Consider the following 72,089-nt stretch of genomic DNA (forward strand, 5'->3'; position numbering starts at 1 on the left):
TATATGAGGTCGAAAAATGATAAGAGGCATCTGTATGCACTACTGCTTTTAAGTAAACTTTAAAGAAATGTGTTGATATTTCTAATTTTAAGTTATACATACCAACAATTTCATCAGTAAAAAAATTGCTTTAAATTTCATATCTCCTTCATGATGAACTGTAGTAACTTTAGCGACTCCCTGAAATCTTATGCAGAGCCATCATCCGGTGCAATTTTCAATTTAAACATTGTTTAATTGATGAACAAATACCTGCAAAAATAAAACTCCCATCAGCCTAAGGTGTACCTCAGCTGTGCTAATCAGCAGATGCAGTTGTCTCACTCAGCATTTATATAGATGCATGTTAGTAACATTCTTGCCACAAAAGCATTAGCATTTAGCTATGCCACAGAGGGTGGAGGAGTCTTTGCCACATTCACTCTCTTAGGCAAAAACATGTATTTGCATGGGAGCAAATAAGAATGACTCTCAGAGACAGGTCAGTAAATTATGCTACTGATATAGTAAGATAGAACTGCTTGAAGTAACATTTATCAGCAGACTCTGTAGGCTACACACAGCAAAATATCGCAACAGTGGTAGCATTCCATAGCTTTGTGGACTTTATCACAAATTAACCCGTCAAACAAGCAATTTGTGCTGTAGAGTTTTGGAGTGACTCCTTTAATACAACTAATACTCATGAATACATTCTTCCTTCAAAGTTTCAAATACATTAATACACAAAATGTATGCAGAGTACAAAGTCTGAATTTTAACAAAAAAAAAGACATATCAAGACGAGATCTCGTAGTAGTGGAATAAAAACTTAACAGGGAAAACTGCTTTGCCTGTCCAGGACAGGTGCCCTCTGCATGTCAAACTGCATTTGTGTGTGTGTGTGAGAGAGAGAGAGTGAGAAAGAGAGAAAGGGATGGGTCAACAAAACTATTTGAGTCACTTCCCAGGAGAGGTGAATGTTCCTAAAGCTGCACACATGGGGTCACACAATCACACTTTCAAACTGAGACAGAAACAAAGTGACATGCTGAATTGGATTTTCAGTGTTCCCAACCATCACAAGCTCAGACGGAGTTATAAAGGGCAATTTATAGCTCGGCAACAAAGTGAGTGAGACTCTGGTCACTGGCGGTCATGACAGAAAACTGTTGACATAAACAATTTAGTAACTGCACAGTCATTTCACTGATAGACTTTTGAATAGTAAGGCATGAAATACCTACCAAGTGAGCAACAATGAGCAAATGATCCAAATATAAGGGTTAATAGCAGTAGAGGTATGTGTGAAAAATGATGATGGTGAAAGTATCTTGGGGTGTAAATATTTTAGCTAGCTTTATTGCTTCTGTTCTACAAAACAGGAACTGGATCCTGAATTTCTTCAAATTTTTTTGTCCTTTCTATATGTTAGAATTAAGATGCATTTAAGATGCATTTAAAGCACCTGCTTTTTAAACTCAATTTAAAATGCTTTATTACTTTTTAACAGGCCATCTGTACTGTCCTTTGAGGCTTACATTTATAATTACTCTATATGACATCTTGTCTCCTTTTACTAGCTCCACATTAATTAAGGTGACCTCCCCTCCCGTTAAAACACCCCCCCTGTGAATGCCTGTGAAGAACGCTTCTGTGTATAGGTGTTTCACCTTCACACCGAAAGCTCAATAGCAGGTTTTCCATGAGCGCACAGGACGTGACGTTTTCTAACATCATAGTCAGGGTGATGTGCTGAGTGAAAGCTGACTGGGCACAGCGCCACGGGAGACAGCTAGGCCACATGCCAAAGGGACTGTGGATGGGGTGCAGATAGGGATCCAGCAATGAAAAATGATCCTGTTAGGTTGTCTCACTCTATCAGTAATTGTCTGTCCCCAGCAGAGCACTGGGTTTATTAGTTCTCTTCAGCTAACAGGCCACATGGTTAAAAGACAGACAATCAGTTAATGTTTAACTTTTTTTTTCATGACCAAGAATTTGCTTGATACAAAATTATCAAGATCTCAAGGTAATGGTCAGCAGCAGTCATTCCAGAAAACTGTTTACAATTTACCAGTAATGGAGCTTTGTTTACTAATGTATTGAATATGTACCAGTCAGTTTCTTGGGAGTGCTGATTAATAATGGTGATGCTTCACATACTCTCTTTTGAAGAACTGCTTTCTGCAGGAGGCTTCAGAGGCCACAGCAAACTTTACACTTCGTCCCTTCCTGTCTCTCTGTACAGGACATTTTCTTATGTGCAGTAGAGTCCTCCAACACAAAGAACTAATTAATAGTCTCATATTTAAGAGCCACACAGTACTAACACATTAGTATGTGTAATTATGATGATTTAAAAACCTCTCCATACACACATTTTGGCTTCATTACTACAAGAATGAGAACAGGGTTAGCTAGTTTTTCTTGACAATTCTCTTAAATGTAACAACAATATCTCAGTGGGTATTTAAGTTACTGAAATGCGGATAAAGTGTATTTTTTATGCTATGATGGACAATTTGCAGCAATAGGAAAGGGAATGTAGAGAAAATGGCTTTATACCGTTCTGCTGCTTATAAACGGGAAAGAAGGTAAGTGTATCTCTTGGAAGGATTACAAAACACTCAGTAAATACATAGCTTCATCAATTCTGCTCAATATTTTAAGTATATTAACTGGCTTCCGAAGATCTAATTGACCTAATTGGATTTAAATCATGTCTGGAAAGATTAGATTCTGAGTTAAAATTCTGTGCAACAGAATTGTGCTGGGAGTAATGGTGCAAGGCTTTAAGATGAATTAGAAATATTAGACATTTTTCCCTTTTTGTGAAAAATGCTAACACATAAAATGGTCAGAGATACATATCAGATTGATATTTATCCAGCCACCAAGCTGGAGGTAGCATAGGTGAAGATGTTAAGATTTTCATAGGCAGTGACCAGGATGCACAGGTTTAGAAATTAAGTTAAGTGGTTTAGAGCTAAAGTTAGAGAGGCATGACTGAGATGGTTTGAACATGGTGCAGGATAGCAGATATACTGGCGTAGTACATGATATGAAACTACCAGGGGAAAGAGGAAGATTCATGGAAAGTGAAGGGGGACATGCAGAGGGCTGGTGTCACAAAGAATGATGCCAGAGATGGAGTAAGATTGAGGCAGATGATTCGGTGTGGTGACTTCTAAAGGGAGAAGCCATGGCATAGCTTACTTTTCCCTTTTTGGATAATTCCTTATGTGCACCTCATCTCTCATCATGTGATTTTATCATTCTGAATGAATCATCAATCTTCAATCTTAAATATAATCAACCTATCTCTATTTATCGGCTACCATTGGCCTTAAAGCTAGCAGTAATTAAACTGGTACTTAAAAAGCCATCACTTGAACCAGCTGTCTTAGGTAGTTATAGGCCAATCTCCAACTTTCCTTTTATCTCAAAAATTTCTTGAACAATTGTAAAACAGCTAAGAGATCATCTGCAGGGGAATGGTATATTTGAAGAGTTTCAGTCAGGTTTCACAGCTTTAAAGCATAAAGCATAATGTTTAAAGAAATACTTAAGTAAACGTGAATGCTTATAAAGACGAGAACGGACTCAAACTCTAAGAAATCTGCAAAATCTGGTAGGTAAACCTGGGCATTTGTCCTTTTTGGGTAGATGTGCATTTGCTGGGTGTGAACCAGCTGGAAAGAAAGTTGTAATTAATTTTCATTGGAGGCAACAGACCTCAGCTGCATACTCCAGTGTTAAAGCAGATACATCACAAGCATGCAAAGCGAATGGATTTCCAGCAGATGGAGTGAATCGCTCCTCTAAACTCACAGAATGGCTCATTGCATATTTGACAGTTGCTGATACCTTTTTTCTTCTAGCTAGTTTTACACATCTACAATAATCAAGGTTTAACTTTAACTCTTCACTTACAAAAAAGTAACCTGATGTTTGTGAGGAAGTTGCTCACCCTTTCCAGCTTTTCTTTGTTTCGCAGGTAGATGGATGCAGAGTAGCCATGCTGCTGGATTGCACTGTAACTGCTGGTTTTCAGTTGGGACACATAGGGCAGCGGTGTTGGGGGAGCCTCGTCTTGCTCCCTTGACCTTGGATCATCTGACAGTTCCATTGATGACCTGTGTTCTGCTGCTGTCTGCTGGGGTGCAGAGATGCCCTGAAGTACACACACACACACACACACACACACACACACACACACACACACACACACACACACACACACACACACACACACACACACACACACACACACAGTTAAGCACACACACAGAGATGCTGCCACTCCCGTCTTCCTTTTTTTTTTTTCTCAATCTATCTTTCAGAAGCTGAATCAGCCACTTTTACTCTCTGTGGTGCCTGAGCTACAGTTTGTTCCCTGACTCTTACCAGTGTCTCTTCACTCTCCCCAGCAATTGGGCAGGGTGTGTCTTTGTGTGTGTCTGTATGCGCATGTAGTACAGTCTCCCAGGCATAATGGGAGGAGCAGAAATGGGCTTCTGTAAGCTTGTGAACAGGGCGGAGGTGCAATTTGAGCAGCTGCATGGATGTAGTGAACAAGACAGAAAGCATCAGAAAGAGATTAATCTGATTGAGAAAAGTGTGAGTACGCTGTGAGACATGAAGACACGTACACACTCTCTTTCACACACACACACACACACACACACACAGTTGTAGGAAATCTAATTTCTGCCATTTGCACTTCACATGCGGATACTGATACTGGCAGAGACAGAATGTCCTGAAGTACTCTAACTTCACCTTAAGAAACCTTTTATACAGCACCATATGCCAGGGGAGCACACACCACACACACAAAGATTTTTATAGCCACGACAGTTTATGTTGTGAATACAAAAAGGCTGCTGGTGTAAGAAAAACTGACTTTGCCCCGACCTACTTCACAACACAAGTAACCCTGTGACCACTGTGTTCATAGTACCACAGTGATATTTACATTATTTGTCTCCTCATTGATTAAAGATTGATGGTTGAAATTATTTTAAACAATAGAATTTTGGAAATTCATTTAATGTGTTGTTTTACAAACTGATGATTTTTAACATTAATGTAATGATTATATTGTTAGCAGCCAGTTCGTTTATGTTAGCATAAAGACTAAAGCCAGGATGAACCTAGCATGTAGGTAATCAATTCAGTGTAGCATTGTTTTGGTATTTTCTGACACATAGTACTTGAGTATATTTGATCCAAAAGTCCAGAAAATTTGGAAAGTGTGGAAAATGTGTACCAGTGAGGTCACATTAAATAAGGTGTTTCCTAAGTCTTTAGGAGGTGGCTAACATGATGTCAGGCTAACATTTGGAGGCTGCATTTTGAAGTGGAGCATTTTGGCCATTAGTGTTAATGTCTGGTTAATGGGAAGCCAGGGCAAGCACAGAGCATCATTCTTGTTACTGTTCTTCAATAGAGATTATAACATACAATTCCCTTTCCTCCCAATTTTTTGAGTTTAAATGTATAAAAAGCCATATGATAATCAATGACCATTACATTCACATTTGATTGACAGTAATCTCTCTGAGCACCGTTTCTGCCATCTGTACCACCCTATAGTTGATTTGAACACCCAGTTTGCTGACAAAGCTTCTCCTGTTGTTCTCCTCTCCAATGCAGTTCCACACTGATGAGCATTCATCAGTGTGGAACTGCAGAATATGTAAATTACACAAGTAGCCCAAACACTCACAGTGTAGCATCATACACCTTACTCACACTGAGGTTACAGGATTACTATTGCTGTAATCCTACTATTTCAAGTTAAACTGAATAATGCGTAGCATGTAAGCTGTGCATGACCTAACACATAATTTCAACATTATATATGTTTAAACAATTACTTTTGAAAACTACCAAACAGATACCTCAGAGCTCAAAAACTGCAGTGTTATGAATACTTTATTTATATGCAATAAATGCAGTGTGAGGGTGGTAAAGCCCATAGGGAACCTGAACTTAATGAAACTAAGTGGGAGCAGCCAAACTTAGCACTTCCAATAGATGAGCACCTGCACAATCCCTGATGTGCACCAGCAGTTGTGGTGAAAGTTGTTCACAGGGGAGAAAAACCCTGACACAGCTTTAAAGGATTAAGGAAGTGGAGCAGAATATCTGAAGACACACAATTAGTAGTGCGGTAACTCTAGCAGTGTGGCCTCTAAAACCTAATTTGTCGTGTGTACTTTCTTCTGCAAAGAGTGGGAGTGAAGCCAGACTGGGAGGGGGATTGGGCAGATTGTGGTGGAAGGATGGCAATTCAAAAGAGATTGTGAGGTGATGAAGGGCAAGAAGTGGAAACTTAAATGTAATTAATTAATTAGTATTACTAAAGTTAGACAAATAAGTTTTGAACTCATAACTGATCCAACACATTATTAATCATTACCAGTTACATTTTTAGTGGAGGATGAGGGAGTTTTAAATACTTCTTAATTCAACCAAATATAGAAATAATATTGTTATAAGCAATGCGATTAAACTCAACCAGCCTTTTGTCCCCCTGAGAGTGGAGGCAGTTGAAAAATCCATCCATCGGGCCATTTTCTTTTGCTTGTGCAACTGGCCCAGAGCCTATCCTAGCTCAGAGCCACTGAGTAAGCCGTGGAAAACAGCTCATGATTATCATGCATTTTATTGAAAATGAGAAAAACACTGATATTGCAAGGTTGACATTTAAACCTAACATCAATACAAAAAAAAGCTCATACAAAACATCCAAACAAAAAAATCTCCAAATGCTCAAACAAAAGGAAAGATAAAGTATGCCGAGCACAAAATGCAATTATTCATCTTTATTAAAGTTGTTTTGGCTAAAATGTTATTCAACAGTTCTGATCAGGATACATTCATATGTAAACATTGGTATGAGGCAAGACATTGGAAAACCTACCCAGTCATTACACTGTGGATCATTCAACAACAAAAAGCAGGACTTGGAGGTAGTCCCTGTCTATGCTGGTTCAAACACATTTAACTTGCAATCAGAAAGTAGTTTGATAAACCGTTCATCTCATCACGGTCAAAGACATAAACATGATAAAGGAGTGGCATTAGGGTGCATTACATCCTGGTCCCTCAGAGAATAATAGCAACATATATTGGCTTTGAAATGCAAAAACAAAAAGACTTCTACCGCCTTCTCGCCATCTTCCTTACATTGCACTCTCTAGTATCTCAGACTATAATGATTGTTTGAGCCAGGGCACTTGTGACAAAATGCATTTGGAAGAGGAAAATCCTATTCTGGGAGCTACATTTCAATTCACAATTTTCATTAACACATCGGGTTTATCTTTGATAAACGGTCTTCAAATGACATCAGCACAGGAAAAGGGGCATGGAAGTAAGTTTTAAACTTAACTACTTTATAATAAAACACTGGTACATAATAATATAGGCACCCAGTTCTTTTCCCAAAAATGGGCACTGTGGCCGTTTCTCATGGAAAATCATTACTGAGGCTACCTTACTCATTGCTATTGCAAACAAGACAAAAATATATAATTTGATAAATAACTCTTAGGCAGGACAGAAGAACACTTTCAAACATGGCTCCTTGACACTATTGCACCTTTTCAGTTTAGGTTTCCATGTTGGCTCTAAGTCTGTCAAGCTTTTGTGTCACTTGCAAAGAATGCAAGGCAAAAGGTTGGTCTGTTTTTGCTCATTTCAAGCCAAAACAGTAGAATAATTAAAAGGGAATTTGGTAGGTTTAGGTTTAACATCACATCTGCCCTTTTTCTCAAGTGTTTTCAAGGATAATGGGTAATGATAATGAGCTGCAACACAAAAACACAGATGGGTTACTGTATATGATGTCAAAGCTTCTTCGTTAGCCTAGCAGTTAATAGTGTAATATTGTCATATAATAGAGCTGTCATCTCAAGAGATTCCTTTTGACAGTGTTGGAATTTTAGAGTCCTAACATAATTTAGTTTGACTGATAGAGCAGAGAGACTTTTCCATATAAAAGGCATTGCTCTGGGTCCTTATGTTATCTCAGAAAAACTTCTAAACTCACACCAGGGTCTGCTCTGAGGGTGTCTGATATCTCCAATAGATTGCATTCTGGATTATTCCACCGTGGAATGTCAGTTGTAGGAATTAGAGCTCTGCTGTAGCCCTGGGTCTCGTTCTGACACTTCTGCATGGTTTGAAGATCCAACAGGCTCAGTGGACAGTAATTCAGGCCTGGAGGATGAAAGTGTGCGTGAAGAAGCTTCTGCTTCAGTTTGTAACACTGCTGCCCTCTGCTGAGCCCCTGGGCTGATCTTCTGGTCAGCCAGAGGACTGGTCAAGCCCAGGTTGGACAGGGCATCCAGAGTTCCATCTGGATCTACCATCATGTCAATTACTGTCAGTTTGGAGCAGAGAAAAACAGTCCCACTTAATACATCAAAAGACTTCCCGTGGTGTAGACTGCAGTAACACTACAGAATACAATACAACAATACAATATTTCATGCTTTTCTTCCAAAAACTAAAGAGAAGCATAGGTAGAGTCATACCCATCAGTTGTCTTTCCACCCTCTTCAAGTCTTGAATGATGGTTGAAATTTCCTGTTAAGAGAATGTGAATAAAAAAATGAAAGCTGGTCTCAGAACTGATTAAGTGAACGCTCTTACAGCAAATAAATCAACTCAATTAATCTTTTCATTGCCTCAGGAAAAAGTTTGGAGCCGAGCCCTTTACACTTAGTAATGCTTTACGAGCCCTTTAACTTGTGTCGTGGACACACATATCTCTTTTCAGAGGTTCACATGAGGCCAGACAGCGTTACAGTCAGAATTTATGATCCTGCGCTGGAGAGAGGTAAAAGTGTGTAGAGGTAAGGTTATAAGTCTTTTTTTTTCTCCAAACAGTGTAATCACATTTGGTGCCTAAATACTGAAATTAATTTGAAGTTAATTTAAAGGGTGTATGACATTGTTGATTTGATTCTCCAAACAGCTATAGCACTGTGAGCACTCACTATGATTGCTTGGAATAAGTAATCAGAAAATGGTAAGGAATGACTGGATTTAAAATAGTGTTCAATTAATTCAAGCCAAGAAAAGGCTAAAAGATTACTTCTATAAATGTATACTTATGGAATATACTGTGACTGTGGACTTCTTTTTTAAAATTTGGTTGAATTAAACTGTGCCAAAATAACCCCAATAAGGAAAGATGAGTTTGCGGTTGGTTATCTATCGGCTCACATTCCAGAAGCTTCAATACATTAAATGTAGAGTCTCCATAAAATAAAGACAGAATCGGATCGCAATCTTGTTACACACTGTATCTGTTTTTCTCCATTGCAATCCATCCTTTTAAAATATTTCATGGTGAACAAGCGCTGTACTGACTGATGGACCAAAATGCTAGACTAATATTGTAATTTCTACACCAGTGTTGCCTATTTGGCTATAAATATCACAGTCCTGTCTGTTTCACAAGCCTTCAGCAGATTCATCACCTTGTTTGAGCTCTTGAGCAGTAAGGAGTCATGCTCTGCTTGCAGTTTGGTCTCAATCTCATCCCATTTTCGTTCTTTATCCTTGAAGAGGATCCTGCAATGCCAGGTTGTTACAAAAATAGGATAAAAGTGAAATACATAAAACATGTTTAATATAGATTAAGTGACTGCTTAAATTATTTCATTCAGATGCCATCAGCACATTGTAGCATTGACAAAAACAGCCTTTGAATTGTCATTCTAATGAGAAAAATATGTAACTGGGTGGCGGAGTAAGCCTGTGTGATGTGTCATTCAAACTGTGTCACCTGCTATTTCCAACAAAAAGCACAGACAAGAATCTGTACACACACAGACAATATTTGTATCATGCAATCCCTCTTTAGTGTGTGCATTGAATATATAAATAACTACAACAACACGTGAAAAAAATTTTTTTTTTAGCGTAGTCAAACAATACTTGCCTAATTTTGCAGGTTGTTCTGTCAACAGATTGGCGTATCCTGGTTGACAGCTGAGTCACAGAAGCTAGCAGCAAATTGTCTAGGACTGCCTGAAAGACAGTAAAAAACATATCATCTGAATTTACCAGTTATAAATTAGTGGCATAAAGTGATTAATTGACATGATAAAATGTAAACAACCTGTACTATTGCTACATTTAGATAATTTAAGTACATTTTTTTCATTAGCTTAACCACTACTTTTAGGTTTAGATTGCCCTGTTAAGGGATGACTGTAACTGGCACGTATCGAGCTCCCTCTAGTGACAAACAGTGGCACAGACTGACATGAACGTCTTGCTATTTTTGCTCTTAACATAACTCTAAACTTGCTGTGTATGCTGGTTCGCATACTTTCACTTTCTAATGCAGAGAAGCACATCAAATTCAAAATCAACATTAGCAGTATGGTACATAGCAGGCCATATATTGAGGATAACATTATATTTAAAATTGAAGCAAGGCCTTACATCATCTCTATTCCATGTCTGTCGCCGAATGGACCGGGAGCTCTGTCCGCTAGACCCACGAGATCGAAGCTCCACAGACTGCCCATTGGTTCCCATAATGCTATTATGCTGTGTGGAGGAGCCGCCGAGGTCCAAACTGTCATCAAACACACGCTCCTCCAACTGAAACGGAAATAAAATATATTGAAAATTGATATTCTTTCCTCAGATCCTATTTTTTTGTCCATGTTAAGTAATCAGACTTCATTAAGAATCTGTATTCTATTAGCATTAGGATTGCTAATATTGAATAAACTGAATCCTTATATTTTGTATGCTATAATTAGTTTAAGATGCAACAACTATACCAGAGCTCCAGGGTCCGTCGCTGCAGGGCTCACTGAGTCAATCTCTCCTGCCACATCATGAATCTCTCTGGCTAGCATGGCCAGGTCTTTTGCAAGATCTTGACTTATCCTGTGGAGCAAACATAAGTATGATGTTATTTTATTGTGTTATTTTGTGATATTTATTTAAAACAAAATAACGGCTTTAAAATAAGATCCAATAAAAAGAACTGCAACCCTAAGCTAAAAAAAGAAGCAATAAAGAGGCACATGCCCTAAAGCAGGAAAAATGTGTTAGAATACTGCTATCTGACTCATTCATCCACTCATATACACAGGAGTACTTCTCACCTACGTACCTGGCTATTTCCTCGCTGTGTGCTGTCCAATCTCTCATATACTCATCTTGTTCCCTAGAGTGCTGCTTCACGGTAGCTAGGCCTGCAGGATTTGGGGTTGCTGGAGCTGAACCTCCAAGCTGGGCTACTCGAGTAGACGGGAATAGCCGTGTGTGCCCCTGCTTGGATATGTGACGATTTGAGCCATACTCATCCTCTGAGGTGGACGCATACTCCACGGGTACACGGCGCCACCGAGTTCCAGCTGAGGAAAGAATGGCAGTGAAGCTTAGATGAAGCTTAAGATGCCAGATGAATTCTTCTTTAGGTAGATAATTACAGACAACTGTACAATCTTTTGGCAGTCAAAGCATCATTAGGAACATTTAAAGACAAAAATGTGTACACACTTACATGCAGGTGTGGCATGTGATGAGGTTCCTTTACTCTTGTCAGGTAGCTTGGAGGCACTGTTAGCTCTTGCTCTGGGTCCAGGCATTGAAGTCACATTGGACCCTCTCAATCCTTGCCTGATGCCATAATCACCTGCACCGCGGGCACCCAGACCTCTACTCCTTGTCACAGTGGCCTCTGAGTCACTCTGGGCAGACGGGGAGCCCACTCTTGGCCTCCTCGGCTGTGCCAGAGCTTCTATTCTGGACATGCCTCTTTTTGCCATCCCTGTCTTGGATGTGGAACTAGCAGTGGAGGCCTCAGAGGCCACAGACATCCGGTCTAGGTCAGCCGGTTCAGTGTCTGAGGAATCCCCCAGCCGGGCTCGCCGCAACAGGGATGCCCTGGTAGGCCTGGGCTTGGGGACACTGGTGGCTTTACTGGCGGCAGCGGAGGCAGGAGCTTGGCTGATCTTAGCCCGGCTAGACTTAGTGCTGGCTCCAACTGTTGTGCTCCCTGTCTGACCTCTAGCATGTGAGCTTTTGGAGTCTTTCGTGGAGGTGGGCTGTGAGTCTGATAAGAGAGAATTGGAGTTGACATCATCATCAGTGAGATCCAGGGACGTCCAAGGACGGTTTGGCTGTGAAGGACCAGAAGTTCTATTCTTGACCCTCTTGTCCTGGGTCTCCCTGCCACCAGCAGGACCCTTGCTAGATGAGCACACTACAGTTTTTTCTTTCTGCTGTCCTGCTAGAGTTCGGCGTTTCTGGACTACTTTCCTTGCTCCATCAGCTTGGCTTACTGTACTTGTCGTGTCAACATCTGACTCTGGTGACATGGATCCTTCAATGGACTGACTTGGGGGATCGCCTTGGTCTGACACAGTGGTTTCTAGAAAGGCTGCTACAGCCTCTGAGTCTTTCTGCAGTGTGGCGCTGTCGATGCCAGGCTCTCTAGATTGAGTTTTGCCTGTGAGACCATCAATACGTGGTATGAGCTCTATAGGGACGTTGGAACTTGGTTTCTCCACAGTGAAGCTCTCCTGTCTCAACAGGGGTTTCCCACTACTTTCCCTGGCTTTCTCCTCTTCTTTTTTCCTCCTCCGTACTTCCTCCATTCTTTTTTCCCCGCTGGTCATGGGACGAGGTGGGAGCTTTGTCAACACACCTGACTGACTTGACCTCCCACCACCACTATCCTGCGACTTGGCTGGTGACGAACGACTAGGGCTGCCACTGTGACTGCCCACACCTCCTGTGCACTGGCCAGGTCGAGTCTTTCCTCTGCCCACCTTTTCCTCCTGGTTTTCTTTCTCCTGTAGCTCTGTGTCCTGTTTCTCCCCCATATCTGCACGTAGGCCTGAGCCTGGGGTCCTCCTTCCTAGGCTGAGATCCTCACCAGGCAGGTGGGGTAGGGTTCTCCTCTTGCGCTCTGTGTACCCAGTAGAGGCAAAGGAGGCTGAGTGGCTGGATTCACTTATATCAGCTGAAAAGAAAGAAAATATTTGATCAGAATGTGCATTAAACATACATGGTGGATTATATACTGGTAGAATCGGTGCACTGTTAGAGGTCTTTGCCAGACTTTTAATTTAATAGTTGGCTTTAATAAAGATCCTTAACAGAAAGTCCCAATAAAAATTTGTTCAATTGTTTTTGTAACTTGAAGCAACAAAAAGCTAATACATAAAATTCAGATAGTTAGTCAGAAAGCTTATTTTCTTTATAAAACAAAAAAGCTGCAATTTCAGACCTTTGACTGAAAGTGGCACAAGTTAAGAAACTATTTTGTCTTCCACTTGTAAAATATTGCGATACTTCAATATTTTAACATGAAACCTCTGGCTTCACTGTGGTCACGTGACTCTATTGTGCCAAATGCAAATAATTACAGTCTGCTGTATGTTAGTGAAATAAATAGGAATAAATCTTCCTCTTGGATGTGAAAAGCTGCTTGCCTAATGCCTATTTGGTGAAATATGACCAGCAGCATGGTAGCTATGTTAGCTAACCTGAAGAAGGCGTCATACTCTTTCTCACACATGCCATTTTAGCTTCTGTGCATTTAAGGAGACCACCTAAGCTAACTTTCTTCTGAGTGGCTGCTGTGTGCCTAATATGGCCACTCTATTTGTTGTCCACAGTCTGAAGAGTAGAAACTACATAAAGAGAGTGATAAGTTGTCATTGGTTGGCTATATTGCACAAACCAATTAAGAAGAAGGCCTGCAAGCATTCATATCCTTGACAAATTAATTTAACTTTTATCTCATCTGGATTACTCTTTGCATTGTAATTATCCACCACATATATATACATGCATATATATTACAGAAAAATGGCAAGCCTAATGTGACAGACTGCTGTATAACTGAATCCTGAGTAAATTTGTGACACCTGTCTACTTATGCTGCTTTTACAACGTGTTTATCATTTAACCCCAACTTGTGATTGCACCCTGTGATTTTGTCCAGCAAATGTTTACATGAACAAAATGCTGAAATTAATTTAATAAATATTAAAGGAATCCTTTTTTGAGATTCAGTAAACCTAAACTTAATACCTCTCTCCTCCGTGACCAAGACGTGGCTTTCGCCTCCTGACCCTTCAGGGTCAGTCCTAATATGACTGGCAGCTAGAGTAGCCCACTGCGACACCCAGCGTGGACCACCCACCATCAACTCTTCAGACAAGACCTAAACAAGCAAACGTGGAAATAAAACAAAAACATGTCAATAACTGGAAACAGATGTTGCTTTAGTCAGTCAGAAGACAGCTTATTGAGTATAACTTAGAAGAACGCTGTTACACCTCTGTCTCCATGCGTCCGGGTTTTCCCCGGTCTCCAGTGCCAGACCTTTGGGAGGTGAGTCTTTCTCTCTGGTCAGCACTCCCCACCCTGGACCCAGACTCCTGGTCCACACCAAACACCTAACATATACACAGGTAAGAAAACATATTATGATCAGGAGATTAAATGATAAACTATAAAAAAAGAGTTAAAACTTTAACGTTTTTACCTTGTCAATCAGTTTCCTAGCCTCTTCTTCTTCATGATCTCCATTCTCCAGCTCGATGGTATAAGTCCCTCTATCACTATAATCATCTCCATGATGATAGCACTCGTCGCGCCCACTCTGCTGATGGGGTGCTGAGCCACGTCTCCTCTCTGCTACTTTGGATGTTGAAGGCTTACGACGACGTGCAGGACTGTCTTCCTCTGCAAAGAGACCCTCTGGTACGTTTGCACGACCCTCTCTGATCTTCATCCCCGTGCTTCCCCAGAGTCCCCATGAGCGCTCTTCTAGCGCTGCAGCCCTGCGCTGTTCACCCAGTGCATTTTCTGAATCACTCTGAGTGCCATCCTCATGTTTACTACCTGCAGAGTGAGGTAATAGATCAAAGTGTTGCATAAGAGTGATAAAGTAAGTATTGCATGTAATACTGTACACTATACCAAACTCTATATCATATAAACACACCTTTAAGACTCCGCAGTTGTACAGGCACATCGCTTTTCACGCTTTCTCCATCATCCTCTGCAACAGTTTCTTTCAGAGCCAATGGTAACTCATTCTGAGCAAGCCAGTCAGCAACTTTGACTTCTGCTGCGACCATGGCTGTCTGAAGAGGACTCAGCTCCTCCCCAACAGCCCTTTTAGGGCGTGGCCTGGTCTCTGGTCCTACCTTCGCAACCCTGTCCTTGACAGTCACTTTACCTGAGGCCCCAGGATCAAACTCAATGGTGAAGGAGGCGTGGCCATGGGCGGGCTCTGCTGCAGCAGAAGCACCACCCTCTTGTTCTCTTGAGATGGATTCACTGCTGACTTTACTTCCTGAGGGATCCTTTGCATCCTTTGTTGGGATCTCGAAGTAGCTAGGCTCCTGATTAGAGACTGTTTGCAGGGTACACTTTGGGATCTCCGCACTTTTCTTAGATTCTGGCACAATTAACACAAAGATATTTGTCTGGCACCATAAAGTTTACAGAATATTTGTAATATTTCCAAAAAGTAAACCAAAGAAAACTGATAATGAGCAATAGTTGTTGGTACCTGTTTCAACTTTTTCTCGTTTCCGGTCTGAACTCTTGTCCTCTGACTTTCCTGGATGCTGGTCTTCAGTGTCTCCATCTCCCCACCAGGCAGGCTGGCCATACAGGGGGGTACCCCTGTGCAGCACTGTGACATCCCCTGCCAAAACAGTACATTTTTTTTATATATAGGAATGCACATATGTATTAATTGCAGCTTAGAGACCCTAAATGGGCTTCAGGTAAAGGTCATTTTAATGCAACATCCCCAATATTACTGCATATAATTTGCCATCTATAGTTAGGCCCTTGATTCAGTTAAATTCTATTTATATAGTGTCAAATCACAACAGTTGCCCAAGGTGCTTTATATTGTAAGGTAACAACCCTGCAACCCTCTGTGATCATTGACTTTAGTTGTTTTTCATGGTCTTTCAGGCCTTGGGATGTTGCTGAGTGGACCACTGCATTCCTTTGTTTTCAGAATGCACCAGATTGTTTATTTCAAGACTGAAAGATTTTGCATCTACATCTCTTTGGATCATACTAAGAGTTCCAGAAAATGGATACCAAATGCAAGTTCAACATTTGGAATTAGCTGTCTTTTATCTGTCTAATTTGTTATTAAATAATGACAGAAAATACTTCATCTGAACCTCTGAAAACAGGGGAATATATTTCACACACCTTGACTGTCTGATTTTGAATCCTCTGTGGCACTATACAGAGGCTAAATTATCAAACTTCTGCCACTGTCCTAGAGTACGGCTGCTATAGTTTGTAGTCCTAAAATCTATTTAAGAACTACCTCTAAAAATTCTTTCATTACCAGTTTATGTATCTGGGAATATTTTATCGATTCAAGGTATTAGATTTACTATATTATATGTGTCCAGTGCCCTTTAACTTTCAATGCTCAGACTTACCTGTTGCCTTGTCCTCTGACCTGTTGGCCTCACTTGGCTTGGCAGTGGCTCCCTCACACACCTGTGCAGCTGCTGCCTCAGGTGGTTTGACTTGAGATTTGGATGATTCTGCCTCTGGGAGTTTCTTCTGGTTCAACTGAAGTTGGCTGCTAAACTTTTCATGCTGACAAATTAGACAACAGAAACAAGGGGAATCAACAAAAGACAAAGGTTACACAATACTGTCAAAATAATTACGATGTATATCTTGTCTTTTCTTGCTTTTTAATCTTCCAGATAGCATAGAGTTAGGCATACTGATCGTATGCCATACTGTTCGCATATATTTTGAATGATAATGTGCTATGTTCATCTAGCTCATGAATAAGAAATCTGCATTTTTTGTTTTTTTCTGCAGCTACCTGGGCAGTTTTTGTTGATGAAACAGCAAATTCATCAATCGTGAAAAGTCATTTTGCCCACTTCAGCAGAACTCTTTGATCTATTCTCAACAATATTGCTGCTAACTGATGAAAAAGTACACGATCTTTCCACCTATCCTGTTTCAAACACAACTATTTACACCGTCTTCAAACATATGAATATTGTTCTTCTGCGTAGCGTGTCATCTAACCTTGAGGGCCTCCTCAGGAATATGCATCTCTCCTCGAACCACAGTGAACAGGTTGGTATGTGAGACAAGTTAAGGTAAAAGATGACGAGCCCTTTGCAGGGATGAGAAACCTGCACTGATAGCCTTATCTATTATGCAGTAGGCAGAGTGCAATGAGAATTCACAGGCTATTCAAGAACAGATAAAGTTACAGTGCACCCCATGTTCACTGACCTCGTACTGCGTGCTACTGGGTTTGACAGATAACACAAGAACACATTCAAAGGATATCATATCCAAACCTCAATTTGTCATCAATTTTCAGTGTGACATAGATTTGCTCCTGTATTCTGACATCGTTGACAAATGTCTGGGAACAAACAAAGAAACAATGTGGTTAGGAACAACATATGAGGACTTTGTACAAAAGTGAGATTATTTAAAGTCTCCTGAAATCTCAGTACTGCTTGCATAACAATGATGCTGTCCATAACACACAAACCAAGTGCCAATTTTGTACCAGACCTTTAGTCACAATCCTAACCAGATTTAACACAAAAAAGCTTATTTCATGTTGAATTTAAGCAGGGCAACATCTGTACACACATAAAAATGTTTGTACTCTGCCAATTGTTTCATCCATCTGTCTTAAAGCTCTTACCCAAATTAGGATCATGGGTGTGACCCTGAACATAGAGAGACAAACACACACACACCCACGGTCAATTTAGAATCACTAATTAGCCTAAAATTTATGTCTTTGGGTTATGGGAAGAAACCAGAGCACTTGGAGGAAACCCACAGATTCACAGGAAGCACAAGAAGAACATGCAAGCTCCACAAAGAAAGGCCCCAGCCGACTAAGAGGTTTGAACCAGCAGCAGTGAAGTGACAGCACTAACCACTGCACCATCAAGCTGCCTGTCATAAGCTATGTATAATATTTGCACTACCTAAAATGATGTCTTTCAGTTTATTTAGGGTTGGAAAATAATTTAAATCCAAAGAAGAAACCAAATTATGTTAGAACAGGTTCACGATTACTTTTGTAAGCAGTAAATTGCTGAAGCAGTTAAGGGGCACCCTGGCAATTTAGTACTCAAAGTAATGCATTTTTATAAATACTGAAGGCTTAAGAGAAACTAATAAAAAATTGTAAAAACGGAAGCAGTAGAAGATGAGAAAGCCATGGCCCAAAAAAGAATAAATAAGAATAAATAAGGTATACTTTCAGGGAAATGTTTGATATTGAATTTTGGGGCACGCTGATGTAGATTTTATTGCATTAAAAAACATTAGGCAGGGGTTGCTTTAAGACACATACACATAAATTAAAAAAAAACTCACTTACCCCATTTAAGCTGCCCAGGTCCTTAACTTTATGTTCGTCCGTATTTGGCTCATAGTTGATGACAGCATGCTGTTTGTCCACACTACGGGACTAAACCATACAAGATCCAGTCAATCACTATAATCCTCACTAATCTCAGTGCTTCAGATAATAATCCAGTCAGAGTAAGAATGACAGCTCAGATCATATGTCTGGTGGATTCACAGTACAGTACCTGCAGCATAAGCTCACAGTCATCCCTTCCTACAAAGATCATCTCTCTGGGGAGACGATGGCGTGTCCCCCCACCGCTCACCAGGAACCAGGAAGTCAGACTCATCTCTGCCTGACAAGTTCACTTGTGCCCCTTAATGCATCCTGCTGAAAACAAGAACAGTGTTTGACTGCAGTTTATAGCTATAAATCTATTAATGAGACCATTAAATATTTATCCTTCGATCAATGAAAAAATATACTCTTACACTGTAAACAGGAGTGGGTGAGGCATGCTGTTTCATATAATTACATAAAGCAAAAATTATTTCAGCATTTGTGCGTGTGCTTGTGTGTCATATGCACAGTAGCTATTTCGGTTATCACCCGAGGACATTGGCAAGCTTATCAGTCCATGTAGTGCAGCTAACAACAAGAAATTTTAAAAAAATGTAAGTTCAAAAAGTAAAGAGACAGCTTACAGTATTTCAGGCATTCTTCTAAACTCCCAAAGTGAGTTGCTCAGCAGGATTGTCCTGTCATCAGCTTCACAACGCACTCCACTGAAAAAGGAGGAAGAATAGTTAGATACTTTGCAAAAAGAGAGTGCATGTGAGGGTGACAGGGAGATGGGGCTTAGAAAGAAAGAGATAATAAAACATGTAATATGACAGCTAATTCAATCAGATCCAGAAACTCTGAGCCAAACAGAAGACAGGCATATACACCGACCACAGGAAGTCAAGGAAACAGAGAAAATACAGACATAAATAGAAAATCCACTTCTCTGCTCCCCATGATTCTCTCATATGATTTCCAGGCAGTTGTCAGGATTCCCATGCACACAAAACAGCACAACAGCGCTTTTCACTGACACAAACACCCTGTCCCCTCTCTGCATTATTAGCAGGCAGGCCTGCTGACTCACGCTCCGAGAGAGCCATAGGTGAATTAGTAAGATTTAATTACGCACACATTGTCATATCTGAGGCTCCTTTTTGTACGTCAGCTCAAGCCCAATGGGACTTGACAGCCCCCTGCCTCCCAATGGAGAACTACGTGGTCCATTCTTTCAGTAGGCTGGCTCCTAGTGGCCCAGATTTTCTCTTTAGACGCTTGATCACACACACGGCTTCACCCACTCTGATATGAATCTCCTCTGCAAATGACCACACATCAACTGAGGCTGCAAGCGGCAGCAGCTGATGGGTTAGAGTCGGCCAATGACTGAGCCTGAACATTAGCTCGGTTAGGCCATGTCTCAGTCCAGCGTTCATCGTGGAGCTATTTAAGAATGATACCACAGACCAGTGAATAATAAGGAGAAAGTATCATCTAATTTCATCCCAATATCGCGCAGATTGTAGGATAAATACAAGACTGGCCACAATGAGTCTAACATTTATTAGCGGCATGTCATCTGAAGCGTGCATTAATCTGTCACGTTCAGTACATCCCTTTACGCACACCTTTTAAGCCAAACACGGGCTAATTTAGACAGATATCTGTTATCACGTGCTTTAAAGCCAACGGAATCACGTTTAGGATGCTGCCTGCTGATATCCCACGATCGACCATTATGGGCGACGTATAGGTCTGTCGCACAAACAGCGAAGCTCATTTCACTGTCTCCATCCTTATATCAGAGGAAGCAACCAAAGGCATCAGAGCAGGCCTGTTAGGGAAATAAAACAATGGCAAAAATGTCTCTCACCAGGTGCTCTATGGGCAAACAGCATCCGATGAGTAGAAGGTTATGAACAGCGATGCTGCTGCTGCTCCTGCAACCCCTCTGCCCAGCCCAGCTCCTTCAACACTGCTGTGTCTTGGCCTCAAGGTGGCGCAATGCGCTCATGTAGGAAAAGATGAGGTTATGTAATATAGACAGCGAACCATGAGTGGCCCATATTAGGTGGATGATGGATCATTTATTTTGGGCAGTGACTCGATAATTAAATTAAGTTGGCATATAAATTACAATCGTAAGATTGAAAACGCTGAAGAGCAGAGTACAATAATAGGAAATTAAATACATGCATTGTATATAAATGATAGGATTTGATTTTATTTGCATTGAAACTTTTTAAAATTGTAATGTAGCTGAGTTATGTTAGTATTTCAATGTTTTAGATTAAGCACTAGAGTGAGTAGTCTACTGGTTTCCAGCTCCGTATAATAATGTTAGGACACAGGTTATGATATTCTATTAAAAGTCAGTCTTGTGTTGAACCACTAGATGGAGCCAAAGTACTGTGTTGTGATTTCGATGCCGACGTAAATTCAATTGTTGAGCCTGATTATGAAGCTAATCTATAATCAACAAAATAAAAGCAAACCATTTTTAAAAGTATGGGTCCTGTGAAGGTCATCTGGCTTTATTTGCATTAAATTAGAGAAGGGGATTTTATGCGATTTTAACTTTATTCATCGTGAAACCAAAATAAAGGAAAAATAATTGCCCAGCATCTTTTCGGCATTTCTGTAAATACATAACGACATACAGAGGTCAGGTGAGAGAGTATAGGGTATAAACCTGCCCATTGGGCCACCCTAATCCACTTGACATACACTGTTTTTGTTGGACATGCCCCCTATAGGTCCCATTAGTCATGAATTACTAGCTTTGTTTAAAAGCAAGCGCACTTGACTGTATACGTTAATCCAATCTGATCACTGGAAAACTAGGAAAAAATTAAAATCCCACATTGACTTCAGTCATAATGAATGGGCCCGATATTTAAATGCAACAGCTCTAGAAATGAAAATGAAGCTGGGACTTAAGTTTTATCGGTGCGTTATAAAGTCCCATTAGGTCTGGAATGCATATTTGTAATTGTTTTTTGTTGTTGTTGTTAAGTATTTCAGAATGCTTTACAGAAATGTTGCTTATCTGTAACATAAATGAGACCCTTGGAGTGGATAAGAGTTAAATCCACGTTTCTCTTCAGTTTTGGAATACAGGCTCAGGTGCATTCCACAAGCTGACAGAAGGGCTTTACTTACACCAAATTGTTTTGTAAATCAAAGCACGTTACACTCTAACTCTAATTTGTTTTTTTCCCTTTCTTTATCTTTTACACGTCCACCATCGAAACACAACGCGTACATTATATCTAAATATATTCTTATATTTAAGTATATTATATAAAACTGTTTATGAATCTCATTTCACTTTCTTTTAATTGCAGGTAGTTAACTTTAGGTTTCCCTGTATAAAAGGCAAAAGCCCAGAGAGAATGGCCGGTCTATCACCACTTCTCAAGAAAGCAAACAAATTAAACAAATTCAGCAACAACAACAAAAAACAGAGTTTAGTTCATCCTGTCGGAGAATAACATTTAAATTAGTTTAGCTCAAGAAGGCCGACTAAAATAAAAACACTTTATTCAGTCATCCTGTAACAAGGTAATAATGACATTTCCAGTCTGCACTGTAAATTTGCATAAAGACTGCATATTCATAGTGGCTTGAAAAAACAAAACAACAACTAATAAACACGAGTGCAAGAGCTGGGTTTATCCACCACTACATCCTTGTTACATACGCTCTTTGGTTCACGCGCTTTTTACTGCTCTCCTTGTAAAACAGTGTCTCTCTTTCTCTCCCTCGCTCTCCCTCTTAGCCCAGCCCCCTTGATCCCCTTCGTCCATTGGTGTCTTCGGGGTCTCCCTTTTTTTTCTCTTCTCTTCCATAGGTAGTCCATAATGAGTGTCCATTGGCTTTTATTATGGCTTGTCCCCCTCCCACTGGCCGCCTTCGCCCTGCCCATGTTTTGTATGTCTCAGTTCGTCCAGCGCCTGACGTTCAAGTTCGCAGAACGTCACGTCCGCACTTGAACTTGCAGCGCAGGGGGCTTCACTATACCCCCATCACTCTCTCTTTGCAAAAAAGTCATGAAGAGCTCCGCACAGCCCGCACCGCACTACTCCTCACCCTCTGTATGATCAGCAGCTCATTGCTTTTTTTCCTTGTTGGCTGTCAGACGCATCAATGAAGATATTTCATTTGGAGTTTACCTTGTAGGAAAGGATTTCCCAATGTGAACTCAGCTGAAAATCCGTCACTAAACCAACATGTCTCGCCGCAAGCAGGGCAAACCCCAGCACTTGAGCAAACGGGAGTTTTCGCGTAAGTGGAGATACATTGCATTTCGACTTAATTTCATTGGTTTTTCCTCTCGGTGACCCATCTTTTTCTGTATACGGCAACTTTCTTTTAATACTTAGGATACGTCCACGCACGGACCCACCGCTGTCCTGACTAAAATGACAAATCGCAAACATATCCAAGACTACAGGTTATCTTTATAATCATCACGAGGTCTCCTATAGGAAGTTTTGGAGCAGCGTGACAGGGAAGCTCAACTTGTGTTGGTTAACGCGTTGTATAACACAGCCTTCAAGGTTTCTTTCGCCATTAAAGGGCATGCATGAGCTTTATGGCCAGAGACCTTTGCCTATATGAAGGCGGCACAGACTTACAACTGCTGCCATTCACTTAAGTTTCCATGTGCACCTTTTGAAGCCACAGCACTACTACAGTGCAGGTCCTTTTTAACTGTAAAAATGCATTTACAAAGGTCCTAGTTGGTTTGGACACAGGGAAGTGGTGTTTACACACACACACACACACACACACACACACACACACACACACACACACACACACACACACACACACACACACACACACACACTTGTCCGAAGCGCAAAGACCTCGTGTGCGTTACCTATAAGGAATGCAGTTTCTTTGCAACAATTTTTCAGCGCTGGCGTTTAAACACGGCATATCCAATCCATTTGTATCCATATATTGCATAAATACGCAGAAATATCCGTGCGCGATACTGTTTTGAGATGAAGGAAGAGAAAAGAAGGACAGTCGTTTTACGCGCGTGTATGGTAAAACTGCAGGGCATTGATTTTGATTGAATGTCACATTCTTCGCACTGTTGAGACCAATTGTTGTTTGCCGAAGAATTTTTTCGCTCCATTCGTCGGTTAAGAGCTTTATCAGTATATTGCTTTATCAATGCACTCTTCGCGCGTCAGTAAATGCGGAGACGTCTCCAGACTAGGTAGGCTGTTTAAGTGTAAGTTAGAGATCGAAATTAGGAACCTGTGCTTTTCTTTTATCGTTATTCTTGTATATATTTCTGCATGCTCTTCTTATTGCCGCTGAAACAAATTATGCTCTGGCAACATTTATTCTATCATTTGTCGGAAAGCTGTCAGATGGGTTGCCAGTGGGGGGCGCAATTTGATTGTAGTCCTACAGGCCACTCGTGAACTTGAACTTGATCCACTTTATCCTGTCCTGCTTGACCAAGCTCATGCACAGGATCGGTTCAGCAGCAGTAGGTTATTACATATTTTATGTTCCCTTGAATGTATTCATATTTTTTCTAAAGGTACACTAAAGGTACAATATTCCTCACATTCAAAGAGGATCCAGAAATAAAGTGTTTACAAAGAAACAGTTACAGACCTTAAATTATGAAGAAAAAATGACCAAAGTGTATAAATATGCTTTTGTTTAATGACATGAAGATTTTGCTTTTGACCAGTATAATTCTGTTATTGGTTATGACCCAAATCAGTTTAATTTACTTTGGAATATTAATTGTTTTTTTTTAATTATTGCAAAATAAATAAGACTGCATGAAAACACTGCAAAATTCTGTTCTAGTGCTAACTGTCAGCTTTCGTGTCGCAAAAAGGCACCATTAGAAATTTAAATAGGCGCTTCCTTTTAATTTTTGCATTTATTTTAAAATGAAAATAATCCCTTTGGTGTTTTCAGCAAGAGACTGTAGAATGCAATGAATGATCTGCCAGTATTACAGGGAGTCATAATACTCTAAAACAGTAAAAAAGACCTAATGATTTTTCTGATAGTGGAAGAGACCTGCTGCTGTAACCCAGTGGGAAACCTTGGCCTAAACTACTTTAAATTCTAGCACAGTGTGTTATCAGAAAAAAAACACATTATATTTTAGCTTTCAAAGTTATTCACATCACTCTTGCTTGACATCAGAATGAGATTATTTGGTTTGAAGAAAATCTTTCCACCTAAACCAACCTCATACACCTTGTCTGTGTCCATGGCATAAGCTGGTTAAGATAAGTAAAATAGGGGTGAATTCCCTCATCTTTAATGCAGCTCGACATAGAAGTAACAGGGCCTATCTTGCATAGTCCCTCACCACCTTCTCATCTGACCTGATATAGAATTAAAGCTTGAACCGGCGGCAAGAATTCATCACATCTTATCTCAACATCCCAGTCGGGGCGCCAAGTGTCGTTTACCATGTGGCTAGATGACTTCTTTTAAAATGCTCTCTCTGCTCACTCTCTCTCTCTCTCTCTTTCTCTCGCTCTACTTCAGGGACCTACTCCACATCCAACCCCTCAATGTCTAACCTTGGTTCACGAGATCCCAGCACTTTTAACGAAATGGGGTCCAATCATCTTGAACTCAAATTAGAATCTATTTTTTGATTCTCAGAGGTGTTAGGTTCATTAAAAAAGCGAGATTGGCAGCACAATAAAGAGGGTCAAGCAACTTAATCGTTTGACTGCTGCCTGCGAGCTGAACATGTCAGTCCTTATCGAAGCAGTCTGTGTGCTCTTTCTTCCTTTCTGCCTTTTTTTTTTTCCCAAAAATCCCATCTGCACATATACTCCTCGGCCTTATTCCTTTACAAGAAAATATAATAACAGTGTATGTAAGAATCCATTTCCAATGACTGAAAACTCAGAAAAATATCAATTCTCGCTTCACTACATGTCACAACTGTCTTTCTTCTTTTCTTTATCCAGCTGAGCCGCTCTCAGGTGTTTTACCAGAAGAAGACTCTCAGGACTCCCCCAGCCTGGGAGTGGCTCAGGGCGAGCCCCTAAAAGGGGACCAGGACCTGCTGACCTGCGGCCAGTGCCACTCTCGCTTCCCCTTAGCTGACATCCTGCTTTTCATTGAACACAAACGAAGGCAGTGCCACGGTAGCCTCTGTGTGGACAAACCTCTGGACAGGCCACCTTCCTCCCCACTCGCCTCTCCTCTTTCCACATCCTCGTCACACTCGCGGACCCAACATCAGCACCAAAGGAGGGTGCGTCAACCTGTCGAGGTGGCTGTTCAGGTGTCACCGCAGGATGAGGATTGTTTATCTGCACCCTTGCAAGGAATAATCCCTAAGCAGGAGAATATAACAGGTAAACACACTGGAAGCTTAACATGGCTGCCATGCAAGAGTAAACAGATGAGCAGGAGAAATTTGCATTCAAGTGTGAATAGAGTCTTGAAGCTCTAGATTGTGTGGAGTGGGTCACACTTTTAAGGTTCATAGGCAGTTTATCACAGAAGACAACAAATACTCGCTGAAATTTCCCTTCTAGTAGTGAGGATGTGTCTAATCAGCGTAACCTGACAGCGAAATGTCTGCTGCTACATTTAGGAGTTGCGAATTTCCCTCAGTAGAGTCATGAATACACATGAAGATTAATAAGGATATTGATAAAAGGCACCGAAAAAGATGCACGGAGACAGACAAAGAAACAGATTATAAAAAGAGAGAGAGAGAAGAGATCAGTTTCTTTTGGTTTGTTGCTGCATCACAGATGTGCTCAGATCCTTTGGACTTCACATTCTCTCTCATGTGGTCGCGAGAGATGTATCTCTATCCCTGCCTGGCTTATTACACTGCCATATCTCTTGTACCCTCAAATATGCGCCTGCTGAAGCTCACTGTGATTCTAAAATTAAAGAGATAGAAAAGAATGTAATTACGCTGATCTGTCAAGGAAGAACTGTTTATTTGAGGAACACTACAGCCACTAATTGTCAGTGTTTTTCTTGATTTGAGTAATTAAGGACTTCTTAAGGCAGCTAGTTGGTTTGTTGGTTGTCCACTGGGGCTAAATGAGGCTGTTGTGAAAACATGAGTTGCTGTGCAAACAAGCATGGGTCCCTTATGACTGGTTTTATAGAGTGGAGTTTGATTTTGACCAGCCCATTTTGATGTTTATTCATTTCCTTTAACAGATCTGATAGCATGTGCCAGACTGCGCTGATTGCCTGGGCAGTTGTGATTGAATTTGAAGCCAATTCAGGCTGAATGCATAGAGGGTAGTTTTCAATAATGAGCACTACTGTGCTGTATTAGTCAGCGCTTCGGCTTTGCAGATGGCATTGTAAAGGGCTACTGTTATTTGTTGTCAATGTTTTAGCCCTCTGCCTTACAGAATAACCACTGTTCATTAGTGTGCGGTTTGTTGAAAATCTTTCTCACAAACTGGGATGGACGCACACATGCTCAAAAAGCACACATTCTTCTGACATGCCTCTTGGCCTTGTCAGCTGTTCGAACACGCCTTTCCTTGCTCACTTGGATCATCGTGCAATGGAGTTCACATGATATCATGAGGTCACTAACACTGCGCGAAGAGCTTTATTTATAGGTCTCATTTCTTTGGACATTGTGTAACAGTCAGGATTTCCTTGGGTTAATAATGAATAGGTTAAATTGACTGTATGTGGTGCAAGATTGCATCCTGTTGTGACACCTCACCTGATTTTGTTATCATCCTGTTATAAAATCTGAGGTCAAAATTAACAGTCTGTGCTGCAGAGTCTGTGCAGGACCTCATATCAGTTATACATGCATTGCATATAAGACGGCCTCGTCCCACCGCTTTTTTTTTTGTTGTCCAAGATTGATGGATCCAGACTGGCAGTGCCAGCGCGCCACCCCATACTCCATATGCTAGCTGCCATGTTCTCTTACCCTGCTCAGTTAGTGGCTGACACTGAGCTGAGGCATCTCAATATATACTGTTCCTACGAATGCCTCAAGCCCAGTCCAATCCAGGCGAGTGTATTATAAATTACACCCTTAAAGATTTCCCTGCATCTTGCTCCCCTGCATCATTCAAATGAAAGTGACCCTTCCAATCTCCACCCCACTCCTGAAATATCACTTGACACGGAAGGATTTCCATATGGACAGCAGTTTGCGAAGGCAGCGGCTCTGGCTAGGTTAAGGAAAGTTGCTGCTTGACTAAAGGGAGCTGACACCCAGAATGGTTGAACTTGTAGGTGGGGGGATATGAGAAGGGTGAGGGCTGAGGAATGAGGGGCAGTACGTAATAGACCGATAGCTCAGGATGAAGCTGTGCCCCTCAGTCTGTCTCTACAGGACAGCTGAGGCCGTCTGGGAGTCTCATGACTGCAGCTGGGGTTTGGGTCTGCAGTCTGGGGCTCTGAGCTGTTAGACGAGGGCAGAGCAGCCTGCGTACCGTCATTTGCATGATAAACAATTAAAGATATGCATAGAGACATCGTAGCTTGTCTACAGACTACGGTTGTCCCAGAAATAGAGCAGATGATGGCTTCTCAAGCAAATGTGATTGCAGCGTATAAAGCTGCTTTTATTTCCCAGCATAAAATTGCTATTAAAGAGACAAACCGGTAAAGTGGATTCAAAGTTTTTATTTACATTAATTATTTCATGGAGTAAATGCAATTGTTATTAGCACAATAAATAAATTAGAGTCCTCTTTATAAATTAGCTACACAACGACAGTGCATATTGTCTTCTTCTTGACCTATTTACAAGAAATAATATATTTTCCAAGTTCTTTGTCTTGACTAGATTGCATGAATTTTGTACCACATTTTTTGAGGTATTATTACTACATTGTTCTGCTCTGTATTTATCCATCACAGCATTAGCACCCTTTTGAATTCTCACCAGTGTAGCCACGTGTGTTAATGAGGCCACTGCAACCGTGGAAATCGACCACCATCTCACACTTCAGCTTCTTTCCAGCACCCTGCCTCCATTGTAACCTGGACTCTGAATCGATACTGAGTCAATTACGGCAGCCACCTTTCACCCTTTTTTCTCTATGAGGAAGAAAACATTCAAACAACAGAGAAGCATTTCTTGCAACACCTCTGTGGCTGTGGAGCATTTTCTTGCAGCAGCTTGCCTGTCCTGTTTCTCCCCGTGTGTTGTGGAGACAAAGGTATTTAGCAGGCTCCATATTGGCATTGTGCCACCTTTCTCCAATTTCCCCTCCTTCACCAAGCAAATACATATACACACACACTGGGTGCCTGTCATGCAGAACTGGGGGGCTGGGCAGTGCGTGGAGATTGTGCATTAGTGGTGGTGGGGGGGTGAGAGGCTCCTTGGTAGCGATATCTTTTCCTGTGTCCAGTGTGCATATGCGTCAGCAGACATATGGGTCACTGTGCAAGTTTATATCCGGTGCTTTTGTTTGGGTGATCACTTTAATTGATACTGAAAAGGCACAGATGCGTGCTGCTGCAATGATTGGACACCAGCTAATATTTTAACATAAGGACTCCATTGTCTGTAAAAAGTGACTCTAATTTGATCCTACAGTCGCTTTGGGCTGTGATAAAATCAGTCCTATTTTTGGCAGTGGGCTCCACTAAGTTTTAATGAAGGTGAACAGGAGTGGTTTTTAGGATGAATTTTTCATGGAGGACATTTTTGTATGCTGAAGCCAAGCTCTAAACACCCACAAATGTTGTCAGTGGAAATTCGTCAGCCTTTGTTGTTGGATTAAATGTTAGTGGTTCTGGCTGTATTCAAGTCTACTGAGTGTTTACATCTTGAGTGCGGATGCTGTGAAACTAATGTACGTGTAAATGTGTACATTTATGTGTGTATAAGTGTGGTTTTGACCACTTAAAATGTTTATAGGTTTCCGTGTGTGTGTAAAAGTGTGTGTGTCTTGCTGTTTGTAGCTTTACTACCCTGGGCGTGCAGGCTGAACATGAAAGAGTCTTTGACTTGGCAAGCCTTGCCTGAGGACACCCCTCTGAGGACTATGCCAGGCCAGACTTGGCACACAGCAGTGGGCCTGAGGGACAGGCTGGGCCTAAATGTGTGTGTCTAAGAGGGAGTTAGAGGAGGTGTGTCTGTTTTGCGGGTTTAGGAGGCAAAACGTATGGTGAGGTGGTGGCTATGACTGACAGTGGGAGTGTGTGAAGTTAAGAGCAGGTATGCAGTAGATTGTGCGTGCTGTCCTCAGGGGCTCCTGGCTTGGACTTCCTGTGCCTCTGTTTGTCTTCTAACAACCCCGGCATCACAGCCTCGGGCCATTCAGGTGGAGGCTAGCTGAAATATGCACACACACACACACACACACACACACCTACACACACAAACATGCATGTGAACATTCAAAACTCCCACAAATGCATGCACGCACCCACAGATGCACACACACCTGTTCTATGAACACAACAGTGCACACGCCTCCTTTAAAGATGCACACATATGCTACAGTGCACACATACAGTGTAAACCCCCTCCTGTGAACCTGTGTTTTGTCTGTAATAAATGTGTTACGGCAGAGGCCCCATGATGTGTTGTGAGTTGATGAGATCTGTCAGAAACATATGATCCTTATTTTACCCCCCTCCCCTCTGTCCCTCCCACTCTCTTCCGCTTAGCCTTTCCTCTCTGTCCCTATCTCTTTCTCTCCCTCCCTCGCTCACAGCCTCTCTCCACACATCGCTCCAGTAGTTTGTCTTGGGGGACTGGAAACTGAAAGTTTTGGCTACATTAGTGTGTCTGCACCTCTTAAAGCCTTCCAACGTCCACTCTAGAACTCATTCTCACTCTCACAGATTTGGCTACAGAGTGAGGCAGACATAAACACTCACACATACACTGCCTCCATCCATCCCCTTTACCCACTGTCAAACAAAGCTATACAACAGAAACATTCTTGTTTGTCTACAGGCACGTCATGCTGGATGAGAAAGTATCCTCAAAAATAAGCATGTCTTGCTGCTGTCTTGTCAATACTGTGGCAGGCAGTCACATCACGGGGTCAGAGGGCATCTGACAGCATCAGGGCCTGTCATGCCAGCCACCGGCTTCACCACCTGCAGGTTAATGACTTTATTTTTAGACAGAACAGAAACAGAGAAGAAAAAGTGTCTTTGATACAGCTGTTGCTCAGGAAGTGGCAGATGAGAGCAGAGAGGAGAGAAATAGTATTTTAGGAAGTAGGCAGGTTAGTTTGAGGTGAGAATGGGAGCAGATTTGACAAAGTAATTTTCCCTTTGATGTTTTCCTAAAAAAATACCCATTTTGTCATAATCCTGCAAGTCTTTATTTAGGTCACTGAAACCGAACCAGATTTGGATATTTTGTATCTCTAAGAGTAACACACTATCACAGCTTCTATCTCTATTCAGAATGTCATCTCAACCTCTGATATTCTTTTTGTGACTGTAGCATTTAAGGGTGTAGTGATGTTAAGTGGTTGCTTTGTCTTTCTCCAACTGAAGGTGATAATACTGAGGCCATGGGAGAGCCACAGTGACAAGGACATTGTGTTAGTCTGATCCCACTGATCCTGGTCACTATCTAGTTTCTTCCTCCACAGTCTGGCTCACTACAGGTTTCAGTGACAGTACTGACTTGTCAGAACTGTGAGTCTGTTGGTGTGTGTGTATCTATTTGTACATTTGAACTTGGTTGGATGGTTGCGGACAGCTCAGTCTTGCCCACCTTATTTCAACCACAAAGTTACAGGACACAGGGCCCTTCTATCTGATGATGCACACGTGAAAATTCCCAACCTTTATTCTTGGTATATTCCTTGGTGGGTGCTCAGAAATGCATTGCCTCCTAATAGCTCAAATTAACCATACATTTCATCTTAGATTCAAATCCCAGATCTTTTAAACATTCAGAAGATAGTTAATTCATTTACTTTTGAGAGTATCTTGATTTAGTCATTAGATTAAATTTAGGCTGTAAGGTGGTATCGGCATACTGCAGTTTGCTTTGCACACAAGCATACGAGCACAAGCTTGCACACAAATGAGAGTGATGCACACAAGGTGATCACTTATGCACGGATGCATGCATGCACACACATACTTCCACAACTGACCCCCAGCCATCATTCCACACAGACACACGCATGTACGCACACTCATGAATGCACACTCCTGTCCCAGGCACCCTTTACTTTTGCAGGCTGAATCTCACTGATAACATGCTGGCGCCCTCATTTAAATTTGAAGCGCTTCTTTAATCTTCAAAGGCCTGATTGCTTTATGAATATGCATGGACTGAGCTGACTCTCAGTTCATTACCTTGTTGTAAATTCTAATGACCATTAGGGCCCTGCACGGTAATTGCCAATTGTTTTGCATTTTTGATTAGCCCATTACCGAAGCACATTCTGAACATGTCTGCCCTGCCTGCCTGCCAGGCCACAGCAAGAATCGGAGGGAGGGGGAGAGAGAGATGAGAAAATAAAAGAAGAGAGTGCAAGGGAACCTAGTGCGAAGGGTGGTGAAACACAGTTTAGGCAGTGTAAATTTTGAGGCTTGGCTCAAAATGTTGTTTCGGGGGGAAAGTGGGGTGAGTTAGAAGGGGGCAAAAAAAAAAGAAAAAGAAATGTAAAAGCTGTAGAATTGGATGTTCCCTAAGCAAGCTCCATCCTGCTTGTTTCTGCAGAGCTTGAGTGCAAGAGTGTGTACCTGACTGCATTTATGTCAGCATGTGTATTTGTTGACTGTGTGTGTGGATGTCAACTTTACTATGTGTATGTACCCAAGTTTGCGTGCAGCTGGATAGGGAGGGGTGCTGTGTTGGGAGCGGAGAGATTCTGATAGTGCATCCCAATGCACGTTGTGTCTGGGACTCATGAAAGATTGATGGTTCCTAGCAGAATGGCATCAGCCTGCTACAACTTGATAACATCTAATGGATAATTTAGCACTCTAAAACCTGCAGGCCAGTCCACCTCTCTAGAAGGCTGAAGAGGACAGCAGCTGCTGGGCTTTTGGGGCCGCTGCTCTGACTGTTTGTTGGAAAAATAAATGAGAACAAACAGAAAGAGGTGTAAGAGAGGGAGTAAACGAGGCAGGAAGACAGAAATAAAATGCAGAAGTGTTTCTGTGACCATGATTTGAATATCTCAACTGAGTTGATTGCCCAGCTCGGGTCACAGCAGCTTAAAAAAATAAAAATAAAATAAAATAATGCATCTTAACTTGAAAATATTCCTAATACAGTCCTCATTAGCACTGCAGGAGCTAAACTCTAATCCAAATATCTAATTTAGAGCTTGTAGAGGGGGCTTACTGGACATGAAGCAACAAAAAAAAATCAAATTAAAGTAATTATACCCTTATTTTCTTATTTTGCTCCTTGCTGCTACAGTTTCACAATTGTTGCTTCCAACTGTATATATAGCAAAAAAAGCAGAGAATATAATTACAAATGGAAAAGTCATGTCACTGCATTTTTCTGTATGACAGACCACCCAGATATTTTGATCCATAAAATATTGCCTGTGTTAAGAGGGATACTTTCATTCAGTTATGATTCTTCTTCTCTCTCCCTTCGCTCTCTTTTTCTCCCTCTCATGTACCATTCATAATCTCCATAGTGTTTACACAGAGCTTCGAGGCCTACTGTCAGTCTCTTATTCCCAGACTATTAAGCTGTTGACAGTTTGGTTAATCGTCCCACAGTTTGACTTGAGGGGAATCAGAGAGAGGTCAGCAATGTCTGTCTCCAAGGTGTGTTGAGAAAGTGGCTTACATGTGTGTGCTCTGTGGCATGCCTTTTATTGGGAGTTTGTCTCATTTTGGATGGGTGGGTGAGCAAGCTGTCAGTTTGTCTTTGCCGTGGTTGTGGAGGGGCCAGAAACACATTACAGAAGTGATCAAGATCTGGATCAGCTATAGCAAGTTCCTAGTTAGAGTTAGCAGGCTGCCTGGATGGTTTATATCCAGCGTACGGATGTTCATAGTCTCATTCACATGTGAGAGAGAGACGTAACAGCATCAGCAGGAGCAGCAGCAAGGCCCAGTATGTCCAAAGGAGGCTTGGGCAGACAGCATGATAGATGGCTTTGTTAAAGGGTCCCAGGGTGTCCCCTGAACTTGAAGCACTCTGTTTATCTTGAATAGGAGACGCACATAGTATTGGGGGGCAGTGAGGAGGAGAGAGAGAAAGAGAATGATATAGCTTTCAGGGGAACGAAGAAAGGGAGCGGAGCAAGAGGGGAGATTGCGGGCCGGGCTAGTGTCTGAGCAGGCCTGCATGGGGGTTGGGGAGGTTAAGGGGGGGTCGTGAGCAGGCACGGCTGCTGGAGAGACAGAGAGGAGGGAGGAGGGGTGGGGGGGGGAGCTTTCCTAGTAGCTGTCCATTAACAGATGAACTTGGCAGTGGTCCAGGCCTCAAAGGTCTTGGGAGACAGACACACATGCACATATATTCACACACGCACAAACATAGACAGATGTACACTTTCCTGGTACCTGCTCACTGTGGATGGAATGCCACCATGGTTCTTTTTTGTCCAGAGGCGAAACAGGACACGTCTCTGGTTCACCTATGTCAGAACCAGTTCAGACCGGTTAGTCAGCCAGGGCGAAGGAGGCAGACGGACGGGCCTTGTTGCTCAGCCCTCCTCTTCTCTCTCTATCCTCGTCCTCCTCCTCTGTTTTCCAGGCTTTAGTGGAAGGAACAGAGAGAACCTCTAACCTGAGGGCACAGGACAATGCAGAGGAGAGAAAAAAGAAGCGGGGGAGCGTGGGAACAAAGCGAGAGACGAATGAATCCGGTCGCAAACAGGGTGGGAAGAGGAGAGAAAAGTGTTTGGTTGTTGTTGGTGCTCTCCTCTTGATGGGGCAACATTAGCTTAACACCACTGCTGCTATTGTGTACTGAAAACATGACGGCAAACACGAGATTGGGGGAAAGAATTTGATGTGGAAAATGCACATAATGGACTGTTGTGCTGTGTGGGCGAAAAACCGCCTGTGTCAGTTGCAGCCATATTTCATATAGCATACTGTATGTGTCGGCGTTGGTGAACGTGTTTGTCTGTGTGAGCTGTAAAAAATGTGGACGCAACTTCTCTTCTAATTATGACTCGGATGTGTCCCTCGAGTTTTGAGAGCAAGCTGTTCACGATTCTACTTCAAATGTTCTCAGCTCACACACAAACCTTCCCTCAGCATGGCAGATCAGAAGGCTCTGTCACATCGCGAACATCTGAGGAATTCTCGGATGCCACATTTTTGTCACTTTATGATTGCAGGTTTTGAAAAAACAGAGCCTCCCTCTTTAGAATATTTATGATTTTAATAAAATTGCTTCTGTGATTGACAAGATGTTTACATTTTTGGCCGCTCACATACTCATAATTTTAAGTGAAAAGTGGGGTTATGACTCAAGCAGAAGTGTGTAATGCTAAGGTGAGAAAACTGACTTTTTTTAAAAGGTGTGATACTTGTGTGAAAGGTTGGTTGTGAAGACATGGGGATGTTTAAGAAAAGGAGTGGATTAGGTGTCACCTTTTCAGCTAGCCTTGCAGGTGTCTGCCGCTCTTTTTTTTTTTTACCTGATGCCTGACTTTCTCTCCCTCACTTCTTCTTCTCTTCTTCTGTTCTCGCTCAGAGCCTTTTGTTATTTGATTATGACAAATGGACACCAGAGAAAATCTTTAAAGTTCAAGTGCAGCTTTTCTTATCTTGTCTCAAACATCTTAATTGCAGTAATCTCTTTGATTTTTTTTCCAAGTTTAGAAACAGTTGATGAATATAAATGCAATGATTTTATAAACAAGTTCACGTTTGTGCTCTGGAACCAGGGGAGAATCCAAAAATAGACAAGTGTGATGTTTTAATATAAGTACAATAGATGTGATTATACGTACCCATCACATGCATGCTGCAGGAAAAACGTGGATAATATATATTTGCATGACTGTGAGTGTATGCACTTAATTGTCTACATGTAAATGTGTGCAATCCTATTTGCATGTATTTCACACATGCCCACATTAGTTTGTTATTTATAAAGAAGGTTCTTCTTTTTATCTTCCCCCTTTACTTTCAGCCTTCAAGCTATTGCTCTATTTCTTAGAAACATGTTTTCTTTCCCAAAAATCTTGTGTGGCTACTTTGGTGCGGAGGCCAAAAAAATATCTTGCTTTTATATATGTGTGTGTGTGTGTGTGTGTGTGTGTGTGTGTGTGTGAGAGAGAGAGATGATGGCTGTTTTTATAATGCCCCCTGCAAATTTGCATATGTATATGTGCAGATTGTATGAGAAGAGCTCTCACACTTAGAGCAGTTGGATGGGGAGGGTGATGGGGGCTGCTGCAAGGGTTGTGTGTATGGTTTATGTGTGTGTGGGTGTGTATGTGTGTGTGTGTGTGTGTGTTAAAGGCGAGTCTTATTGGCGCTTTCACCCCCTCAGACAAAGCCGGCCACTACTCCCAGATGGTAGCCTGCTCTCTTCGGCCATGTGTCTGGTATTTGTATGTGTGTGTGTATTTGTGTGTGTATGTGTGTGTGTGTATGGACACAGACATCTAGAAAGACAGAGTGATGGAGAAATTTGTGTGTTTGTGTGCATGAGATTCAAGCAGATGCTGAGAGATGGCCATAACTTGAGGAAGCATACATAAAGACATGTAAAGACTGTGAGGCTTTAATTCATCCTTTGGATGGGTGTGCATGATGTGCCGCGTTGCGTCTTGTTTGAAATGCATTGGAATACATAATTCAAGATAGATGGACAAGAAAACAGAAACGGATAATGTGAGGACTCAGGGATGGACAAAATGGGACAAAAAGATGGGATGGAGGAGGAGAGACAAAGATTGGTCATTTTTAAAGGTGATGACCTAGAGATGTCAATGGGTACCTCTCTAATGGGGTCAGCCTTGAAGACTAGGCGTCAGGATTATGTTTACTTCAACTGTCTGCTGGGCAGCAAGACAATGAGTCAGGAGGTTAGCATCTTGCGTAGGGAACATACCATGAAATGCTGATGCATTCTATAAATATGTAAAAAAGTTCTTCATTCAAATGAGATTTGGATCACTACCCTTTACTATGACATCATGCTATTAACCTACGAGTGTCTCTCATATGTCAAGTAAAAAGTAATCAACTTGGCAAATAACTCTAATGGTATAAGAGTCCAGATATTCAATATGAAATCCTGCCTAAGGGTTCTGTCTAAATCCTGGTGTCCCCCTGGGGGTGTATGTTAAAGCAAGCCTTCAGCCCTGTTAAGAAGGGGCTATCTATTGCTTGGACAGACTCCAGCTTCTCTGACCTTGATGTTTGTTTTCCTTGTATCCCCAGACATAAACATGCTTCTCGCATCCAGACACACAGACAGTCAGGAAGTTTTCCTCTCTGATGTTTTTCTCTTGCATCTGGCTCCTATGTGAACACAGGACAGAAGTAGTGGGTTTGAAAATGCGTGTGCACGAGAACAAAGTCAGGCGAACACAAATGTTGTGTGAATTTTTCAGTGTGCATTTTTTTTACCCCCTCCACCACACACACACACACACAAACACACACACACGCCTCCGACTCAGGCCCTTCTCTTCTCTGAGACCTGTCAAACTGGTTCTCTTTCATTAAAGAAAAACCCTTCTCCGTTTTCTTGACCAGGTAGTATTTTGTTATCAGACAAGAAACTAGATTCCCTTATGACAACCTTTTGCCCCACAGCTCAAAGTGCCAAGATAACCATTCCCTATTTATACCTTTATTGAGGCAAGCCCTTCTCTGCTGGTGAACGGTCTGGCAGTGCTTTCTGTGCTGGACATGCCCTGTTCTCCCCAGGCTCTGGTACTGCATTGGTCTGCCAAGTTGCAGGGCCAGATTGCCTGTAATAGGCCTGCCATTTCCCTCTCATCATCTGTCAGCACTCTGGATCCAACTGCAGGGTCCAAAGAGGGCTACCACTCTCCAATTAAAAAGGTTAATTTGCCCTCGCCGATCTCTTCCGCCTCCCCCCCTACAGCTTTACTATGTCTTCATTAACACTCACTTGTGTCGGTGTAGCTTTCTTTTCTCTTTCTCTCTCATTTTACTTGGTTTCTGTAAATACTGCTTTAAGTTGAAAAGGTAAGACTGAATGGCCATTAACATATTTTTTGAGCCAGCATATGAATTAAATTGCTGTCAGTGGTTTCAAAGTGCTTTTGTAGCCTTGGCCAAGCAAATAATGTTAAATTCAGCAATCAGTCTTGAGCGCACAACTTCCTGCTTAATGTCACTTTGATTAACTGACCAGTCTCAGTAGAGGAAGCATGGGCTTAAAGAAATAGTTTGATATTTTGGGAAATATATTTTGCAGCTTTCTTGGAGAAACTAAGATGAGAAGATAATTGCAACTGTACTGTGCAAATCTTGCTCATATCTATCTATCTATCTATCTATCTATCTATCTATCTATCTATCTATCTATCTATCGATAGATAGATATACAGATATAGATATATATATCCGAGATCTCTGTCCAGAAGAGAGCAGTCCTAGGAACAGCAAAGATACTGCGCAGGACCATGAAGCTCCCAGGCAGCTGGAGGAGCCCAGCTTGAAGGATAAACTGGGGCGTGTACTTGTTTTGAAAAGTTTCCTCAAACTCAATCAAGCTTAACAAATAGCAAAAAACATCCTGAGCATTACAGTAACTCTAGGAAGTGCACGAGATGACGGTGAAAATAAGCACATGCCTGTCCAGTCAAACGAGGAGAAAGATTGACAGCTCTTTCCGTCTATATGGAGGCCATACTTCATTGTTATTATCCTCACACAGTGATGTCAGTCTCTTAAGCCTAAGTCAAACCTGAGTGGATGAGCAATGTGCAAGTGAGACTGAGATCCACCTCATTTAAACAGATGGAGAGGAGATCTTGACCAGATGAGCAGTTATAACTCACTCACTCTTTTTCTGTCTCTGCTTGGTGCTTTGGTATTTTCTTTTTTCCTCTCAGTTACCTCTTTCTCCCTGATCTTCCTAGTTCTCTTCAACGTTGCAATCTTTTTATCTCGGAGGGAACTCCTCCTCATCCTCTCCCTCCCTCCCTCGCTCTCTCTCTCTGTTTTTTTTTTTTTTTTTTTGCCTTAAGCTTCAGCAGTGGTGTCACATGGCAAGATATACATGTGGACATGTCGCTTTGTGATCCCAAAGCTCAGGAAGGAAGCTGCCTCTAACCGCTGCCTGTGCTGCTGCATTCTGTCAGTTAGCACTGCCGTCAAAGCTCCATCCTCGCGTCCGGCCAGCACAGCTAATAAAATATTTGGTTTGTGGATCTTTTTGAACAGGATATTGAGATAACTGAAATATAGATAACGCTGGTTTTGGATTTGGACATTTTTCTTCATTTGTCATAACTCCTTTAGGCATGATTTTAATTATTTTAGACATTGGACAACTTTTGCCATAAGTTATTCAGAAGCCTTTCTCCTTACATAATACAGCTATGGTAAAAAATAAATAAATAAATTAGCTACGCTAAGTTACAAAAAATATGATTTTTTTTATTCTTACAGATTATAATACACTATATTTAGAGGTTTGATGAGAAGTAAATTTAAATTAACGAAAAATACAGCCTTGTCTGTACAGTTATTTTACCTAAATAAATCGGTTGTAGCAGCTGTGTCATCATCTGCTGTTGAGTATGAAAGCTGTTAAGTATAAATGAAATTGGGGGGTCATTCTTGGTAGTTTAAGTGATTAACATAAGCTAATGACTTTGGAAGGATGAACAGGAGGTGAAGATAAAGGGGGGGGAGGATGTTGTCTGGCTCCCTCACCCACCATTAAAGGCCTGCCCCTGGACTGAAAGAGTGGGCCAGTTTCCCATGCACGGGCAGCACACGCAGGCCCTCTTTGGTTACACAAAATGTCTGCCTGTATGGCTACGGAGAGAGATATTATTAGCGTTATTTTGCCGGAGTTATATGAGAGCATGGTGCTTTTAGGACCCCTTGTTTGAGTGGCTGACAGATACTTGAGTTCGTGCTGCAGATTAAATGAAATTTTAGCAGCTTTTTCTTGGGACTAGGCCATAAAACCACACAAAGGAAGCAGCTGCCACTAATGTAATCTAGAATGGGGTGCTGCAGTGTAAAGCTGTCCACCACTCTTTTGTTTTTCCATTCTTCTCTTCTTTGCAGCTCTTTATGCCATTCTTGACACCCTTCAACTACACCCCTTCCTCTCCTGATAATATCCTTGTTCTCTCATTGCCCTTAATTCCTCTTTTCATCAGCTACCCCTCCATGTACTGTAGAGGTGATGAAACTGGGGGAGAGCAATAAAGGGCATGTGTTTTATGAGCAAACATATCTTTTTATGTCTTTATATATCTATACAGCAGTGTCAAAGGTACATGAGATAGCATTTGGGTCATCTGCAAAGCATTCTCAGCCACCTTGGCTTTCTTTTCTATAGGCCTACACTATATGAGCTAGAAATGTATGGAATGAGGAGCTATGCAGGTTAACCTTCCGCAAACAAAGTTCATTTTTCAGAATGTAACACAACCAGTCTGCTGACCCTTGTGTCAGTTAGGAGTTGTCATGATTTCTCAAAATGACAAGGTGGATCTCGAGAATCTGAGAATTGAGAAAAAAAATTCTGCGATTGTATAAGTAGCATGCGAAAGAAGCTGTGGAAGGAAGACTTATTTGAAGTTGACGTTTGTATCAGCATAGCAAATTTTTTAACTGGCCGGCGATGCTTTACTCAAGTAGTAACTTCTGTAAATGAAGTTTTATAGTCTGTTAGAGAAGCAATGGCACAAACATCTGGCCCATAAATCTCAGGTGTGCTGCAGAGTGCAGTCTGAGGAACCAGTTCTACCTATCCCCTGATCAGCCATTAATCCAAATTTCTGCATTTCCTCATGCATTTATATATCATTTACAAGAAGTCTTTCTATTGTAGGCATTGCACTGTGACGTGCTTCTGTACCGTCTAATACATGTGAAAATAACCTGAAAGCACAGTTCAATGCATTGCTTCTGCAGTGTGCATACAGCAAGTATATGAGTTTGTATATATCCTTTATGTTTTTTTGAATATGTCTTGCCACTGCCTGTTGAGGAATGTCTCAGCTCATTGGGCCTTTCTGTAAAGAAATAATGGCTTTGAGGTGGACTCAACCAGCCTGCCTCCCTGCCAGCTAGCTGTACGTGCATGTGTCCTGTTCTGCAGCTGTCTGTAAATAAATCCTTCTGTCACTAAATGCACACAGGCTTTCTTCACCTGTCCTGCTTATCAACTCTTTTTGAGAACTAAAAGCTCATTTTGGCATTTTTCTAAAACATCTTTTACTAGATTTAAAGTAAAATACGGTTGCTTATTTGGTGATTATTCTTGCTGAAATTTGGACTTGTTACTACCATTATCTCTCTGATGTGCTCAGTCTGCCTTGGATTATTTTAGCTTGGTTACCTTTGGTTTTACACAGCCTTTGTAAAAACAGTAAATTAATGTTTTGCACACTTGCCCACCAACATGACATGTTTACTTAAAGCTGATGACTTCATAGAAACAGTTCTTTCCCCCCTTTTACCACCCTCCTTTTTTGCTCCTCTGCTTTGCTCTCCCTCTTTCCATCCCTAGGGTAGGTTGCTATAGTCCCCCTTATAAACATAGTAATCTATAGGAGCCCTAGACCCAGACAGATTTTTGGCATGGCTGTACAGGTAGCATTCCAGCACGGTTTGAGATCTTACGGCCCTAGCCTCGTTAAAAGCCTGATTTATGCTTTACAGCTGGGCACAAAGGAACCTACAGGTTGGCTACCTTAATTAATATCACGCTCACTACAGCTTGGACCTATGCAAGGATCTGACACACCTCCGGGGAGAATATGCAGAAAGATCCACGTGATGGTGGATGGTGCGACTGTGCACGTAACTGAAAAGACAGCTGAAAAAACAAAAACAAATACAAAAAACTTGTACCTGTGTTAAACATGCTTTTACAAGCACATGCAGTGCAGCCAAACTGAAGCCATCACTGATATATATGCCAAATTTGTCTTCAATAGCAATATTGGTTATGGGTGTTGGCGTTCTGATCTGTAAGTGCCATTCTGTACTGTTTGGCCCATTATCTTCCATTCTTTGCTATAGTGGCTGATCAGACCACATGTCTTCAATTAGTATGCAGGAATCTAGTACGGCGAGACTCGAAGATGAAGAATTGTGTGAAGCGTGGCCTGCTATTGCCAAGCATATGGCCCATCTATCTTACAGACTGTTACCGATGGTAAACGTTGCATGTACATGAACTGAATGCCTTAAACCTGCTCAAACAATACAGTCTTCTCTCTTGCAAGTTGTGTTGCTGAGAAAAAATATAATTTAGCATAAAGCGCAATCAAACTTCAAATCACTGATTTGGCAAATTATTTTAAGGCATTAGTCCAAATAACAATGATTAAATAAAAAACAAATAAACAAATGTCATATGACTTTTTGGTATTAACCTCCCGTAACACTTTGTATTACAGCTTGGTAATAACATGGTAATAACATGGTAACCATGTACAAATAAAGCTGCAATAACTACAGTGAGAGCAATCCTGTTGTAAAAGTCTAGAAAAGGAGCCCAAAAAGAAATATATATAGGTCACTTTGGATCTCTGACCACTTCTTCGCTCTCTTATGTCTCTCCCTGCTTCTGTAGTAAGGGGCTGAATTTAGGGCTGAACAGGAGGCCATTTTGCAATTTTAATCAAGATTTGGAAAGCGCCTGGGCAGAGCAATGGCCCAACACAGTTTTCTCCTTGATGAATTAATAATGTAATGGGGAATGGAGGCTTGGAAGAATGGATGGTGGTTGGTTGGGGCACTGAGGTCTCACTGTTAGGGCCTGTGTCCTTATTATGGGATCAGAGAACCTCATGTCCTAAGCTTCAATTCCAGTGTGCTCTTCTTGGTAAAATAAGTGCTAAGATTAAAAAAAAAATCACAGAATATAGTGATCAAATAATTCTGTAACTTCCACTGTGTCTTTTTTCTAAGGAAAATGGATTTGTGAGCTAGATCTGACCCTGAGACACCCCTTGATCTAAAGAGTCTGGCTATTGATGCTTCCTTAACCACTCGACCACCGTGTGCACAGTCACACACACCAGATGGGACGCGTGTTAAACCCTCAGCCTCCACAGCTCCAGGCCACGGGACACTCCAACACACTGGCCCTCTTGTTTTAAAGTGCCATGTCCCTCCACAATGCCTTGAGGCTCCTATGCATAACGAGCTGCTATGCTTGGCCCAAGCTCACATGCCCTGGTCCTCTCACCCTGAGGTGGTAGGACAGGGTGAAAAATAACTGCATGTTTAAAACAGCCCTTGTTCACTGATATCCAAATGATGACCCATGCCTGAGAGCTTCTGGGGCTACTGTGAGCGTGTTTATGAACAAACAACTCAGGTCAACATTAGGCAAAACTTTGTGTTTTCTAAAAGCTGTCCACTCTTGCACAAGACAAAGAAAATATAGTATTGGTATAGATTACCATTGATCCAAGTGCATCTGAAGCCTAAAACCACCACAAAGACCATCAAACAAATGCACCTTCAGTGGTGATTTTGTTTTTACAGAAGTATTAGTGCAAAGAGTTTATCCTTCTCATTTGTGTCAAGTAAAAGTAACAGAGCGTCAAAAAAATTTGCACACGCTGGCCGAACGGATACATTTTGAGATATACCTGGCACAAAATACATGCGAGAAGAAAATGAGAAGTATTTTGAGACACAGGTGTTCATAAGTGAAGAGTCCCTTAGGGTTTAAGAAAAGAAGGATTTAGAGAAAAAAAATTTGCTTGTGTGTGTGTTACAGTATCTGTGTGTGATATAGGCCAAAGGTAAAAGCTAATAGATGCATTGAAAGGGGCAAGGGAGAAGCTATGGGTGGGTTAGAGAGTGTGTGTGTGATTGCGAAAGAAAGACCTGCTCTGACCTCTTTCAGTGCTGTCATCAGAGCGTGTTAAGAAAATAGCGTGATGGAAAGAGGAGAAATGAAGGAGCATGCAGGCTGCATCAGGGACAAAAAGGGAATGACTTCAACCTCAGACAGGCTTAAGTGTTTACTCAGTCCAGACAGATACACTGTGTGTATGTGTGTTACAGTGTGTGAAGCTGTTTTTATCTGTTCGGATGTCCAGAGATGCACAGACTACAGGTCTGTGCCTGTAGATGAGAGAAAGTCTCTTTAACTTCTCTTCTTCTTAAACTTAGGCCAACTTCGTGTTTATTTTTCATCTGCTTTGTGTTTTACCCCGACTTTTAATTTATTATTTATGTTTGGCTGTTTGTGCAAGTCCATCTAGGAGTACGTGGTAGTGAATGCAGATCTTGCCTCATACAGCCACACATTTCACTTAACCTAGTCCCTATTCCAGTACTAGAGGAATAGAGACAAACGATAAAATACCATGAAATTCAACATTATGTTCATGGAATTTTTTGAGTGTTTATTGCAAGAGAGCATCCTGTTCTTTAAGCTACCATGGATTTCAATATCTTTATAGGTGGATAGGAGACTGCTTAACTGTCTTTAAACAATTGCTATTTCATAAACGATACAAGGATGTTGCAGCCTGGCTCATTCTGTGCTCTGTCCAGAAGCAAATGAAGCAAAAGCACATAAAGACACAAATATCAGGCTTTATTTAAAGTAAGACAGTTTTTCAGGTCTGCACTTTGTGTTTCCAAATTTTAAACTTGTAATATGGTGCCTTCTTTTTGCCCAGAGAAGTCAATAGCTCTGTTTATCAGAGCTTTTCTGTAAGCTCTTTGGTAACGTGACTTCAGTATGCATACATTAGATCTTCAGAATTGCTTCCATGTGGAATTTGTGATGTTTTGTCCATCTTCCTACATGTCTGTGAAGACATGTAGTGGGGGGGAGGTCAGACACAGGGGCCTGTATGCTCCGGTGAAGCCGTATCGCGTCCTGGCAAATGGTATGCAGGCTCATAACGCGCTCCACTCATCCAATAGCTGGAGACGAAACAGTTTTGACAGTGTTGAATGCCCTGCCCCGGGGGCCTTATCATCCTTTGCTGCTTGCCTGCCTCCTTCCCCTGTTTCTCTTCTCCTGATGCTATCTATCTAGAGATTTATGCAGAAATGTGCAGCTAGTCGACCTCCCTGGTCCCCTTCCATCCTTTCTGCAGGGACGGCAGCCTGTCATAAGCTGAGCTATGCAGAGATAGTGAAGCTCAGGCTCTGGCCTCATGTTATAGGAAGGCTATCTTGACACTGCACTTGAAACACACATGATGCTTGTAAGAAATGACAGAGATGCACTCATCTGAATGTTGAAGGTTGTATAACCCAAAAATGTTCGTGTATTTACAATAATCTTTTGTATTCCACTGATTTCTAATATATTGTGTTATGCTCTTTGTTAGCCTATTTTATTCTGCTATCCTCCCCTTAAGTGCAATTTATTGAGACATATCTTTTCTTTGACAGAACACTTTTCACATTTCCCCTCTGAAGTGCTCAGAGACTTCTCACCCATCTGGGATATTGCCCGAGTCCAAAAATACTCCTGCTTGATTAAGTCTTCTTATGTACCTGGATATGTGTGCTTAAACTGACACTTGGCAGTTTGCAGTTTCTTTGATTCCCGTCCTTTATTTAATACCTTCTCCACTGAGCATTGGCTTTTGTTGACGGTGGTTTGATCCTGTGAAACAGATCCCAACTCAATAAATAATCTCTGCGGATGCTTACATAAGCGACGGTCCATTTAATTAGACTGGTTAAGCTTAGAAGCCCAGAGGTCTTTTCACTGTACTATTAGAGCTAGGATGAGAAACAATAGTGCGCGGCCTCCCACTGTCACTGGTAAGCAGAGAGCAAATAATGATCTGCATCAGAGACACGGCTGGCCCTGCCTATTATAAGGTCTGCCGGACCCGAGCCGCGCCCAAACACGAAGCTGTCCAGCTGCGCTTAGTCGGAGTGGATGAATGGATGGAGAGAATGATAGATGGAGTGAAAGAGAGATGGATGAACGGGTAGATGGATGGTCAGTTCAAACACAGTTCAACTGAGAAAAGATCAAAAAGACTAAGGTTATGTAGGGAAACAGACAGCGTAGAGTGATGCTAATTTTAAAATTATTCTGGCAAGTGTGTTGAATGCAAATACACAGACATGAATGCATGGATACTACAGGAAACAGTCATGCAGTCATTCTAACAGTGAGTGTGCGTGCTGATTACAAAAAAAGGTACAAAATTATACGAGAACACACATTTGTCTACTGTGTATGGCGCATTCATTCATTGGCCTCTGTGTGGGTGCCATCTGTGGTTTCTTAGTGGCTCAGAAAAAACTCCCGAGCTCAACTGTTGCTCTTATCACCTTTCATGAGAAGGAGAAAGGAAAGGTAAGAAGTGTAAAAGTCTGATTGGGAACAAAGCTACAGCCAGCAGCTTACTTTATACTGGCACAGGCCTTCAAAGACCACCATGCATCTTTATCTGGAGATCTGCTCCCCCTCCCCTGTCTTGCTCATGCCAGCTGCTTTTCTTCTCCTAGTCTACCTCTGTCTTTCCCCGTTCCTTTCTGTTTTAGCTCTCCATTCTTTTTTCCCCCCCTCATTGTGTGTCTCCTTTTCACTATCCCTACATTTGTGCCTTATGTAGTGAGTAGTGGTCAGCTTCCCCATACTGTATAATGTGTGACTCCAACACCAGTCAGTGTTGGCTGGTTTTCTGTTTAGTAAACTGTATTTCCTGCATCCAGCTTTGTCTCAGGAACAAGTGTTTGTCAAACAAGCCTTTTGTCTGTGGCCAGTGGCTTAGCGCACCATAACGAGCCTGACTGGGACAAAGAGCTGGGTGTATGTGGCTGTGGCAGAGAAACACAGACAAACAGATCGAGACATAGAAGTAAGAAAGAAGGTCAAGGCCAGTCCATTTGCTCTATCAGGTTTCAGACACACACACAAAGAAAAAAAAAAGCAGAGACAGAGAAAAAAAAACTTAAGGTGATAACATGTATGAGACATATGACAGATCCTTCTCTTAGTCTCTAAAGCTTCTAATGAAAAATTACAGTTCTGTTGTTAACTGAGCTGAAAGTCATGTAAACCAAGAAGGCCTCTATTGTGAGCTTCTGTTACTCCCCCATCTTTTTCCTCAACCTCTCCTTTCCTGCTTCACCCTTCACCCCTGTCCAGTCCCTGACTGTGAATACCCTAATGACATAAACAGAGTGGTAATCACATTAACAGGAGTTACGGCCGAGGCACTCTTAAGAGGCACTGTATTGACAACCCTCCGTCTTCCTGAGGCACTCACTCCAACACCTATAAACACTTATGAATATTGGCAAAGACCTTCTATTAGCATAATCACTTTTCAGGTGTGTGTGAGTGCTCTCTCGAGCCATAGCGACTGATAACTTTGAGAAATGGCAGTGACACACTGTGTCCCTCGTGTCTTCTGTCTCTGTGGCTTCCTCCTCCTTTGGAAGCCAAGCAAGCTAATCCTGTTAGCCCATTCCTCCATTAGCTAAATGACCAATATCAGTGAAAGCTGCGTGGTCACACCAGGACAGGCTCAGCCCACTATCGCAACTGGTCAAGGACAAAAATAAAAATAAAAATGGAGGTCATGGTAAGTTTGCTAACTTTTTATTGTATGGCTAAATAGTAGTAAACAATACATCTGTGAGTGGTGGGTGAGGAAGAGAAAGCTGTTGACATTTTTGTGTCAGTGCATCTTTAACTTGCCAGCACTTGGTCAATGGGTTGTCTTTGTGTCTGTTACTTGATTTTGTTGTGGTTTTGCCAGTGTTTTGGGCTTATGGGACAAAGTGGAACAGGGTGGTATGGCTACTCTTTGTGTAAGTACATGTTGTTGAGAGAGTGCAAGTAAGACTAATTATGGGAAACGGGCCATTAACGATAGAGGAATATGCACAAGCAATGTGTTCCTCAGTTGCCTAGAATTTCTGGATTCTGTATGACTTTGGTCAAAATTGTTGGCTACGATGTTTTGTGAGTGTTGCTGCGAGGCTACCTTATCTTCTCTTTGACTTAACATAATTTCTCTTCTGTCCTTGCAACAGGCCTACCACTAGATCAAATCATTTCTCTCTGATATCAGTGCAATGTCCATTAATATCACAATAATAGCCTCCCGCTGCTTTGTGTTGCAATGCTTCGAAAGGCTTTGAAGGAATTGTTAACCTCCCATTTCATTCCTTTGACTGTGTATCTTCTACTTTCTATTTTTCTTTTCTCTGCCATCCTTCTAACTTTTTGCTCCCAAACCACCTGCCCTTTCTCACTTCTTCTATATTCTTTCTGTCTCTTCTTTCCTTCACAGTCTCTTCTTTCAGCCCCTGCCATGAAATGGCAGCTAAGGGGTTGTCAGTGTGGTTTCTCCTCTCTGCTGATCCTATTTCAAAGGGACGTGTAGATTCAGCATTAGCTCCAGCTCTCTTGCTCTTCTGCTCTCCAGCCCTAACTCATCACAGACTTAAAGTTACTAGAAGAAGAGAAACGGACTGAGAAAGCGAGGGAGAGCTTTCCTTTATTCTATTAGAGGACAGACTCATTTATAAGATCATCCTTCCTCCCTCGCACAGTTTCGTGCTTCTCCATACAAGCAGAAAAAGAAAAAAAAAACCCTTCAAGGCCATCAAACGCCTCGTCAGAATGTCTTTTATCCTTTTGAAAAGCTGTCCTTCCATCCCTTTGAGGACAGCTATTAAGGACAATAGTGGGCTTATTTAGATATCTCCTCTGCCATTGTTGTAAATCTGGGCATGTGTTGGTCTGGCTTGTTGATGCCCATCAATGTGTCCACTGCTCGGATGGGAATAACAATTATCATCACTGCTTGTGGCATGAACACAGTTTGTCAAATGTCTATAGATGGAGTAGTGATTGCATAGCACAAGACATGCTGGTTTTGATGCATAAGAAAATGAATTGAGCACTGGCTTTGAAGTGCATTCTTGTGGCTCTTGTGTCCTTCAGAAATATGGTGGGTTGTCATTAGGAATGTCTCCTTCACGCCACACTTCTCTCCTTTGCTCCCTTCCTTTCCCCCTGCCTCCTTCCTTCACTTCCATGATCCTTTAGTGCTCACTTTCCTCTAAAAACATGGACGTCTCAGATTCCAGCCAGCCCCTCCTTCTTTCTTGTCCTTCACAATAACAAAAAAAATTAATCTATTTCCCCCCCTCATGCATATATACTCTGTGCTCGCACATTAAGACGGGGATGAGGAAGTGTGTAGACTGAATCAAAGCAAAGTGAACGGGAGAGGCCAGGTTATTGCAACTGTTTTACAAGTGACACGGGGCTTTCTACTTAAAGCCATAAAAACACACACATAATAAGGAAACATACATATAGCAGTCAATGTAATGGGCACATTTTATTTGTGCTTATGAGAGAGGGAGAAAAAATGTGTATGGGCAAATGGCTTTTTTATGATGGAAAAATTCCATAGTGGGTCAAAGCCCCTTGCAGGTGGCAGCAATTAACTGTAATTTTTGCAGATTGTAATGATCCATAATTTACCAGTATACCCCCTTCCAACTCTTTTCAGTCAAGAGAAAAAGGTTTGTGTGGAGGTTTGATTGGGTGCACATTTTAGCTGTGTCCTGGTCTTTAAGTGAGATTGTTCGGAGGGGGCCACATTGACTCTGGACACATAAGATAGAGAAACAAACCAAAAAACACCAATCCGTTCCCTATGTTGCTCATCCACCACATCCCTCCTCTTTCTTCTAGACTGTCACTATATTTTTCTGGCCCCTCTCACCCTTTTGTCTCAACAGTAGAAGGCTTAAAACATGCAAAACTGTCCATCCACCATCTTAGGGATCACCCATAGTTTCAATCAGGCACACATAGCCTATCATCCTCTCTCCCGCTCCCTTGTTTTCCCTCTTCAAACACAGTATGGCCATGGTTTGGGTTCAGCATTGGCAAATGACTTCAGAAAAATGCCCTCAAGTGAAAGAAGAAAAAAGGGAAGAAATGATAAGAAACCCCAAAGATGAAAGAGGGAGCACATTTGCAAGTGGCGGATGCTTCTTATTTTGCATATCTCTCACTTCTTCTTTCTCCTTCTTCTCCTTTTCTATTCACCTGAGAGGATTTAAATAAATCCATAAAGCATGAAATATCAGAAATAGAAAAGTAATGCATGAAATGCATTTTCATTGGAGCCTCCCCACCCACACACAAACACACATACCCAATTTTCCTCTTCGCTTCTTTTTTTCCTGTGAATGTGTGTTTTTTGTGATAAACGCTGGTACAATTTATTAACATGTGACCTCTTATTTGTATTCAGTGTTAATATGCAGCATCAGATACATGTCCCACTTTAGCCCTGCTAATTCTGTAAACAAGGCTTTGGAGGGGAGATGAGTGTTTTTAACGAGATTAGGCGTGCATTGTCAGGCAAATCTCAGGTCAGTGTGCAAGTGCTATTGAAAGTCAATTATTGTTTTAAATATTCCTATGCCTTCTTCCCGTGTAATTTGTGTGTTTGCTGCCTGTCTCTTGTAATTGTGTTTTATCTTTTGTTCTGTTAAGTGTTAAATCTAAATTCACACACACACACACACACACACACACACACACACACACACACACACACACACACACACACAGTTTTCACATTTTATAGCTGTGATATTGAGCAATAACAATTTTACTAAGAAGAATAATTTGCTCTGTTTAAATAGAGTGCAATTGCAAAATTAGTTTTTTTAAATGTTATTCAATACCTTCATCTAATCATAATAGTTCTGGTCAGAAGTGATCACAGATATTTTATAGGCTGTTGTCAAATTAGTCTATATTCTCTTGGTTTTTGATAATTACTTTACCTATTTTAAAACCCTACTTGCATTATTTAAGCATCATGTTTCCTTTTATAATAATATATAGTTTTTAAAAAATTACTAATGCTCTTTTTATAGTTTGAATTTCTTAGTTTACATTTATTTTCTCTCTGTGTGTTTTTTTGTCAGATAAAGATGAGCCCAGCAGTTACACCTGCACCACATGCAAACAGCCTTTCACCAGTGCCTGGTTCCTGCTCCAGCATGCCCAGAACACCCATGGCTTCCGTATCTATCTGGAGAGCGAGCCCGGCAGCCCCCTCACCCCTCGTGTGGCTGCAGCTCCCGGAATGGGGGGTGACTGTAATTCCTCCCAGCCCCCCCTTCATGCTGTCCACTTGGCTGATGGCAGTCCTTACAGCCTCCTGAGAATGCCGGGTTCTGGGTCTGGTCGGGATTCAGCGTCCACGCCTCGTGAGGGCCGCTATCCCCGAACGCCACCGCTATTCAGCCCACCACCGCGCCATCACCTCAGCCCTGATGACTTAGCCTTGGCAACACACCATCCCAGTGCTTTTGACCGGGTGATGAGGCTGAACTCTGTGCCATTAGAAGCCCCTCAGACCATGGACTTTTCTAGACGTCTACGTGAGCTGGCCGGAAATGCCACAGGAGGTTCTCCGCCTCTTTCCCCTAACAGACCCAACCCTATGCAACGGCTGCTGCAGCCTTTCCAGCCAGGTTCTAAGCCTCCATTTTCAGCAACACCTCCCCTCTCCACCTCTCAGTCACCTTCTGGCTCACGTTCCACACCTAACCCTGTAACAAATGCAGTTCAATCGACCACCCCTCTCAAAGCAAAATCTTGTGAGTTCTGCGGGAAGACCTTCAAATTCCAGAGCAACCTTATTGTTCACCGGCGTAGCCACACAGGGGAAAAGCCATTTAAGTGTCACCTCTGTAACCATGCCTGCACACAGGCTAGCAAACTAAAACGTCACATGAAGACACATTGTCAGAGTAAGTCTTCACTGCTTAATGCCAAGTCAGATGATGGTCTTTCAACCGCTAGCTCACCTGAACCTGGTACGAGTGAGCTGATGGGCAGTGCCACAGATGCACTCAAGTCAGTGGTGGCAAAGTTCAAAAGTGAGAACAATGGCCTACTGCCTGAAAATGGAGAGGAGGAGGAGGAAGAGGAAGATGACGAGGAAGAGGAAGAAGAAGAAGAAGATGAGGAGGAGGAAGAAGAGGAGGAGGGGGAGGAGGAGGAAATTGAGAGAAAGCCTGGAGTAGAAGAAGAGGGAAGGAATGACTACCGATTTAGCTTGAGGCTTGAAGGGGCTCGCCATCACCAGAACAGCGAGGCTCTGCACCCACATCGCCGGAGCTTATCCAGGGAGCCTGTTGATGAAAACTCAGCCATGGAGTCAGACCGGGCAGATGATGGAACCACTACTACTATCAATGGCTTGAGACCTCTATCTAATGACAACCTGTCCAGGAAGCTGTTGGGTGGAGGGGTCAGTCCTGGTTCCCTCAGTCCCCTGTCCAAGCGCATCAAGGTAGAGAAAGACCTTGACCCTCCCACTCCCACAATCCCAAACACGGAGAACGTCTACTCTCAGTGGCTTGCTGGCTACGCTGCCTCCCGGCAACTCAAGGACCCCTTTATCAGCTTCACAGGTGGGGACTCCAGACAATCACCCTTTGCCTCTTCATCTGAGCACTCTTCAGAAAACGGCAGCTTGCGCTTCTCTACTCCACCCGGTGAACTGGATGGGGAACGTGCCGCATCAGTACGGAGCGGCACCGGCAGCGGGGCCAGCACTCCCCACGGTGTCAGCGGCAATGGCAGGCCGAGCTCGAAAGATGGTCGCCGCAGTGACACCTGTGAATTTTGTGGCAAGGTGTTTAAGAACTGCAGCAACTTGACTGTGCACCGACGCAGTCATACTGGTGAGCGGCCCTACAAATGCGAGCTGTGCAGCTATGCGTGCGCCCAGAGCTCAAAGCTCACCCGTCACATGAAGACCCATGGACAGATGGGCAAGGACGTGTACAAATGTGAAATCTGCCACATGCCTTTCAGTGTATACAGCACTCTGGAGAAACACATGAAAAAGTGGCACAGCGACCGCCCTCTGGCTAATGACATTAAGACTGAGTAGGCAAAGAGCAGCATGCTGGTTGCTCTCTCTCAGCTCCTCTGGCTAAAAAGCAACCCTGGCTAACTAGCCAATAAGTAAGGGGAAAGGACAACAGGGTTAGACACCAGTACACAGTACAGCCCTGTTTTCATCCCGACTGGAAGAAGCTAGATGCATGATCCATTACCGGGGCAATACTATTGCATCACACTTAAAACTTTTTGAGCCTTTCTATTGTGCAATAATTTACACGTTTTGTATTTTTTGTAACTGGACAGCATGCTCTGTGTGTTTTGGCTACCTAGAGAGAAAATTGTCCTCAGCTGGTGGGTTTGGTTGTACATGTGTTGCTGTTTATACTTTTGATTTCTTCAACATAAAAAAAATGACTTATTAAAACCCATGCTGCATACAGTACATACTGTTTTACATATCATGTACAGTTTTGAGTTCAAACATAGTGGGCAGTGTCATATAATCAAAACATCAAGACAAGCAGGGTCACACTTAAAAACTGATCTTTGTGAAAGATTTTCCATGCAACATTTAGATATGATAAATATATATAGAGAGAATTAGGCTGCCTATGAAATGCTAGGCACTGGCGCCATTAAATATTTCTTTTACAAACAGCAATGAAATTAACAATATGGTGTGAAATGACAACAACGAGTGCCTTGGATATTTTACCTGCATTAGTTAATCCTCCTTTTTGCTATAAGCTCGGAGTTTCAGCTATAAAAGATTACACAACATTTTGTGCACATATGAAATAAGCAGGTCCTTGCATCAAGCACCTGTACGACCCTTGTGTTTTGTTTTGTTTTTGACTTAGTGGAGCATAGAGAACCAGCTAAAACAAAAAGAAAAAAAGAAAAAAAAAAGATTACGTGTATCTCTGGTGAATCATTTATCTGCTCGCCTCCTGTAGATTTTTTTTTCTCGAGATTACAGTTCTGTTTACGGGCATGTTACATGCTTGAAGGGGTAGGAGTTTGGTGTAGAGTTTTGGTATAGGTGAATATGTTTTTTGGTACGTGTGTACCATACTGAGGGGGTACTCTGACGAGTTGTTTTACCAACATAAAGCTCTTAATTTTCCAGAGTTTATTTTCTTTGATAATTAAACAATTTGCAGGCATTTTTTGCAAGTAACACAGAGTAATGTTTCTTTGGTGTCCGCCAACAGCCACTTGAAGACCCCAGTGTGGGATTTAGTTGTTGTAAGCCAGACAGATTTTTTCGGGTGAGGGTTGGGTGGGTGTAAGAGCATAAGGGTGGATGATGTTGAGGGTAGTGAGTGGGGAGTGGGTTTACCAGGTGTCTCTACAATTCAAAAATCTATGTCGCTGTAGTGTTATTTCCCGTCACCGCATTAGATCTTAGAAACTGTTTAGCGATCCAACATTTTTTTAACAACTCACACTGAAATCCAAAATGTGATTCTAAATCAAAGGACAAGAATATTAAAAAAAATCAGCAAACATTCCCTCGCAGACAAGGTTTTAAGTTTTCACATTTAGTTTTCTTTTCGTTTGTCTAGACCTACGCATGGTAGCTATGGTTTTTTTTTGGTTTTTTTTAGTCTTCACTCCCTGTCATTGTTGATGATATAGCACTTGTCACTCTGCCTTGGATTCTGTATCTGTCTCTCTAATCGGAGGTACAGTCGGTTGAGTATAAAATGAGTACCGGATTTCAGGTCTGGTACTGCCTACGTGCACTGTTCAATTTTCCCAGTTTACAGTCGGACGCTCAAGGGAAAACTAGCTCTTATGCTGACAGATTAGTGTGGTGTCATTGCTTTGCATTAAAATAAAAAAAAAAGAAAAAAAAGAAAAAAGAAAAGAACGTTGAACTAGAAACTGTTGCCAGCCATGTCTCCTTCTGAGAACTAAACATCGGTTTGGATCTTGGAAGTAATAATGCAGGAACTGCCATAGAAACATCCTGCTTCATATTACAAACTATAGAAATATACTGCTCAGTACAGAAAAATAAAAATTCTACAAATTTGATTTAAACAGATAAGTAAAATGTGCTGTTGATTTTTTTTAAAAGTAAAACATCAATATCTTTAGGGGGAGAACCTTATTTAAATTTTGTTTGTTTACTGTTGTTTCTCTTTTCTGTCCTGGAGACACCAGGACTTGATCACTATGTAATGAACTGTAATGTCTCTCATGTTTTTTGCCTTTACTATACACAAGTCTTCAGGTTGAACAAAAATTTGCATTGGGGAGAGATTTATGATATATAAATATATAGAGAGAACTTAAAATACATAGGAAATTGCACACTCATGTAAGTTCCTATGTTCAAAACACATTTATGGTCTACTTTTTTTTCCTGTATTTAGAATGGTATTTGAAATTAATGTTCACTTAGTGTAGGCACTTATAGTATTTATGTTGGAGCCTGTATTTTTAACTGTTTTGCCTGTACTCTTTAAAGGTTTCAATGTACCCTTTTTCTGTAGTGAAAAAAAAAATCCCAACAAGCTGCCACCGTATATTTTCTTAATTTGGCAGGATAATATAGTGTGAATAATTTGTATGCTTGAAAATAAGTATTTCTGAAAAATAAAATGTTGTGGTGTTCCCCAAGGGTGAGAGGTCATATGATGGCCTTTTCAGGCAGTCCCGCTGGAGTGACCACAATGAGGTAAAAACAGGTGGTTGTACATATCTTTTTAGTTTGTTTTATATATTTTTCTCTCCTGCCATTTTATATGCAGTAATACAAGCTATTGTTGGGTTTTCTTGGTAGAAAAGTTTTTACTGTCTTTGATCATGTACCACCTAAAAACATTCCAGCTGTTTTGCTTTTTTTTAAGGACATTTTGTCATATGCAATCAATTCAACATTAATCTGAAAGATTTTTTTTTGCTACAGATTGTTTTTTTTCATTGCCAAAAGATCCACGGTGCTTTATAATTTAAATATGGTACATCTCATATGCAAGGCATATTCTAAATAACTGAAATCATGCGAAGAAAAGTTTGGTACGTTATCCATGCTGACGGTACTAAGGTACATATAGGTTTTCAACCTAATTTCATCCTGTGTATTTACTCTCAAGCTGTTTGTTCTAACCTGAACTTGAAGTTGACCTTTGGCATTGGTTGACATTATTTATTATGACTACACACACGCATGTTCCATTCAGAACACAGTCACTGCAAAACAAATCTTTTCAGTTTTCTCTCTCCTGATGAAGTGTGATGGCTTAATTTCTATGATGACCAAAGGTCATTGACCAACATTTACAAGTTCTTGCTTGAATTAAAGAATTTATTGTTGTTTTTTTTTTCAGTTATGGAGATGCCACTCTATTTTCAGCCGTTGTCTGCATTATTCTCTTCACTCAGCCATTTTGTCTTGAAAAATAATAAAAAGTATTACATACACATTTGAATTTGGTGCTTTTATTAATTTACTTTTTTAAAATCATAGTATGCACAGTCACAATACTGTATAAGACAATCAATAGTGTTACATAAACATTTTAATACATTCCACAGATATGTTTGCATGGGTCAGCTTGGATGTCATCAGGGTGGAAGTTTACGATCATATCTGTGTGCAGTGGCCTTGTTAGGTCAGCTAAAGATCTCCAGCAAACTTCTATTCACCCTACCCCCCTAGTTTCCCCACCCACACCTCTAGCAATAGCTTTCTTTCTGTCTCTTTTTGTCCTTCTTGCCTTTGGTCTTCACTTTTATCGTCCTTTATCTGACTTTATATATGTGCCTGTGTCCAGATCTCTTTTTTTCTTTTTCAGACCACTCCTTTCCCTGTTTCCTCCTAACCCTGCTGAAGCACTGGAGGGCAATGTGACAGACTAATCGCTTTCCTTGTCCGAGCCTGGTGCTGTTTGCCTAGCAGGGCCAGATTAAAGTTCACAGATAGAGAGAGGTTCCTGCTTAGGCCAGGTGTTGACAGTTGAGATAAAGCAGAGTTGCAAGGAAGTGAGGCTGGTTGGGTGGGTGTTGGGAGAGAGGAACCCTGTGTGTGTTCTTGCACATATACACACTTCTAATCTTTAGCAGGGGGGTTACTCCCGCCCACTAATCTAAGATCACCCAAGTTCAATGTCAGGAGAACAACAATGCTCTGGTCCACAAATCCTGCCACCAATCAACCCATGCATAGCAGACATACTTTTCCCATAGCAGACTCTTGGCCCTTGCCTACAATTCCCTGCCTTCCTCCTCCTCCTCCGTACATAAACATATATCCTTAACTCCTAAAATTAACAGTCACTGCACTCTGACTGCAAAGCCTTTTGTCTTGTTTTTTTTGTGAGTTTTATATGTTAAACAAAATTGCTTATAATCTTCTTAGACTAGTTTTGTTCATAAAATTTTGGAAAATAATGTCAGAGAAAATAAAAAAGGTATTATACTAATCTTACAAGAATTCTTAGTTGGAGGGCAAGAAATGTATTCGTTTATTATGCTAATTAAAAGACTTCACAAAAAGTGCCGTAAAGATGAAGATTACTACCTCCCTCTTTTACTTTTCCTATAATTTATCTTTCTCATTCGCACGTGTTTGATGCTGTAAAGGCCTCCCAGCATAGCTCTGGAGAGCGCGTCCAGCAAATAGCAGGGACGCTAAATCAACTCTGTAATCCTCCCAATATGCTGCTTCTCCCTGCCCAATGCTCCCTCTCTGTCTGCTCCTCTACCTTGCTCCTTTTCTTTATTGCTTATTTTTCCTTCTTGTGTCAGCTGTCACTGGATTGTGCTTATTTATCTCTCCCAACCCCCTGTTATTCGTTCCCTATATTATATAGATTCTATCATGCTTTATTTTTGTTCTTGCCTCTGATTCAGCCTAATTTTTTCTTGGGTCTGAGCCTAACTCACGAGTGTCAGTAGAAAAGGCTGAAGAGCAGAGATGGCGAAGTAGACTGCAGCTGTGCTGGGGTGCAGCGAAGAGGGGCCTCGTCCGGACTCCTTGGAACAATATAAAAGCACTAATCACCCAGGACAGCTGACACCCAGTGCCTCACACATATACACAGCGTTTCATAGACACACTCACACATGCACAAAGATCTGAGGATTGCCATTATAGGGTGGAAGGAGAGAGCTCTGCCCAGACAAGACTTGCAGGTCTGGCCTGGCTGGAAAACAAAGTCTGTGTTTTGTCTATGGGCAGCAATGCTTCAGGGCTGAAAGTGATTTCTCATAAACACGCACATATGTATGTACAGTGTGACTATGCACGCAGATGCTTATATCTGCTACACAGCAGTCATGTATAGAACACACGCATGAAAATTTAAAAGGCAGTTAAGTACAGAGGGGTATAAAGGAAAATTTACCCCCATGCATGTTTGTATGCGGACAGACAATCAAACACACATGCTTACTCAGGAACACAAACCACATAATGGATTGGGTGCTTGCACGCTCACAAACACACACACACAGACACACACGTGCGCACACAAAAGTGTCTTCGGGAATGTGACCTTTTCCCAAAAGCCTCCCTTTCCTGCCTCAGCTCCCCTCCCCCTCTGGCTGTGTGAAGACTGAAGGGGTCAAGGGTCAGGTTTTGGGGGGCTGGAGATTAGGTTTCACATGACTGAGCACCTTTGTTGGGGCAGGCCGGCAGAAAGGAAACGTCCAGGAGGGTAGCTGTGTCTGTCTGAGGAGAGCGAGAGATAGAGTGAGGGGGGGAAGGGAGAAAAGAGGGACAGACGGATGGATTTGTGGATGAAGTTGAAGTTTGGTCAGCCTGCGACGGCTGAAGTCAAAATGCAAGACTGAAGAGGAAGTTTTTGAGAAGGGCACAGGAGAGGAACAAGAGCTGAGAATGAGAAAATGTGAGAACATAAAAGAAAAACCAGAATAACCTAACCCACATTCCTCACTCGATAGCTCTGCTTGCCTTTCTCCGTGCACTTCTCCCTCTCCTCCCTCTGTCTCCTTCTTGCTATGACCATGTGGCCTCTGTGTCGGGCTGCGGCCAGCCAGTGTCCTCAATGCCTGCTGGCTTTGCCGATCTCTCCATGACCACACAGCGAGAAGAAAGCCCCAGCCAAAATAGTAAACTGGATCACAGCAGAATCAACCCCCTCCTTTGCCTTCTCCTCCTCCTCTTTCTCCTTCGCAACATCTGAGTTGTAGTCTGCCCGCTAGACAATATATGGCGTAACTGGCAGTGAAAATCTTGGCAGAGACCTGGATTACCTCGTTTGTGAAGTATTGCTTTAAATGTCTCTGTGTGTAATTTTTTTTCCTTTTTCCTACTTCTCAGACCTAGAGAGAAATATTTTAACGACGTGCAACATTTTCAACTAAATGACTCACAGAGGTGGGACTGGTACTGCTGATGGCTTCCAGATAAGGTGAAAACTTTGACCTCACAGCGAAGAAAAAAAAGGACAGGGGGTGAAGCAAAGAATTTCTTGAATACAGCACTGGCCATAATTGGGTGGCCCCTTTTGGTTTCATGATGCACAATCAAATATGGGTCTTAGGATAGATGTTGTAATTCTGCATATTAATTATATCCCAATGCCGTATGTGTCTGTACTGCTTTACAGGGAGGCACTATATATGTAAGAGTCACTGCTATTGCATTGTATCAGTATGTGGTTGTTCTACCTTTCTTTTAAGACTACAGGATTGGCTCATTCCAAAGCTAGTGTGGTCAGACTGGAAGAGAGGTTGTGGACGATGGAGCAGAAAAGGGCAGTAGATCTGAGATACCGACTGATCTGACCTTGAACCTCTGTAAATTGAGCTTAGAGTGACACAGTGTTTAACGGTTAAACACCTGCATCTTTGCTGTGATGGCCAAATAAAATGTGTTTATATGTGTACTTGTGTGTGTTACATGTATTACACTGGGGTGGTGTGCATGATATATATGTCCAGTTTAGTGCATGCTTATATTTTCATATTTGTGTTTAGCTGCGTGTGTGCTCTCCAGGTGCAACACTACTAGCAGAATTTATATGGCCAGTAAAACAGGGTCATACTATCCATACCCTCTTGCCTTGTGTGTGCTTTCATTTCACCTGCATGTGTGTCTGCATGTGTGCGCTGTATGCTGTGTGTGCAACTGGAGACAGCAGGGCGCCTGTTTACTGTCCTGTGAATAAAGAGCCAAAGTTCATCCCGCTGGCCTCTTCATGTCACTATATTGCATATTTCAGTGCCTGTTAAAGCTGGACAGTAACTCAATTTATAGCTGCTAAACTATGTCACCCATCGAAGCAAATCTCTGAGTTATTAATTCTGACTTATATTTAACTACCAAAATAATCTTTACATTGTATTTTCAAATGTGAAATGAGAACACTGAAATCATGGTCATACATGTCCAGTAAATATAAGGTTACAGCCAGATGACTATACAGAAGCATGTTTTATGAAATAAAATAAACCAGTATTTGCCAAAATGACATTCCCGGCAGTTTGGCATAAACAAATAGACAAAACATATGATTGCAATATAATTGCAAAAATCACACATTTTTGGTAGATAATCTAAGAATTCTTCAATAGGTGTAAGTTAAGGTTGTGAAGAAAGAAGATGAAGTTGTGACCTTAGTAGCCTGATACTACGAAGTATTACATGTACATTGATTAACATCTCTTTGCTTTCATCTGCTGACAAAGGTCAGGTAGCCAATAAATGAAGAAGCATAGCGCTTGCTTGTCTGGGATTTTGGTTGTGTGACAATCATGGTGATAGTGTAGGGCCAAGTGAGACACATAGGCCTAGAGATGGTCCACAACCATCTGGAAATCACTGGCCATGATGGAAAAATCTATATCCCCTAACTGGTGGGCAAGTAGCCGGTGGAGATTGATTGCAGTTGCTGGGAAATCAGGTATTAAAACTCCAGTCATATGGGCCTAAAGACCAGTCAGTGACCCTCTGGGAAAAACTAGTTGTTAAAGAAAAATTTAGATTCCCTGAAGTTTTAAAAAACTTCCTTGTAATTTCTTTTGGTTGCTAAAAGTGTGTCATGGTCATCTATAGACTGAATAATTATTGTGAATCTAAGAAAGGTGTGACAGAAATTGGATATGGAAACCTTCCCTTCAAAGCAACAGTTGCAGGCAAGTCAGCGTCTTCCAAGGAGGTTCAGGTGCTCACAGCAATCTGCTAGCAACCAAAGCTTTGGGGAGAGGTTTTTGGTGCTGCACCCCCTTTGTAGCCAATTTCATCTTGTGACAGCCAGCAACCTCCAAGAAACAGGAACCAAAATTGAGGGTTGCAATACTGAGACTCACATCATATTGGAAAAATAAAGGTCTAATAAATACTGGGAGAATGACATATAGTTCTTTTGTGTTTAGATTTTTATTTTCTTTCTGATCTTTCTGACTGTTTATGTATGAAGGTGTATATACTGCGATACCGCGACACTAACCCTCCCTTCAGGGGCCAGCAGAGCTCTCTGAGCCACTCCAGCTGCTGCTGCAGAGGTGATAGAGGCTAAAACCATTGAGGTGGAGGGGTGAAGGGCTTTGGAAGTTTCTGGAAGTTTCTGAGAATTGCCGTGCCACTCTTGGTTCACTCCTGGTTCATTCCTGAGGCCCAGGGGTTAAAGAGAGTTGGATGAGGGGGAGGGCAGAGGGACTGCAGGGCCACAGTCACATGCTTGACCTGGCAGACCTTGACCTTACTCCAACCTATACATACTTACTTTTGCCTGCAGTATTTACAGTTTTGTGAATGAACTACATGAACTGTATTTGAATGTTTTGGAAGCCCTTTTTTAATTTATCTCAGAGTAATGTAAAGTAGTTAGTGTGTGTCACAGAGAATCATAAAGATTTCATTTATGTTAATGGATATTATTAGTTAGGTTCTTTGGTAATGTAATTTTTTATTGTCATTTCTCATGTGGCACTCTCACTGTCAGATCTACAGATTTGTCACTCTTTAGGTAGTTTGTGCATTTAATTCTTCACAGTTTTTCACAATTTGCCGTTCTCCATGATGGACTTTGCAAGTGTCCAGGCTCTTCCACTTGGGTTACACTAGTGTAGTTGACACTCTTGAACCAAGCTGCCTCTAATATTCTGTCCTTCATGGGGCCAACCGGTAGTCTTTAGTGGGGACACATTCATTGTGGGCCTCCTTTCCTACAAAGCGCTTGTCAGTCATTGTGTTGAACTTGTGTTGTTTCTATGCGGCGCTTGGTAGCACAGCTGTCGTCAAAAGACCCAAGGCTACTCTATCCTGAGCTGAAAGAAACAAACAAACAAAGCCGTAAAACAAGAAAATGAAAGACAAAAAAGGGTCACAAATAATGAGTGTACAAAAACCATCTTGTCAAATTGCACCTTGGGAGTCTGTCTTCAAGAAGAGTGAGGGGTAAGAAGCTTCTCAGCAGACCTGGGGCACAAAGGGACTTGGCCCCTCCTGTGTTACTGTTAGCCAGGCCCTTTAGATGAACTTGTCTCCTTTCAGCTGGCGCTCTCATGCCCAGGTGTGTCCTTGTGTGTGTGCATGTGTTAGTATCCACAGCACTGACATCTCTTTGGCCCCAAGTGCTCTATTGAAAATAAGACGGAGAGCGAAGCAAATGAAAAGAGATAAAGTGCAAAACATGGATGAGAGGAAGAATAAAAGAAGAGTGGCTTCCTTGCTTTTCAGGGCAAGGACAATGTTCAACCCTTTCTCCCACGCTCTGGACAACACTCTCTCCGTCACCGCAGTCTACTTAATGTCAAAGACAATCGATTTATATATTAATTTATTGAAAAGCCGTCAGGAATTTGTTCAATAAGCACCCTTTTGGAAATACTTCAAGGAAAGAGATTCACCTTTGTGAATGTGTGAATTGAAAAAGGAATCCAAGGTAAACCACTTCTAATAAAGTAAATATGTTTGCAGATAACCCTTTTTGGTATTTAAATTGCATTATCCAAGAACATAAAGATTTGATCCTATGTGACAAATTGAATGCCTAAATTCAATATTCATGACTATTTTGTCCATACTTTCCCAATATTGCAATCACTTTGGGTAGCTAGCCAGCCAACCAAGCAGCCATCCAGACAGGCCAGTGATGGGCTCCATGCCAAGGCCAATTGAGAGGTGCTACTGTGGTGGAGAGCCAGAGGGGAGATGGTCATCCATTATTCATCACTAAGCCAAATAATCCCCAACAGAATTGGTCTGGTCTTGTCTGGCCCAACGGTTAGGGAATGGATGGGATGGTCCGGGGGGCAAGAGGGAGGGTTTCTGGGGCTGGGGGATGGCAGTCTTTTTTTTGCATAAGGTTTAGTAGGATCTTTTCGGGGGGCCGAAAGGGGTAGCGAGCTCTCTGTAAGGGGTAGGAGGGGGTTCTTTGAGGATTAGATGCAAATATGTCTTTGATAGCTTTCACAGTCTGGGAGTCCCATTCTGTTTATGGATATTCATATTAAGTCTAATCTTTGGAAACAATCCCTGACATGGAGAAGTAAGAGGCTGCTGGGATGAGGATGGCGCACAGAAGCAGCGGGGGGTTCTGGGGGATGGAATGGATCTGAATGGGGTGTCCCCTGACCCAGATCAGGGGCAGGACCAGTAGAAACCCTCATGGTGTGTGGGACCTAGCACCAAGTGAAGGATGACCCCCCCCCCCCCCCCCCCTTGTCCCACCCACCGAAGCACTGATGTGTAAAAATGCAAACACCAGCACACTTAAACACACACAAACATACAAATTCTTGTACAGACACACAAAGTATAGACACAGACAAAGCAATAGCACTTCATCTGTGGTGTCACAGACAAACAGTAAATTCAGACACAATACAGACTTCCCCTTCACTTTCTCACTCTCTTTTCTCTCTTTATGACTTGTGTATTTTTTCAAGGCATTGGTCCCAGTTACTGTTTTGTCTTTATGTCCTTCCCTGCAGGCATGCACAGTTCACAATGAAGAAGAAGATGATTCTTCTCAAGCTGTCAGCAACTAGCAGCTGTGTCTCTTTGAGCTTTTACAAACCTCTGCAACAGTGTTGAGTTATTCACCTAAGAAAACATGTCTTGTGGACAAATACTTTTCATCAACAGCCATGACATTTTGCCCCAGGAGTTTCTTTTAATAAAAGTACTTAGTTGTTTTCCTCCTTAAAGAAGAACAGGTGTATGTACACTCCTGTACATGTACACACACTAATATCAGAGTGTGCTTTTTTCTTGCACTTTAAAATTTTCAAAAAATGATGTGTCATTGATAGCTGAGAGCCTACTACTAAAAACTGTGAATAACAGAGAAAAAGTACAAATACAATGTATCAAACCAAGAACATCAGCATAAGTTTATAACTAGTCCCGGTTCATCAGACGCTGTATCAACTTTCAAACTGGCTCGACTGTCATAAAATCCAAAACACCTGTGGCACAAGGTTTGTATTTCTGAGCAAAACATTGGAAAGTTATGATGGAGCAAATCACAACATGAGTAGCATCGATAGTAAAAATGAGCAAACTCAGGGGTATAACAAAAAAGTTTGTCTGTTAGTGTTAAGTGTGGCATTTTGTACAATTTATACAGTGGACCAGACATGGCCAGTCCTCTGCCTCGCACCAGGTCAGAGATCACAGAGTGAGGTGAGGGACCCAAGGGGAGGAGGGGAGGTTTTATGCTCCTCCTCCACCCCAGCTGGGACTGCAGTCTCGCCTCTCCTTACAATATTCCTTCCCCCATCTCCTCTTTTTTCCCCCTATACAACCTAACCCTGGTCCTGGTGTGCTATAGGGCTTCGGGTCAGGGGGTTCATAAAGGATATAGAGGGTTTCCCTCTCTATCTGTGTGCGCACAATCTTGTGTAAGTGTGTATGCATGTGTGCGGTGTGCCTCTGTGCGTCTCTGTGTGCGTACTGGGGGAGGGGGTGGGTATGAGGGGCTGTGTCTCACGGGCATCAAGGGAAAAGGAAGAGAGCCAGACAGCAGATCATTTCACTACACACCCAAACATGTACAGGCACATGCATGCAGGCATGTGTGCACTGCGTTATTTTGCGCCACTTTGCTCTCAGTTTTATACGTTCTTTTGTCTTCATTGATATTTTATAGATGACATTCAGCTCAAAAGACTTTTAGTCGGGAAAACACATACACATACTTTGATGAAAAGTGATGTTGCAAAACTTTAAGTAAAATACCATAAGTCACATGACAGTTAATATGATGACATCGTAGACAGGGATTGTGTTGTTGCTATTCCTGCACAACTGCATATTTCTGAATGCTGGTCAGTGTAGCTATTAACATCATGATGAGACAAAACATTGGTCACAATGGGCTATGTTTTCCATTTGAATGCGTTCACTCTCTTCTTTCACTGAGGTTGGTAGGGTAGGAGTGGGCTAGGGTAATGGGGGGGGGGGGGGGGGGGGGTATGTATGTGTGTGAATGTAATGTTGGTGGTGGTAGGAGGCTCAGCTGATGTTGACCAGTGCACACGCACATTTCTTTAAGACGCCACCGACCACTTCAACCAAGGGACATCACTATATGTGTACTGGATTATATTTTTGAATGTATTCTAAGTGTGTGCGCAGCATTTATGAATAACAGCAAGTTCACGAAAATGAATGAAAATAGCTGTCGTGTGTGTGTGTGTGTGTGTGTGTGTGTGTGTGTGTGTGTGTGTGTAAAAGAGGGGTTTGGGGATTCTGGGACCCCTTTTCCCAGACATGCACTGACCTTTCCAACCAGACAGGGATAAAGGGACAAGGAGGGAGGGCTGAGGGCACAAGGACACTGGAGTGTGTGTGTGCACGCAAGCTTATTTGTGTGTGTGTACATGGCATGTGTGTGTGTGTGTCAGGGTGTGTTCGTGTGTGTGTGTTAGTTGTTATCACGGACATCTGAACCAGCCAGTTCACCCTGTCCTGCTGAGTTTGGCCTGGTGCAACCAACTCCCCACCCCCAAACATCCACTAACCACGATCCCCCATTCCCTCCATCTCTCTTTCTCCCCTCATCCCTCTCTCCTCTCATCTTTTGTCGGTTTCTGTCATTGTGCTACCCCCTCAACGCTCTGTATGCAAAAAAGTTGCTGAGGGCTCGCCTGCTCTGGACCCTCGCAAATCAATTTGTCTGTGGGAGAGGTGAGGGCAAGGAGGTGGGATGGAAAATTGCGCTGCTCGGAGGACAACTAGGTGAAAAGCCGGAGGAATGCAAGTCTCCCTTCTTCAACAATGGCAATATCTCCTATTCTTTGCTATATTGGTAGCAAATGAAGAGGTTCTCACCGAAGCCAATTAGTAGTGGGGTTACTTGTGGGTCTTTAATAGTTAATCAAACTGAAATTGTTTGCAAACTATAGACAGCGCAGTACAAAAAGGTTTTATTACATAAACATTAACTGAAAAATTAAAGTTTAATTTGCAAAGTCCAGTGCTTTTCTGGCTGTTGAGCAGGATTTTGTTGGTTGGGACTTAAACTGAAAGTTGTAAGTAATGTCTCTGCTTAGTTTTTCAGAGTGACACTTGGTTAAATCCACTTCAGTGTTATTTTGTCAGCATATAGCTGCCAATATGCATTTTTAAAAACTCACAGCTTATGCTCACTTATTGCCTGTGGATGTTGCTATTTTGGCACTCTGGTCAATGATGATGAGTAGAAATGGGGTTTAGATCTTTCAGTTTAGGTCTAGCCAACAAAATTTAACATATAACAGCAAGAAATCTTGGAGTGTGTATAGCCTTTCTCTTAAATCTTTATTCTGTTTAAATGTAGAATAAAAACAAAAGATTAACTCTAATAATGGTAAAACTGTTTTTTGTACTGAAAATTTATTGAGTTTTGACATTTTTTTGTTGTTTGACAAATGGTTTACTGACATATATCTAATTACCACTGTGTCAGTCAGGAACAAAAAAAAGCATGTAAATCCAGATTGACCCTGCTGCACTGAGAGAAGGATCAGACATTGATTGCAGTTGTCCCTCTCTCCCGCTCTCACCCTGGATGCAGACAGGACTCATCCCAAAGCACAGAGGCTTGAGAGGGCCTTTGCTTGCCTGCAACAACGATGATCAATACCTGTCACTTCTGTCTCGTCTGGCCCTGCTCCCCTGCCCCCCACCACACAGTGAGGCAGTCTATGATCCACACACTTTCACACACACATCAAAATGTGGTGAAGCACCGTGTGTGAGAGTACACACAACAAAAGTTTATAAAATATCTGCATGCACACTAAAAGTATATGAGCATGCAAACATAAACAGGCAGATTTATATGCAGAACAGATACATAACATGTGCTGTAAGATGACACCCCCCCCCCCCCCCCCACACACACACACACACACACACACTGTGACAGGGAGGTCAGACAGGGCATTCAGACCCAGACACCAGTCTCTTCTCTGGGGTCAAATCACAAGGCCAAGGTCTACTCTCTAACCTCAGTGGCCCTTCAGACGAACACAGAGACACAGACATACACATTTCCACAATAAACCCGGCTGACCAGCCAACAGAGAGGGGGGAGAGGGAGGAGGGGTAAGGGGGAGTGAAAGAATGGGGTGATGGGGGATGGCTAAAGGAGCAACTGATGGTTCTGGACAAATGCACTGATGGAAAAATGCAAGTTAATATTTGCGTATGCAAATGTGCATTAACTTAGTAATTCACTTTAGAAACAGGACTATATTCTAATTATTATTATTTTGTGCAAACTAAAAAATGTCACATTTATTAACCAGAAAATGTAATGCACCTAGTTGCCTGAGACTGTTGAAGGGTGGAAATAAAAATAAAATGTATTGTGCTGGCTGTTACCGTAGAAATGGGAGTACAGACTTGGTTTTGCTTGTTCTCAATTCTCTATCTTCTCGTTCTGTCCTCCCCGTCTCCTTACTCAAGAGACCCTTGCTCTGCCCAGCCGGAGAGATAAGGAAGTGGAAGGGCCAAGTTTACTACTGCAGATAAGCTGTAATTGCAGGGTAATAAAATGACTTTAAAAAAATGAAAGGAAGAAACGGTGTAGGAGAGGAAGAAAGAACGGACACAAAGGGGTGAATTGAGCACACAGAGAAATGATTGATGTAAGCCATGGCACTGCCTTCGCTGACAGTTATCAGCGAGGGCAACTTTTTGCTCATTACAGTCATCTACTTGCAGCCTGGGACCAGTGGCTGCACTCAAACAATAACCGCCAGCCTTGACCCTTTCTGATAAACAGCAACTGCAAACTAACTTGCTGAACAATCACTTCTGTGTTATGGGACACTACTGAGTTGGTGCTTCTGTAAATGCAGGTAATTTAAAACGGTTTAGACTCATAAAACCAGCTGTTCAAGTTTTGTACATTTTTTGTTGGGGCTATAAAACTACGACGACATTCACAAAGCTGTCATTCAGTATAATCACCAATCACAATCATCATATGTTACCCTGCTGCTACAAGCAACAGTTTTATGTAATGTTTTGTCAGAATTCAGTTATGACTAACTGTATTAACTGTTAGTCATAATCTGCAGGTTTTCAAGAAATATTTTTTTAGATGGTCAGTTGTCAGTTGGTCAAGTGCATTAAGGCATGCTAAAGATGAGAGATGCTAAAAGCACAAATTTGTCAGGTAGTGCTAAAATAACACAGGTAGTTGAAATGGTGGAGCATAGAATAAACAAAGCAACTGTAGAAACTCTACTTGTGATAGATGAGGAGACAAAGGAGACAAAGACGGGAGGTGTAAAAACCAAGAATAAAAGAAGAGTTAACCTGGCATTTTGATGATAAGAGCTTCAAGTAAGTAAACCTCTTGTGCGGTTTCATAAGCAACAATTATCTGACATTATTTTTGCTAGCTCAGTATTTCAAAGAGGTGTTCTATAACAAAGGCGATAAGTCTATATGGAATAAGTTGTTCATTTACGTTCAGTCTGTCCCCACCTAATTTTAGTTTTAGGAAATTTTAAGATTTAAACTACAGTCCAGTGGACTCCAGCTTTAGAATTTCACAATGCCTCAAATCCATTATAAAACTCATCCAAAAGACAAAAACTCCTCCAAGGATTTTCATAGTTGTCAGATATTGTCCTTTGGAAGAGATTTGAAGTTTCCACAAGCAAAAAAGTGCTGCTGGACTCAAAAAACTGATGTGACTATTTTTCACAGTAATGAAAAAACTGGTTTGATTAAAAAAGAAGGTGTAGAATGAATAACATATCTCATTACAAAGTCATTTCATTTCTGAGGTTGCACTGGTAAAGGGGACTTTCATATAATGCGTGTGACAGGCAGATCTACCGTTGGTGTGACCACCAGCCCTTACTTCCTTCCTCTCTGCTGGCCTGGGGAAGAGTGTGTGTCCTGTTGCTTTGTTCCTCTGAGGGTTGTGTATGCAGGTGTGCATGTGTGCACACATCTGTATGGTAGATGTTTTCGGTCACACTCCACAGCTCGTAGGAGGTCAGGTGAGATTGAATCTGGTTCCTGATTCCTGGAAAAATGGAGAGCTGCAACATGTCACACAAATGCCCTGACACACAAACGCCAAGCACAGAGAGTAACATGCACAGATCTCACACACATACTTATTTTTTTCAACTGTCTGTCTTTTTTTCCCCCTTTCAGTCAACATTTCCTCTTCTTTGCTTATTTGCCAATTACAAAGGGTCTGATTTAGATTTAAATTCTGGCTTTTATTGATTGCTTAAATTTAATTTTAAAGTACTTGTGAAGCTTCTTCTTTTTCAGAGTTTCTTTTGTTCAATGAACTGTTGGTTTTGCAGAGGAAAAAACACAATGTATAGTATCCAAATAATTTTATTTGCCAGGATCAAATGGTCCTTTTAACCTTATGTTTGTGCTGACCAGCTGCAAATTGGAGCACATCACATTTTCAGGCTAACTTTTTAAACTAGTCTTATGCTATCTACCCACCTCCCTCTTCTGTGCACAGTCTTATCTGAGAGGCCATTATACCGGCTTCTCCATATACTACTATCTTCACCGACAGTGATAAGATACCTGGGAGTGAGGTAGACCAGAAAAGGGTTCAGGCAGGCTATCTGTCTCTCTGTCTGTCTCTTTCTACTCTCTCTCTCTCTCTCTCTCTCTCTCTCTCTCTCTCTCTCTCTCTCTCTCACACACACACACACACACACACACACACAGACATAGAAGGCTATAAACAGGTTGTCTGCATAGTATCATAGACAAGGCTTTGCTGTGATGCACCGGAGGAGCCGCAGTCTCCTGCTCTCTTAGCTCTGTGTAAATACACTGCTCATTGTTTATATAGCGCGGTGTGGCTTCAGGTTCCAGGGACCATCACTCTGGGTCTGGGTCAGATCGCCAGAAAGACACACACACACATACACACAAACTTGTAGAAGTATGAGTGCACATGTGGCTGCTCACATACACACATATTCCCCCTAATGCAAACCAGACTCCCTCTCTCCCTCTCTTCTTAGAGAGAGAGAGGGAGCGGGAGTAGGGAGACCGCACAGCGTTGGAGCTTGGCCAAATGGACCAGCGGAGCTTGTTTGGAAAGCTTTCAGTCAGAAAGCCACTTTTTGGCAGGGCCCCTGTGAGTGCTGCTGAGCCCTCTGAAGCGGGCTGGAGCTGCTAAAATAAATAATGGTTAGAGCTGAGGGGGTAAGAGTGGCGTTGGAGGGTAGGGGGTACAGGGGTAGCAAGACGAAAAAGGTGGGGTGGGGGGTGGATGACGGAGAGAGGGACTAGGGTGAGGGGAGGATGGGTGTGGTTTTAAAGACCGCTCCTGTAATTATATCTGTCAGTCGACACCAAGGCACTTGGACTGCCAATTCTCATGTTTCCCCTTACTCTCTTGCTGCCACCACGAGAAAAAGAGACAAACTAGAGGGGACAGAAAGACAGAAAGATTTCTGTGTCTGTCTGAATTTGTCCTGCTGCATACACATTTTTATGTGAGCATCAGCATGTGTCTGTGAACAGTCCTGCTAGCTCCCTGGGTGGTGTGTGAGCATGAGTGCATTGATGTGTGTGTGTGTGTGTTGGTGGACCTGCAGGGAAACAAACCTGGTCATTCTGGGAGAGGGAGATAAGGAGGTGTTTCACACGAGAGTATGTTGGTCTTTCAGCGGGGAGCAAAAAAGCGGCCCCTCTGTACTCTGGCTTGCAAAAAAATAGCCAAGAAAAGCTTTTCACACATTAGCTGAGTAGAGCATGAGCACAAAGTATGTCGAAGAGTGTTAACATGGACTGAGCATTATTCATTTTTAAATGTAATGATCATGGGTAGCTAATCTGTTGATTTTTGTGGTGCTATGTATGTGTGATTTCTAATCTAAGCTATCCACTAACTTTAATTTTATTTGCAAAAGCAATTAATTGTTGCAGTTTTAAAAGTCAATTATTTACCATTTCTTTCATAGTTTTGTATGTTAACAAACTTTTACCTGGCAAGAAATGCACACTGATCACCACAAAATAGATTTCTAAAAATGTAGTAAATATATGTAGTTAAACTGATTCATTCCTATAAGATTACATGAAGCTACTTTTTAAATTACATGTAAGACTGTATGAGTTTGTGCATCCATTCACACTATATTGACACAATAGGGAGCATGGAAACAACAGGAAAACCTTCCATTTTCTTAACCCTTTAAGACCTACCATAGAACCAAGTCCGCCAGAGCTTATATTATATTTTGTAAATGCTGTAGTGCCATTTTTGGGAGCATTTCAAGTTGCTATACATCAATACAACCATTATAGCCCAAATTTTAATAATATGTATGCATTAAGTGCATAGTAATTACATAAATTGCAAAAAGTGCAATAAACTACAAAAAAATTGAAAATCATTTTTGTTTTTTTAACATATATTTCTAGTTAGAGAAATTTAAGAGGCTTATCCCTCAAAACTGCAAATACAAAAAAGTTGCACAAAATAGTTTCCTACCACAGGAAATGTATTTTGAGTGTCTTCATAGTTTTATTTTTGAAATACACCAATTTTTATATACTGCAGGAAAAACGAAAATAGATATTATAATGCAAATTTGCATAAAAATAACATATGCATCAAAATAAACTATTTCCAGCAGTGCAATTTGACTTCCAAGCATCCCAGAAACGACACAGAAAGTCATAAAGTCAAACATAACTTTTAAAAACACCAGTATAGGCCATTGACTGTAGAAAACAGTCAATGGTATAGGCTTATAAGGCCCTGAAGGTAAAAAACTACATTTCCGCGAAAATGACGTTACTTCCGGTTTCGGGCAGGTAATGGCAGACATGCGATAGATCACGCTGATGTCTATTCTAACGTAGGAAGTGTTACAAACAGCTGATCGGATCGGCAAAGCGTGTTTCTGGAATATTATTTTTTGTTGCTGCAAGTGCTTTTTATGCAATTTTTGCAAAGCTATATGTGGAAGGAAACCGTGACCTAGGACAAGCTAATGGCATAAGATGTAAGTACAACTCCTCCGGTTTCATATGCAGAAAAAGATATTGCGCTAGCTTACGTGGTTGCAGCTCCCACCGGCTTTAAAGGGTTAATACGGGAGTGTTTAGGCAATATTCCAAAGGTTATAAACAATATTAAAATAATTGCAGTCTCATTTATTTAACAAGTGAATCCAAATAGGAGAAACTGGGGGCTATTAGTATACTGAGCCCAAGTGATTACAGCCAGTTTTAGAATT

General features: G+C 41.7%; 2 protein-coding genes across 6 annotated transcripts; one reads left to right on the forward strand and one right to left on the reverse strand.

The window, feature by feature from the left end:
- Positions 1 to 6,686: 6,686 nt before the first annotated feature.
- On the reverse strand, positions 6,687 to 20,430 carry cep170ab (centrosomal protein 170Ab). 5 transcript variants are annotated; one of them, XM_063476775.1, is made up of 20 exons: positions 20,319 to 20,430; positions 19,087 to 19,167; positions 18,627 to 18,769; positions 18,413 to 18,502; positions 17,350 to 17,431; positions 17,083 to 17,138; positions 16,470 to 16,632; positions 15,566 to 15,703; positions 14,993 to 15,451; positions 14,531 to 14,889; positions 14,322 to 14,441; positions 14,074 to 14,206; positions 11,534 to 12,997; positions 11,141 to 11,384; positions 10,803 to 10,911; positions 10,456 to 10,617; positions 9,947 to 10,035; positions 9,483 to 9,576; positions 8,532 to 8,583; positions 6,687 to 8,377 (listed from the first exon to the last, which is right to left on the reverse strand). In XM_063476775.1, the coding sequence occupies exons 3-20, from the start codon at positions 18,729 to 18,731 to the stop codon at positions 8,115 to 8,117; spliced, it is 4,182 nt and encodes a 1,393-aa protein (XP_063332845.1). In that variant the 5' UTR covers positions 18,732 to 18,769; positions 19,087 to 19,167; positions 20,319 to 20,430; the 3' UTR covers positions 6,687 to 8,114. The 5 variants fall into 5 exon arrangements, with proteins under 5 accessions (XP_063332845.1, XP_063332849.1, XP_063332848.1 ...); XM_063476779.1 differs by having other exon boundaries at positions 18,627 to 18,772; XM_063476778.1 differs by lacking the exon at positions 20,319 to 20,430 and adding an exon at positions 19,578 to 19,643.
- A 2,011-nt stretch (positions 20,431 to 22,441) lies between these two features.
- Positions 22,442 to 55,811, forward strand: LOC134629447 (B-cell lymphoma/leukemia 11A-like). The gene is made up of 3 exons (XM_063476781.1): positions 22,442 to 22,732; positions 25,426 to 25,818; positions 50,486 to 55,811. Exons 1-3 carry the CDS (start codon positions 22,678 to 22,680, stop codon positions 52,465 to 52,467), a joined length of 2,430 nt encoding a protein of 809 aa, XP_063332851.1. The 5' UTR covers positions 22,442 to 22,677; the 3' UTR covers positions 52,468 to 55,811.
- The last annotated feature ends 16,278 nt before the right edge of the window (positions 55,812 to 72,089 follow it).

This window comes from Pelmatolapia mariae, linkage group LG6, assembly GCF_036321145.2.
Source record: "Pelmatolapia mariae isolate MD_Pm_ZW linkage group LG6, Pm_UMD_F_2, whole genome shotgun sequence".
Taxonomy (NCBI): domain Eukaryota; kingdom Metazoa; phylum Chordata; class Actinopteri; order Cichliformes; family Cichlidae; genus Pelmatolapia; species Pelmatolapia mariae.

What these genes read in the sequence shown, in the direction of transcription:
- cep170ab (XM_063476775.1), bottom strand. Translation starts at nt 18,731, where the DNA reads ATGAGTCTGACTTCCTGGTTCCTGGTGAGCGGTGGGGGGACACGCCAT. An exon ending in ACGAGAAAAAGTTGAAACAG is followed by an intron (nt 15,452 to 15,565) that starts GTACCAACAACT and finishes TAATTGTGCCAG; the next exon opens with AATCTAAGAAAAGTGCGGAG. An exon ending in GGTGGAAAGACAACTGATGG is followed by an intron (nt 8,378 to 8,531) that starts GTATGACTCTAC and finishes CCAAACTGACAG; the next exon opens with TAATTGACATGATGGTAGAT.
- LOC134629447 (XM_063476781.1), top strand. Translation starts at nt 22,678, where the DNA reads ATGTCTCGCCGCAAGCAGGGCAAACCCCAGCACTTGAGCAAACGGGAG. An exon ending in GAGCAAACGGGAGTTTTCGC is followed by an intron (nt 22,733 to 25,425) that starts GTAAGTGGAGAT and finishes TTCTTTATCCAG; the next exon opens with CTGAGCCGCTCTCAGGTGTT. An exon ending in TAAGCAGGAGAATATAACAG is followed by an intron (nt 25,819 to 50,485) that starts GTAAACACACTG and finishes TTTTTTTGTCAG; the next exon opens with ATAAAGATGAGCCCAGCAGT.